The following is a 55304-nucleotide window of genomic DNA, read 5'->3' on the forward strand; positions in this document are numbered from 1 at the left end:
ATCAAGCAACAAAAAGCAAGAGCACATGGGCTGTTTCTCATACACACTTAAACAGCTGTATGTTCATGTATAATTTCAAGTGAGCTTCACAAATCAAGCCTCTATAAATACAAGCATATGGCAAGGCTAATTCTTAAAGAGCTTACACACAAGAATTCCATTCTCTCATTCACGTGAATATTCAAAAGAAATATTCTCAAGCTCTTCAACAACAACAACAAAGCAAACTACACATATCTTTCTTATTAAGCTTAGATATCCCTGAGAGTTTACAACAAAGCAAACTACACATATCTTTCTTATTAAGCTTAGATATCCCTGAGAGTTTACAACAAAGCAAACTACACATATCTTTCTTCTAAGTTTAGATATCCCTGAGAGTTTGTATTTAAAATATCTCTTTGAGATATTATTTTGAAATCTCCACGTGAGATACTTTTTCTCTTTTGAGATTCCATTTTTTACCAACACCCACCACCATACAAATTGTAACTAGATCTCAAGTCTATTAGGCTTAATAGTTTGAGATAGAACTTTTCTTGTGTGATCAAGATTAGTAGAAGCCTGCTGAGGTCGATAATACAGAGTGTAACGGACTGATCTGGTGTGATCAACAAATTATAGTGCTATTCAGAAGTTTCTGATAGCAGGATACTATAGTGGATAATCTCACACGTAGTGTGGGGACTGGACGTAGCCGGTTAGGCGAACCAGGATAAATCTCTTGTGTTCTCTCTCTTCTCTCATCTCTTAATTTCTGGCCGTCACATATAACTATAATTAAATATATTAATTTTCCAGAGTACTCTGGTCCTTAAAACTAAAATTAAATAATTAACCTACCACTTAATAATCCAGAACTTTCTGGTCCTTTATCGCTTTATTTATTTCAGTTATATATATCCAGAGTTTTCTGGTCCTTTATCGTTTTATTTATTTCAGTTAATTATCCAGAGTTTTCTGGTCCTTTACTGCTTTATTTATTTCAGTTATATATCCAGAGTTTTCTGGTCCTTTACTGCTTTATTTATTTCAGTCTTTTATTCCAGAACTTTCTGGTCCTTTTATTTATTTTATTATCCAGAGTCCTCTGGTCCTAATATTATAATATTATATTATTACTAACACTAACCAAGATTTTCTTGAGCATATATTTTTATTTAACTTCCAGGAATAATTTTTAAAAGGGTCACAATTCAAACCCCCCTTTCTTGTGACGTTTATTGCTACTTCACCACTAAACGGGGCGGGGTGAGATTTTGGACTCGGTCACTAATTTTGACTCGTCTCGTCTCGTCTCGTTTTTAGCGGGCTTAGACAGGGCGGGCCTAAACGGGGCGGGCCGGCCCGCTTTGCCATCCCTACCCGTTCTATCGATTTCTTACCTTTTCTAGCACAAGTCTTGCGCTTCTTGTACTGACTTTGCATTAATAATATTGACTGGTTCAAAAAAAATCGTTATATTTTACGTAAAATCATTGTATATTTTATTTTATTTTGGTTTCATCGTATACCATTCTTAACATAATTTATCGAAATCTCTTTATTATATATATTTTAGGTTGAATTGAAAAATAAATTATGTAAAACTAATATTTTGAAATGTTCATATCATCACTTAAATCATCTTTCATTTTAAAACTCATTTTCATGTTTGAAGATTTTTATCCTTGAAACCGACTTCCCCGCATCAAATATGTTTTAATTGCACTAATATTGATGTAGTGCGTACTAAAGGAATTTTTTTTTTCTGTACGGTTATTTTATCCAAAATATGTCTCTTAATGTAAAGATATTTAACATCTTTTTTATTTCCTTACGAGAAATTTTTCTCTTTCCTTATTCAGTGTGATATGCGTTTTCGACTTGCTTTGGTTTTCAATTTTCACTTGGGAAAAAAAATGTGTCCTCGATTCAAAATTAAGCAATGCATTGATCATATTTTACCAAATATTAATAACATTATTCTGAAAAGAAAAACAAATGTCATATGCTACAAATCTTGTACTAAATCCGTATAAATTTGACAGGACAGTTTGAGGCCCTTTGATCATTAAAATTTGATCAAACCTCCGGGAGTGTCCCTAAGTCTATGGCAGGTTGGGCTATTGCTATAATCATATGCAATTTAATTTCTATCAAGCATTTTCATTCAAAAATAAATAAATTTATGCATTTAAATTCACTTTTATACTTTTAGAGAATGGGTCATAAACGGAGGAAAAACTAAAGATGTTACTTGTCAATTAAAAAGCTTCAAAGAATTTTTCTTGCCCAAGTTAAGCAACCATACAACAACCAATATCATATTATGAAATTTCAACAAACTAAATCAATGAATAAAACTATTGCACCATTTTGATAGAACAAACATTCACCAAAAGCTTCTAAATTAACAGTAGCTTCTGTGAAGGAGATAAAAGGTAGAATGAATAACATTCCAAGTTTAAGTTAATCAAATTCACTTGTTATCTAATCATTCCATATATTTTAAACATTTAAATTCTTTATACCCGCATAGGAATATGTATATTAAAGAGTCATGCTAACTAGTGCTCCGAGGCACCGACTAAAGAAGTAAAAAAAAAAAAAAACAACTTGTTGAAAACAACACTCTTTACACTTTTAAAGAATTGATTACACAAGTTACAATGCAATATTACTATAGAGCAATGCTATTTATCAAGAAAGATTTTATCAAGAAATTGTCCCGAAATTAATGTTAGCCAATAAAATCTCAGCCTGACCGGAAATCATGGGGTGGTGGGTGTTATATATTTTTTTTTTATGAAACTTTAATAAATAAGATTAAAATCTAAGGGTGATTATTCTGCCATGTCATTCTTGAATTCATCAAGAAAATCCATTCTTAATATATATCTAGCATTTTCCATTACTATATTTGCTTCCTTAAGCAGTGTCACGGAGACACCGATTAATATTTCCCTATATTAAATAACAACAGACAACTAATTCCTTAGTCCAACTATCTACCCTCAACACAAATCTTATTCGGGAAATAAACTAGGTTGCATGAAAAATGTATATAAAGGTCTGTAGGATTCAATAACACTCTTTAGCATGAATATGAATGAACATTTTCTTACGTTGAACTACTATGGATCAAGAAAACTATCGTCCACTAAAACCAAATATCGCTTGATGAGCAACCACAACAAAGCATCATAAAAAGATGAAGCAAGAATCAATATTACCTCAAGTATTCTTAAAACGTCGTGCTGATAACGGGTTATAAAATTAATCAAAAGGATAAGATCAAAGATAGAGAAGATGAGAACTTTTGTATTATTCTCTTCACAAGTGTAATCTTTACATTGCATATAGGTCCTATCTATATGATACAAATAGGTAAGTGAATAATCACATTACAATTCACTCATTAATGAGAGTTACAAGTATGTGGAAGATTAATTGATGAACATCTACTAATTGATATATTCCTAACAAAATGAAATTTGTAGTAAAAAATAAATGAAATCTAATTTTAAATGCACAGATATGAAATCTCACTTAGGTCATTTACCGACCAAAAAGCAATTTTGACACAAAATATCCAAATACCTTTCATACATATCACTTATATTGTGAAAGTATCTAAAGATAAATAATTTTACATTCAATCAACTTTAAACCAAAATCAATTATGTAAAATCAATTTAATAAAAATCAAGGGTTAATACCCCTTTTAGTCCCTGTAATATGAGCGAATTCCGGTTTTAGTCCCTATAAAAAAAAAAGTTTAGATTCTGTCCCTAACATTTGAGATTCTTCCACTTTTAGTCCCTCACCTGAACCAGTCAGCAGAATCTGCTGACGTGTCATGCTGACTGTGTAATTTTTTTTATTTTTTATTTTTTTATTGTGCACACGTGGCATTTTTGATTTTTTTAATAAAAAATTCTTAAAAAAATAAAAAAACGAAAAAAATATAAAAAAATCTAGAAAAATTTATAAAAATTAAAAATAATGAAAAAAATCTGAAAAAATTTAAAATTTTGGAAAATTAATTTTCAGAAATAAAAAAAATTCTAAAAAGTTGGAAAATTAATTTTCAAAAATAAAAAAAATTCTAAAAAATTTGAAAAAAATTCAGGATTTTTTTTTAAAAATCTGGAAATGTTTTTTTACGGATTTAGCCAAATTTTTTAAACAGGAATTTTTTAAAAATCCAGAAAATCCAAAAAAAATAAAATCCTAATCTTTAATAATTAATTCTAATCTTTAATCACCACACAACCTCCCTCTAAAACCCAACTGCTACCAGCGTGAGCTCACAGGAGGAAAAAAAAATTGCAACTTAAAACAAAAAGCTGAAGCAACATCCTCTAGAACCCACATCAGCACAACCCTTCCTTCTTTCCTTCATTTCTTTCTTTTCTCTTCTCTCTCCTCACTTCTCCTTCTCTCTCTCTCTCGTTCTTCATCTTTTTCTTTTCTTTCTTTTCTTTTTTTTTTTCAAACAAAAATTACAATTCCCGTTCTTCTTTCTCTCTCCCGTTAATTCTTCTTCTTCTCCATTTCTTTATTTTTTCTTTTTTTTCTTTTCTCTTCTTCTCTTTTTTTGTTTTTTTCCCTTTTTTATATATACAAACAACAACAAAAATAAAAAAAAGGTTTAGATCTAAAAAAAAAAAAACAAAAGAAAAAGAAAAACTTTGGATGTATGGGTTTTGGTGCGGTTTCGGTTTGTCCGTTTCTTGAGGTTGAGGGTTGGTACTGGTTTGTTGAAAATTGTGTTTGGCGTAAGGTTTGGATTCGATTTCGACGGCAGACTTAGGTGTGTGTTTGGGATTGGATTTTGACTGTGTATGATGTTTGAGGGTTATGTGATGAAGATTGTTGATTGTTGATCGATAGGGAATTTGTGTTGTTTCGGTGTTTATGAGCTTATGATTTATGGAATTGGTTATGAGTTTGGAGATTGGGTTGTTCTTTGAAAAGAATGGTGTTGAGCGTGTGTGCGTTGTGGATTGGTTGATGATTTGCAAATTGGCTCTGTGTTGTTTGTGTGATGATTTTGGCGTGTCCTCTCATTGCTTCCTTCCATTTGTTTCAAATTTATTAACCAACAGATTTTAATTTCTTCACATAAATGGATTTTAATTATGTGTGTCCAGATTTAAAAAAAAAATCCTGAATTTTTTTCAAATTTTTTAGAATTTTTTTTATTTCTGAAAATTAATTCTAAAAAAGATCAAGTTCCTGAAAAAAAATTGAACTTTTTTTAAAAAATATATATTTTCTTATTATTTTAAAAAAATTCGAAATTTTTTTAAATTTGAAAAATATTCAGATTTTTTTCCAAAAAAAATAATCAGAATTTTTTTTTTAGATTTTTAAAATTTTTTAAGATTTTTTAAATTTTTTTAAATTTTTTCAGATTTTTTTCATTATTTTTAATTTTTCTAGATTTTTTTTTCATTTTTTAATATTTTTTTTTCGTTTTTTTATTTTTTTAAGAATTTTTTATTAAAAAAAATCACAAATGCCACGTGTGCACAATAAAAAAAATAAAAAATAAAAATAATTACACAGTCAGCATGACACGTCAGCAGATTCTGCTGACTGGTTCAGGTGAGGGACTAAAAGTGGAAGAATCTCAAATGTTAGGGACATAATCTAAACTTTTTTTTTACAGGGACTAAAACCGGAATTCGCTCATATTACAGGGACTAAAAGGGGTATTAACCCAAAAATCAATTATCACCAACCCAAGAACATTTGAATGAGATGTCATGAGTTTGAATTCAACCCTAAAATAGATGCCACGAGTTTGAATTCAACCCTAAAAATACAACAAACTGCACGCAAAAGATATCCCGTTTATAAAACATTTATTTCTCGCCATCGCATAACCAAATACATGCCAAATGCAACATTTAGATTATCTTTGGATTCAAAGTAATTCATAATTGAGAGAGTATTTTTTTTAAAAAATTATTCTCCTGGTCCAAACATTACTAGAGTCAATTGCAATACTAGCCAAATGGAAGATGTCAAAGTAGAAATGTAGTCATGTCATGTTAGAATTAGATTTGATGTGTATACAAATCTTTCCAAGTACTTAATCATTTCATGCTACATATAATTCATCAAAGCCTTCTGGACTAAGATATCCATTCCAATGTAAGTATTTTCCATCATTTTTTCTAGCAATCACTTCAAGATGAGCATCTAATAATAGTAATACGAGAATATCTGGTGTACTTCCACCACTGGAGTGGTGTACAGACCTACTATCTATTAATTCTCATATGCTATTAAATATTAGTAAATAAATAGAATTATAGAAAACATCGAGTACAGCTGGTACTCGGAAAATCAAGTTGATTTTGCTTACACCTAACTAGACATAATCATCATATTATTGAAGGAATTATTCATTCCCCACCATCTTTGTCAATGACGTACACAAATTTAAACAGTCTTTTTAACATCCTCAAAACTGAATTTATAGATTGAGATAATACCATGTAAAGTTTTATATATCCCTTTAACCGTATGATTGTATCATTTTTGTTGTAAACAAAATTACACACAACCGCAAACTTCTGAATTTAAACTTGAATGAAGGTGTTAAATTTAACAATATTCTGTATATGTTGAGTTAGAGCTTATATACTTCTATGATTGTATCTATTTACATAAGTATTTGCGAAAATATTTTAAAATAGTGTAATAAAATTCTAAGTGGTGATATGATTGGATATATGTTGTAAGATTTTTTTCATTGATATCAACTAAACTCATTAACTATACTAAGACGCACTTATTAACAAATTTTATTTTATTGGTTAAAATATATACACACATATAATTTGATGATATTCATTGGAAATTTAACTAGCAAGACATAGTATTTGAAAAATGTTTGGGACAATGCATAATAAATGCAAGTTCTGGGGTTCAAACTCCAGCTACCACAAAAAAAAATAGTATTTGAAAAATGTGATAAAAGTACTTCCTTTGGTCACATTTATGAAAAAAAAAACACATAAACTAAGTTTTTTCTAATACAATTGTTTGAACATTAGAATACAAACATTGTATATGCTATCATATTTGTTTATCACTATATCTAATATTTTTACTTTTATCTTCTACAATTTACATACATTTTAAAAATATATACAAAAACCAAATGACACCCCATTTGATAATAGTATTTTTTTATACGGAGATTAGATGTCATCAATTGAAGAGGGAATGTCATTATTATGAAAGGTAACATCTACAATATGGACCGCATAAGGTTATTTTTTTCCCTAAAAAAAAAGGTTATTTTTTTTAATCCTCCGTTCTCAAGAGGAAAAGTGGAACCATAGAACAATGACCCTAATAATCCTGAGTTGAGCTACAGGGTAAGTAAAACCTAATTATTAATTGTTGAATCGAACTCAGGTTCTTTTAAACAACTTGTTATTGATGGAGTTCATTAACCACTTAAACTTAGTATCAACCACATACGGATCAAGTTTTATTATCTTTGATTTATTTTAGGTTACATTATTATCTTTGATTAGTAAGACGATTATAACTTACTTATTTTCCTTTTTTTTAATGGCTTATTTTCCATATTACTTAATTATGGTACTTACTCTAGACAATGGTCTTGGTAACGCATATGAATATCACATGTGTGTTTGTTGGGTATGGGGTCCAAGAGAAGGATTAACAGCAATAGCAAAATTTAAGGAAATCGATTAAAGAATGACTTCAAGGGAGACATATGCTTAACGAATCAGTCAATAACTATTTTCATTTGATTATTAAGCCAGCTATCATGTGAATTCGTACATGACTTTTTAGAGGAGGATGATTAATGGTCTCAAAATGATGTTCCTTTTCAAACATTAGAATATGGAACAAAACGAAATGCAAGGTCGATCACTACAGGGTTTTTACAAACATAGTTGTTGGAAATATGGGTTGTTAGTCATCTTCATACTTAATGAGTGAAATGAAAGATATATTACACGATAACAGAAATAATTCATAATATTTTAAAGCTTTAGATAAAGATAATGTATCTTGGTTTCTTTATTGTTCTACTCCCTCCGTCCCGGAATAACTGACCCATTTTCTAAAAAAAAGTGTCCCAAAATAACTGACCCATTTCAATTTTCAATACAACTTTCATCATTCCCAATACAATATAACACTAAATAATACTACTTTTATCATTCCCAATACAATATATTCCACTTTCCCCTTTATTTATACACTTTTCTTAATCTGTGTGAAAAACCAAAGTAGGTCAATTAAATCGGGACGGAGGGAGTAATATTTTTATTTGCAAATGTTAGTAGTTAATTTGATAAAGAGTATGAGAAAATATTAATATAGAGATTGAACCTTGCATCTCATGTATAAAATTCTTTTTGTGTACCTCAATACAAACCATTGAGTTACTCAATAGGGAACCTTAATGCACATATTGTGAAAGTAATAACTCGAAATTGATGCACATATTATTAATCAAATAATACAATCACTACAAGAAATATGACATATTGCCAGGGATTTTGACAGGGGTTTTAAACCCTTGGGAAATTTGCCAGGGCCTAAGCCAAGGAAAACCCCTGGTATATTGATTTTGGGAATTCGGGGACCACTTACCATTTGACAGGGGTGAGGCCCTCACAAATGTACACACGCCCTGGTATGGTTTGCCCGGGAAAAATCAAAATTCAAACCGCCTGCCATGTTTCAGAAATTGCAGCAAAAAGCCACGGCATATCCGACGGACTGCCCCTGGGACGCGTGATTCAGCAGAGAATCTCTGCTATTGCCATTCGGTTGTCAAGTCAACCTACACAAAAGCTGTTGCAGCAGGCGTGACAGGGGTAAAACCCCTCGTTTATTGAATGAAGCCGTGGCTTTTTTCCTGGCCTATATATATGCAATCAGGTCTGTTTCTTCATTGCAAGTGTCTCAGACTTAGAAAAAAAAAATTACTCCTCCATGACTGGACTTAAAAGCTAACCATTCTTCTTCATTTTCTTCTTCATTCTCTGTTCATTTTCTATTTTCATTCTTTGTTGTTTCCAATTTGGTTGCTGTATTGTTTGCCTTGCATCTGTTCAGGTTGGTTGTGTTGAGTTGTTGTGGTTTTTCTATTTCAAGGTAAGACTTTTTCTATCTGCCCAACTATTGTTGTGGATCTTGTTGCTGCCGCCTTCTTCTTCTTGTATGGCTAGTTAGCTTTAATGATGTTTGCAGTAAAAAAAAAATATGAAGAAGAGATGAGAGCAGCGGCAGCTATGTTTGAAGAAAGAAGAGATTTTGTTGCCCACATATAATTGATGGAATCAGGGTTTAGTTTTAATTGTTGGTATTGGGCCGTACAACCCATTAGACTTTTATTTGGCATAATTGTATTTTTTTTTTTTGCTTAGAATCTTTTATCAATTCAAACTAATTATTTTTCTTTATTTTTTTAACATAAATTTTATTAATAAAAATGATTTTTCAAATAATTAATTATATCTCAAAAACAAATTTATTTATTTTTTAAAATAAATTTTATTTATTAAAATGATTTTTGAACACAAATAATTGTATTTAAAAAACAATTTTAAAAAAAAATCAATTTTTTTATTAATTAAAATTATTTTTAAACTATTTAATTAATTAATAAAAAATACGTTTTTATAAATAAAACAATTTTTAAAAAAAAAATAAAATGGACGTTTGCCAGGGGTTAAACCCCTCGCATGTCCCTGGTTTTTTTCGTACTGACACTTGACTTTCCATCAGTCAGTCAGAGTCAGAGGTTGCAGAATAAAGTGAGGGAAAATACCAGGGCTTATGTCAGGGAAAATGCCAGGCAGTTTACCAGGGGTTAAGGCCCTCGTTTTTTTCCCAGGGGTGGAACCCCTGGCAAAAGGTTTGCGATGAGCGGTTTTGCGATGGCTTATGCCCCTGGGAAATTCCCTCACAAACATCCAGTTTGCCAGGGATTCCGTCCTTTTGCCAGGGATTTTGCCCCTGACAAAATGTAATGTTTCTTGTAGTGAATTAAAAAAATGTTATTAAAATTATATTGCAAACTAAAAGTGGACTACTGTTTTTTTTTTCTTTTCTTTCTACTAATATGACAAATATTAGAGATGAAGAGAGTAATATTTAAAAAAGAGCTGTTTAATTAGTCACACAAGTTTTTTTTTTTTTTAATTTTTTTTTTAAGAAGTTACACAAGTGCTTGTATGGTTGGAAAAAGTCCCTCTAAAGCTGAGGTTATCTAAAATGATCCGATGAAAAGATGTATCTATCTTTAGATTTTGTTTTTTTGAATTATGATTCACTTTAAATTGAGTTGATAACTTGATGTAACTCTTTATAAATAAATAAACTATAGAGCAACCTTAGAAAGGCATAGGGACAGAGTCACGTACATGCAGTTACTCATGTTTAGTAGGTAAACAATATTGAAGAGAAACACAATATAACATATTGAGGTGGTACCAAAAAATAAAATGTAGTTAGTTTTGTACCTACAATAAAAGGGAACAAGCCCAAACGCTTAGTAAATTAATAAAGTGTAACAAGTATGTGTGTGTGTGTCTATATATATATATATATATATATATATATATATATATATATATATATATATATATATATATATATATATATATATATATATATATATATATATATATATACACTTTATTATAAGATTAATAAAGTATAGCAAAGATACTGATAGCTCTTTGAGATCTAATGGTCCCTCTCGTTCGTCCCAGTAGTGTCCACAAAATTCTATCTTATCAAACATACTGAATAATCCTAGGCCTTTCATGTCTTTGTTCTTAAATGGTTGTTCAAAGACCATCATGTGATATTGTCTCTATCTCTCAATTCATGTATCCCTTTTTTTTTTCTTCTTAAGTTATTATGTTCTCAAGTTTGTATGGGTATCCTTCTCTAATGTATCTGATTTTGGTAGCATCATTAAACTTATAAGATGATAGTATCACTGTAAACATTTCAAAAAAAAGTATCACTGTAAAATATATGAATATGAAAAGGATCAACTTCAATGTTATAATTAAATAGTCCAATTTGTTGGGGAGTCTAGGGAGCGCCGGGAGTGGCAATGGGCTAAACGTCCAGGATCCTGAGAGACTTAGACACCACATCTCCACCTAAAACTTTAAGGCATCAGGTATACGGGCCCCCTCTTATATATCAAATGTTTCCTCCATTCATCGTCAATCCAAAAACCTTAAGGCATCAGGTATATGTGCCCCCTCTCTTATATATCAAATGTTTCCTCCATTCATAGTCGATGTAGGATAATCACTCACACTTGAAACTCAACAATCTCCCCCTCAATTGTGAGTCACCCACATCACTAACCTGATCCAGACAAGGATCCCGCTCCCGCTCCCCCACCGAGCTTAACCAGGGCTCTGATAGGGCTCTGATACCAGTTGTTGGGGAGTCCGGGGAGCGGCAATGAGCTAAACGTCCAGGACCTTAAGAGACTTAGACACCACATCTTCACCTAAAACCTTAAGGCATCAGGTATATGAGCCCCCTCTCTTATATATCCAATATTTCCTTTGTTCCTAATCGATGTGGGATAATCACTCAGACTTAAAACCCAACACAATTTTAATCATACAGTTGAAATGACACGCTTGATTAATAAGTTTTTTTATCATCTGAGCTGAAATGTCCTTTGAGGAATTACATATACTAAAGATGTATATATTGTTGCAAAAAGAAAATTACTTAAAAAGGATTGAAAATATCTCAAAGTGTTGTAAAATCTTGTCACTATCATGCCTTGAATAGTTGGCATCTTCTCTCAATCTGTTAATAGAAAGAAGCATTCATTGTGAACAAAGCTGTACACTGTCCTCTGCATGGCAGTGACCCTTTTCCAGTCTCCCTTCTCTCTGTAGTAGCCAGACATTATGGCAGGTAAATCACGTTGCAGCTGCAGCAAGCACTGCTAGCTAGCAATTCAATGTTACTGCATGGCAAATGAATTGAATTACTCTATTAAGTTGTAGTACTATACGACTTAGGAATAGGAATACCTTATTATTACAAAATAAGGACAACAAAATAATCATTTTGTCGGAATTTTGTATGGTGGTTGGTTTAGCTTAGATCACTATCAGCATTCAATACACAAAGTATAGTTTAAACTAGTCCCCCTACCCGTGCTATCGCACGGGCATTTATAGTCTTGATTATAAAAAGTATAGTACCAAGCCAAGTATCATATAGTAAGAAATCAAAATACAGTATATAAATGAAAAGTAAACTCTTCCCTCCATTCCCTCTTAGTCTTTAAACCTTGGTAACTTTCTAATTTTTTTTAGGAAAATAAACTTGCATTATAGTTTTTTTTTTAAAGAGGAAACTTGCATTATAAACTGAGACCAGAAGTACCCAAAATGGAAAGATACAAAAGTAATACTAATTGATTTAAGTCTTAGTTTTAGTTCCAATGAGAATATGGTGAATAGTATTGCTTCCCAGTCATATTTCAATCTACCTCGTAAGCTATGGAGATTTTTTCATGTGTCATAACTTAACTATTGCCTACGAAATAATCAGAACCACGTATTTACTATAAAATAATTAATAGTTTAGATGAGTAGCAAATGAAATAATTAGATGATGTTAGCATATATAACAGAATAGTTTTATCCTACATTGGTAGAATAAAGCAAGAGCAAGGCAAATGAGCATAGTCACTGAAATAATATCACAAAGGTGGGCTCTGCCAAAAAAAAACAGACAAAGGTCCGATATATAATTAGAAAAATGAAACTGAACCACACCTATCATTATGAGGTGTATATGACACTATTATTACTCTTAAAATGAAAACACACCAGCAACAAAATTTCAAAGCATTAGTAACCAACAGTGAATGTTATAAAATATTAACCAACATTTCGATCAAATTTACATGCTTGAAGAAACTAAGCAGATACAAAACAAATTCCTAATGTTGTGTATTGAAAGAAGAAACCAAAATCATATGAACACTCATCTACTGTTGCTACGATATAATTACTCCTTTAATTGTTAAGAAGCTCTGTGTATTGCAGAATGCTAAAGTAATGATATCTATAATCTACATTAGTGCAATGTCAATGCAGACTTTAACAGAAAGAAAGTACATGTGTTTCTTGTTTAAGAGGTTACAAATAATTCTCAAGGGAGTTAAAATCTTAATAGGATAATGTGTCATGTATCAAACTTGACACACACTATGCTATTTTGCGACATTTGCAAAATCTATGTTCAACTTAAAAAAAATTAGTTAACACTATTGCACTGAAACTTGCTGGTAGCTTAGACATCGCCTCTTTGCAAAAATGTAACACAGAAGTTTGGTGTCATACTTCTTTCTCATTGCCATTGGAATTTGAACCAAAATCATTGGATAAAAGCACACAGATCCTTCAACGTCATCAACCTTGTTTGGTTATGCAAATTGAATTGAGAATTATGAAACATATTCATAAAACTCTTCCTTGTCATCGACCAAAGATGTCACATAGTGTCTCTAGCTTCCACTCTTCCTTGTCAACATCGACATAAAACTGCTTGGTACCCTCAAGGATCAGCTCATCAGGCTTTTTCATGAACTTTCGAGTAATCTCTAGGGCTTCAGGTGGCATTGCAGCAGAGATTACTCCAACCTGAATTTCAGAGGGAAGTAGCTTGAAGATTTCATCGATCTGCAACACCAATCAAAAGTTCAAACTGTTAAGATGTGTTTATAAAGTATAAACAATGCAATTATTAAATCAAAAAGTAAAAATCAAGCATGTCACAAACCTTATCCTTGAAACCAAGTGAAAGCATTTCATCAACCTCATCTATAACAAACATTTTTATGCAATCTAGGCGAGTACGCCCCTTCTGCAGCACGTCATACACACACCCCAGAGTACCAACAATAATGTGAACACCACCTTTGAAAATGAATTGATCATCCATGTCATACACACTCGGAGTACCTTCAACATTGTAACTGTTGTAAGCAACTTTGAGAAAGCGCTGATGATTCTCCCTATGAACACTTGTCCCCTCGACGCAAGCATGAATCCTTACACCATGGAATTGACCAAGATCTTGCACAACCACCTTAATCTGTAAAGCTAGTTCCGAGGTTGGGGTTAAGACCACAGCCTGGCAATGAACCAATCCATATCAAGCTTCTTCAGAATTCCAATACAGAATGTTGCTGACATCCCAGTTCCAGACGGATCCTGTAAAATCACATCCAAACCTTCACAGAAAGGAGCAATTACCATTTGCTGGATTGAAGAGGGCCTCCCAAAACCTTCGGAAACAAAATAAAAAGCATTACACACATGATTTTTTGAAAACTGTGTAGCAAGAGTAACATATACTGTTTTTAAAAAACATAGCACACGTGATTATGTCTCTTCACTTCAGTAAATAATTTTGAAACAAATATATATTTAAAATACCAAAACTGCATTGGATTTTATTATTGTTACCTCAACTATCTTGTAGAACTTGTATATGTCTTCAAGATATTCAACAGCAGCTAACTCATTGTTAGCATCACCAGGATCAATGTCAATAATCTCCTTTGGTTTGTTAGTCAAACCACATGCAGCCTAAAAGAACATGAAAAGAATATGTAAACAAACTAAAGAACATGTAAAAGAGAATTCAATCCAACAACATAACATGTAACAACAAACATGTTTTGGTTTTGCAGTGACTCTCTTCTGAACAGGTTTAGGGGCCACCACCACTCTTCTAGCCACTCTGCCGCAACTCCGTCAGCAACAATAGGAGGAGCATGTCCAGTTGGCACATTGACGCAAGATTGTTTCTTCAATTTCAAATCAAACATTAAATAATCACCTCAATGAAACATTAAATTAAATAATCAAAGAAAATAAAGATGAACCAACCTTATTGTTTTCAGCAACTGCTGCTGCCTGAGCATTGGCAAGTAATTGTGCACAAAAGTCATCAACAATCAAAATTAAAATCAAAAGGGAATGAGAGAGAAAATTAAAGGGAGAAGAAGAGAAAGATAGAGAAAGGGAAAAAACCTTGTGACAGGGCGATTTGACTTAACTTCAACACCTTTTAGTGTGACAACATTTCCAATATCAAGAAGCGGTCTACAAATCCTTCCTCGATCAAGGACTTCCAATGCTCCAATTCTCTATATCAAGTTATCACATGACCTCAATATAATCATCAAGAAAACAGCAGACAAAGAAAAAACCGATCACTCTTTGGAAGCTTATTTGTTAAATATGTATGAGCGTTGCGAAGTAGCTTTCAATCCTTTAGGAACCACAGTGCAATCTAAGCAATCCAACAAAGGAAAAAAAAACCCTGCAAATATGATGTGATCTATTTTATTGATAGTATTGCACTATAGGACATAAATCATCTAAACAAATATACATAGGATGAACAATGCAAATCCTGCTTCAGAAACCAATAACTTATGGAGAAACATGAATGAAGAAAGAAAGAAAAGAAATTCATATAATCAAGTGAACTGATATTTGTTAATTAATGTGATTATGATCATGCTCAATAACTTGAGCACCTCTATTCTTCACCAGGATTAATAGTCATAGGCTCCAATATTGTCCTTTCCATTCATAAACTCTATGTAGCAGAAATCTTCACTCTTTTACAGTATAAAGGGCTCCAATATTGTCCTTTAACTTACATGAACGTATCAAGTCTATAGCTGACCTGGTTTGGTCAACCTTATTGGATTGAATTCAACAATGAATGTTCGCCATTTTAGTCGAATAAGCTCGAGATTTTCATAGTCATCGTCAATAGTGGCTAACCAATCAAATTTTACTGCACATAGACAAACAAACATTATACTAAATCAACATACGCTGCAATGATATATAAATGACATAATTCGTATATGTATGTCTCATTCTTTCTATAATTAAAAAAATCATGCTAATTTTCAGTTCCATCACATTATAACTCTAAGTCCGATTAAAGTCATCATATGAAATCTATATAAATAAAACAACATTACGAACGCAACACATACTGATTCATAGTTTGATTGCAACACATACTGATACATAGTTTGATTACCAATAGTGGTCAACCCTGCACAAATCATCAGAAATTATAGAAACAACACAAAGATGGACAAATGCACCAGACTCAATTTTTTCTTAAAAAAAAAAAAAAAAAACCAAATTTTCAAATCCTTTTTAGTTAGCATTTTACAAAAACAGTATATTCATTAAAATTTGGCAACATAACGTAATCATATAACAATGATACATAGTTTCCCAAATGGAGAATACGATAACAAAAAAGAAAGCTTCATAGTTTGCACATAAAAATCTAAAACTGACTTACTGACCTACTCTATACCACTAAACAGCAAATACAGAAAAGACACAAAGGAATACTAAACAAAAAACGCATTATAAAACATAATAGAAAATAATTGGACTCAAATCAGCGAGAAACAGCGATTTCTGTATCCATTAGCCTGTTGGTTGCGCAGCAGTATAGAAGAAAGAAAAGGAAAATGATTTCAATTGGCCTTGATTTCACCACCGTAACCACCGACCATCTACCATAGTTCCACTTCAGGCACCGTCACCACCTCTGTAGCCACCGACCACCATTCATTTTCTTACAATCTTCAACTGTTCTTCCTTTTTTCAATCCCAACTAAACCGAACCACATCTTGAGCAGTGGAAACAAAGAACGTTAAAAAAGGGAAGAGGAAACAGATTCTGTGAATTGGAGAAGAAATGGTAGAGGTACGATGATGGCAGGGAGAAGGAGGTGAGGAAAGGAAGACGAAGAAGGGGAAAAGATGGAGAAGAGGAAGAGAGAGGGAGAGAGAGAGAGTGAGAGAGTGAAGGATGCAAATCGCATAAGAAATGAAACAACATTTATTAATTGCAATTGAATTTGAATTGATTGTTGTGATGTGTGCAAGCCAGCATTCAGATAAGATCAAAGGCTGATATGATAATGGTGCCTAAGGATAGAGATCCAACGGTCAGCATTGTTTGGAGCCAAAAAGATTAGGTTTAGGGTTGGCACATTTTCTTAACATTGTTATTAGTATTAGAAATAAGTTAGATGCGGTCAAATATTGAACCTAGTTAAAAGTTGAAATATAATTGCCAACTACACTGTGTGTCTGAATTACTATCCTGCATACTAATATGAAATGAAATATATCTATGGGAATATGCATGTTAATGTTTAGTAAAGATAGATGGGATATCTTTTGGTTTAAATAAAGTTCTTGAGTTGGAATCCAAACTTAAGAGTGTAAAGTAAACACAATGAATTTTTTTTGACATTTATTATGATTCTACTCAACTTAAGAGGTGTATGTATACTTAGTTTCTCTAATTATGCGTAGAAGATAATCAATTTACACAAAAGAGATCTGCATAGTAATTATGAGATGACTATGAAAATTTGAACAAATTTATGTAAAGATTTAATCAAAGGACAAAAACTCAATAAAAAAACTAGTCTAAACTACTAACATTCCAACTATTTGATCACATCGAAACATCATGATTTAGGTACAACATTAAACACATGTATTCATTTAATGTGAAACTCCTAACATTACAACTATGATTTGGTCACATTGGAACAAAATTATTCTCTTTCTCAACTAAATTCATATTATGAGCAACTTTTCCCCCTTAATTTCTATACACATATTTGCATTTTTTTTAATGCGCATCTCTAATTCATATTGAAGGTGGGATAGTTTATCCCTACTATTATGAGTTATGACTTTGAGGGACAAAATACAAAGGGCCCAATTGAAGTACAACTTGGCTAGCCCCTAGCTAGGACTTGTTTGGATGGGCGTGATTCAATATATTTGAAGAAAAACGAAAAACGAAAAACAAAAGGAATATGCTAATATTTAAAGATATTGGGAGAAATAGTATTTATATGCATGCTAACACCTACTTTCCTTGCTTGGCTATTTTTGTAGTGCTGTTAGAGACATGGCTAATTGTCTTTACTAGTCGTTTCTATAAGAATCAATATATTCCCATCCTTTATTTCTTAATTAATTTTACTTTTAATTAAAATTAATTCACTAGAAATATACAATTAATAGAAAAAATTGATGTAAAATGTTTTTTGAGATATTTACCATCTCTATTAAAAATAAAGCATATACAAATGTTTTCTTTTTGAATTAAGTGTAGTTTAGCACATAAATTGTCATTGTTTGACCTTTTGAGCTTTAAGGATCCAGTCTATATAAATGCATGTACCCCATGTACACTTCTTATAAGTGAGGCTTATAGCTGGATTCACTTTTTTGGGTAGTATTATAGCTGGATTCATGCTTCTTCTTATCTTCAACAAAATATGTTTATTCCATCACATTATTTAAACTGTTCATTTAATCATTGTACTTTTCTTTTATCAGTTTTTTGGTTTGTGATGATCGACTAGTTTCTTTCTTCAATTTGATTTGCCTGTATGATGTAGGAAGGTTTCTATAATAAGTTTATATATATCAGCTTAATTTTATTATTTGTTTGTTTTGTTTTCAGTTTGTTATTTTCGGTTCATTAGAGTTTTGTTTCGTTATTTCCTTATATAAGAGATTTTTCTCAATTTCTGGTGGATTTCAGAACCCTATTTTCACTTGTTTCTTTTCAATCTAGGTTTAACATTTGATAGCATACGTTTCCTACTGCATCATTTATATATAATATATATCATTGCCTATTCTAAGAGAATTTTATCCAATATTTTATTTTTATAAAAACGAACTTATTTAATAACACGATAATATATAATTAACTGATAATATGGTAATAAATAAAATAAGTTTTTAAGTGAATAAATAAATAAATTTTTTCTGACAGAAAATAAATAAGTTTTGCCTTTCCAAAAAATGAACTTTAATATATGAAATATAAATTAACATCTTTGAAAAGTATACATTGATGGCATTTTTTTATTATTCAGCTCATTTTTATAGAAATATATTTAAATATGAATTAATTTATATGTTTGACAGGAATATGAATGAATTAATTTTTTTTAAAGAACGAATGAATTAATTTATTCAATCATTTTTCATCAAAAATAAATTTAACAAAATCAATTATCACCGCTTGTATATCTAATAAACTATTGGTATGGTTTTGGGTTAAGTCTAAGATTAAAGATTTTTCTTATGGTTACTATCAATGGAGCACTCAACCACTCAGATGTCTATGAGTGAATTAAACTGCTAATTGATTATATTTTTTTTTCTTTTTTGATTTAGTGGCACTGTTGTTTGGTGCCTTTTCTGTAATCTTTAACATTTGTTTATTCTCAATCATAGCATTCCTTGTGTTGTGATTATTCTCGATCATAGTATTCTTGTGTTGTGATTGTGTTGTTTTAATATATCATACTTCTTGGCCTTTTAAGTGATAAATTCATGGTAAAAAAAAGTCAATCTCTAAAGTTTAGAGATGTTAAATACAATATTTTTAAGATAACGTTTCTTTTTTGGACTTCTTATCAAGTGTCCTAAGGATACTTAGCATTTCCCAAAAAAAAAGCTGATTATCATTTTTCATTTTGGTTTGATGGTCTATTGTTTTGATTTTTTTTTTGAGGGAGGCCTATTGTTTTGATGTTTTAATATATCAAATTTTTTGCTTTTCTAAACTAAAGTCAATTGTTTTTATAAAAAAAGAAGAAGTCAATTTTAGTAATAAGTAGATATATACATAGGATATTGTTTGGTAGAATTGTAGGTGGAGCATGTTTTTGCATTAAAGAGGAGAAGAAAGCCCATGGCATATCCATCATGTACTATAATTTATGCATGCATGGACTAAGGAATGGAGCAATAGATACTTCCAATAGAGTCTCAAGTTTCAAGAACCCAACTTCTTTAATTCATTCTAGCCACTAAATACGATTCCCTTCCTTGTACAATTTTGTACATTGAATCTGCTGCTCTCTTCCTGATATGCCATCTCGCATCTCCCTCCCACAATTATTATTTTGGTACATATAGATATCAATTAGATAAGATTAAGATAAGAAGTTTTCCAATTAATTTTCCTATATATTTGCAAGTGGTGAGACATTTTTTGGAATTTTTAGTGGGCCTTGAAAGGGGCAAAACAGTAGCAGATAGATATTGTATCAGCAGTAGAAAATAAAACAAAGAAAAGAGTAGATAAGAAACTGCAATATATATATATATATATATATATATATATATATATATATATATATATATATATATATATATATATATATATATATATATACCTCAAAACTCTCATGCTATTAATTGACAAACCGCAGTATATTTCGTCTGCACGAAATGTAATAATATTGCTGTTTTATTTAAAATTGTTGTTTTCATAAAAAAAATATATTGTTTTTTAAGAGGGAAAAAATAATTTTATTTTGTCTTTTTAAATTTCAATTCCATATTAGTATTTTTCTATAAGGATTTTTTTTAGTATCAATAATAAAATGATAATAAAGAAGGAAGAGAGGGAGGGAGTACATAGGCGCAGTGATATTAATTTGGCTTAATTAATGATTTGATCCTTTAAGTTATTTGTTGGTTACATTTTGATCCCATAAGTTTTTAACGTTACAATTTGGTCCCTTAAGTTATTTGTTGGTTACATTTTGGTCCCATAAGTTATTAACGTTACAATTTGGTCCCTTAACTTACTTTTTGGTTTCGTTTTGGTCCTTTAACTTATTTTTTGGTTTCGTTTTGATCCCTTAACTCTAATAACATAAAGGACCAGAGTGGTTAACGGAGGAAGAGTTAAGGTACCAAAACGAAACCAAAAAATAAGTTAAGGGACCAAATTGTAACGTTAATAACTTATGGGACCAAAATGTAACCAACAAATAACTTAAGGGACCAAATTGTAAAGTTAATAACTTATGGGACCAAAATGTAACCAACAAATTACTTAAGGGACCAAATCATTAATTAAGCCTATTAATTTCTATCAATTGCAGAACAGTTTGTTGGCACTAAAATACTAATATAATATTGTGCTTAAAAAAATTGGGCTAGCTATAGCTATATGAATATATATCATAAATTTGCCTAATTATAATTATTATAATATAACAAGAACATTATTTGTTTGTACAGGTTGTATGGATTGGTACTAAGCTTCGATAATGAATGCAGTTTATATATTATTGAGGGTTAGTCAAAGAGAATATATATAAGATGGAAATTACTTAAGAAACTAGAAAGAAAAACAAATTAATAGGGGGACATAGTAGTTTTCTGTTGATGTATTCCACAAAGAAAGTGATGGGGAAAATGAGATGTAGAAAGCAGGTCCCATTCACCTTTTGCTATGGTATATAGGGTCATTTTTAAGGGTATGCAACTAGTACATATATAGAAAATGGGGACCTATAGAGAGACTCTTGAACAAAAAATAAAGTTGGAGAGGGAGGGTCTAGGTGAGAGAGGGTCCATATGTGATAATAATGGAAGTTGCCCTCATCCTCTCTGGATTTGTTCCTACAAAGTTTGAAATATTAATTTGGTTGCCCCTTACCTTACAATATTGCTTCAAGCTTCAAATGAGAGAATAAATTTGCAAGCAAAGCTTGATTTAGACTAATGAATAATGTTAATGTCAAGTGGCACCATAGAAATAGAAATGAAAGAGAGAGTGTGCCCTCTTGCAAAACAAAAAATTGATAAATGAAAATACATAGTTAGGTCTCGGAGACTCACCATGATCATATAAAACTTCAATCCAAAAAACACCGACAAAACTAGGTCATTGTAAGATCTTAGCTGAATCCATACTAAATGAAGTGCCTTCTTGCAACTTTTGCAAAGCATCATCCTACCACATGATCAAATTTTAACTCCAAGAAAGGTATGTGTCATTAGAATGACAAATAACTAATTATAACAAAAAAAATCAATGTCATGTTTAGCAACTAAATATGATGTCAATTCGTAACCTATGATTATCCGACAAATTTGAACAGGCTGTTTTTTAAAACCCATCAATCCCTTTCTTTAAAATGTACCTCACTTGTTGATTAATCAAACACAAGCAACTCGTTGAAAGGATTAGACTTTTATTAAGTATTCAACATTAGAGTATCTAAGCACATCATTATTTATCGGTTTCTATAGCTAACTCTTGCCCATTCAAGTTAACTTTAAGATTATACATTATCAATATGAAAAGACAGAAATTTTACTTTAAAGGTGGACATGATGATGACTAGACAATCAAAATATTATGTAAAAATACAAATGTCAAAAAAAATGTTTTTGTTTGAACGAAAAGGAAGACTAGAAGTAGAAAGAAACTAGGCATGACAATGGGGCGGGGTGGAGACGGGTTTTACCTTCCCCGTCCCCATACCCAAATGGGGCGGGGTGGAGACGGGTTTTACCTTCCCCGTCCCCATACCCGATTTGAATATACTTACTCGTTACCCTACCCATACCCAACGGGGATGAGAATTTGAATCACATCCCCGTCCCCAACGGGTTCGGGTATCCCCGCCACATCCCCGTCCCCGCATTGAATAATTTTTTTAATAAAAAATAGAAGTTTTTTTTCATCCCCAAGAGCAACGTTGTAATACATTATCCAACAATACGCTCACTTTAACATTTGTTAGACGGATTGATTTAGTTGATCCTTTAAATATCAATGATAGTTTTTATAAAAATGACAATTATCAAACAAAATAACATGACATATCATCATAAAGTAATTTTTTACATTTGGGACGGGTTTGGGTATGGGTTCGGGGTGGGTACCTATATACCCGTTACCCATTCCATACCCGTGTTTTGAAATCGGGGAAAACCCATACCCATACCCAAACCCAGTCAAAACGGGGAAAACCCGTCAAATTGGGTTTGGTTCGGGCGGGTAACCACGGGTATGAGTTTTGTTGCCATGCCTAAAAGAAACGTTCATAATGAAAGTACGATAATTAAATGATTAAATTAATTAGAATGTTGATTGTGACGCTTATTATGAGGGAGAAATTGATTACTATGTTTAGAAAGGTATTAAGGAGTGAGGACAAGACGTTGATCATTGGAAGTTTTGATTATTTTTCAATTTAAATGGAATGAAAGGTTACTACTAATATGGACAGCCATATTAGGTGGTATATGATGGATTATTAGATTCATCTATGTTCTAGGAATATGAATCTTGATACTCAACCAACGAAGACCACTACACATTCATTATAATGTCCTACCTGAACCACTCACAACTCACAAACACCACCCCAGCACCGCCCCCTTGTATTGTATTATTTTATTCATTAGTATAATCATACGATACGACGAGAGAGCTCAACCTAAAAGATTAGCGAATTGGATAAGAAAACTTCTTGATTTAAATATACAATAACATTGACCAATTGTATTTACTCAATGTAAAATTCTAATAACTTATTTCAACCACTATCATCAATAAAAAAAACCAATTGTTAGTTTGAGCGAAATGACGCGTTAATGATAAGTTTGTCAAAGAAGATGAAGATAATCTTATACATTTTTTTTTAGCAGATAATCTTATACATTAACAAAAGAAAGAATTAGAAATGTATAAATAGCGAGTGCAAGAACTTTTTTTTTTTTAAGAAGAGTGCAAGAATATTTTGAAAAGAAGAATGACAAGTTTTAATCTCAATCATACCTTCAATATTAAAGAGATTTGTATGATTAAATGCACTTAGCGATCATATTTTCACTGATTTACTATTTTAGTCTACAAATTTATAAATTTATGAAAATTGTTTTTACTATTTAATCTGAAACCTATTTTTATTGAAGTTGAAATATTGAGTTGAGAAATCACCCAATTATTAAGGCATACTATTAGTATATTTTCGAAAATTCCTACATTAGTGAAAATTGAAGTTTTGGTCCACCCAGACCCAAAATAAAATAGAAAAACTGAAAGGAGTGGACCCAGTTTTTGTGCTATGGAACACGCCCACGTGGCAGTCATATCAGTAGGGCCCATTGCCCACGGCCTCGGTTATGGACATTATCGATTGCCTCTCTGTCCCACACACTCACTCCTCTCTCTTCTAATAATTCCGGTCACACCCTCTCAGACTCAGACTCCGCCATTCTCAGCTCAATTTTTTCTTTTTATTTCTTTTCATTTTAACTTAAGTTTTTAATTTTTATCTTTAGTGGTATCCACTTTTAAGTGCTTAATTTTGTCTTGTTTGAGAAATTTTCACCAATTCGTTCAATTTGATGACATGACAATAAATTAGATTATGTCATGTGACAACCAATGCTTAATTGACGAGAGTTAAAGTAATAGAGAGATAAAGTAAAATTATAATGTGAGTATGAGAGAGAAAGTTGTCACAAAAGTTGTTAAAAAATGATTGTATAAATATCATTTCTTTTTTAAAAAATGGGGTGTAAAATTAAGGTATGGCCAAACATGTAAGCTCCTAGAAGATCAATTGAAATGTATCCAAAGATTTTGAGTGATCAACTTATTTCCATACCATCAAATTGGATGGTCACATGATCGATCAAGCTTTCTTAAACGAGGATCGAAATTACGCAATTAAAAATGAATGACCAAAATTGTAATTTACAAGTTTATGTATAAAATTACTTTTTAAACTTTCAATACATTCATTCTCTCAACAAAAAAAAACTTTCAATACATTGAATGTATCATTTTCAACAAAAATTTTTGTTTAACTTTTTTTTCCTTAAGATACTTGTTGCCATTTCTTTTTGATTAAAATAGAACCAAAATACTTGAAAAAAAAAAGAACCAAAATTGCATTTAAGTCTTTTATTATAATCAAACTTTTTAAACTAAAAATAATAATTTCACATACCCATTCCCCGAACTAATAAAAATAATAATTTCATATACTCTCTCATTCCCCCCTTCATTATATATACGTGTAACAGCTTCTACTCTCACTTCACTCTTTTCTTCTCATAACTCTCCATTTCTACAAAGAGCATAGCGCACAATATCAACATTGCCCAAGTGCGTAGTTTAGCACGTAACAAGACCTAGTACATTGCACACTCTGAAAACAGTACAGTACCCAAAACAAACAACAAGATCAACATGTTACATTGTCTTAACACTTCTGGAAATCTAGTAGGAGGAACCATTTCCGACATGACAGTGTTGGAAAGACAAAGAGCAAGGAAGAAGTTCCAACATGAACATGAACACGAACAAGATCAGCAACACCGACGTTACTTTTCGGGAAATGGTTTATCTTCACAACAATTTTTGATGGTTGGTTGTGATTCTGCTCTTGGTGAAGTTGTAGCTAACTCTATGAAACCCGACCCGGGTTTCGAAAACGTCGAAGAAACCATTAAGAAAAGGAAAGCTGATAACAAGGTGGATATAAAGTCCAAAGACAAGAGGATCAAAGTGAGTGTTGAAGAAGGTGAATCCAAAATCACTGAGCAAACAAAGGGACAGAAGAATACAAAGTTGAAAAATAGAGAAAATTGTGATGATGTTGGTTCCAAGGAAAATTCGAAAGGTTCAGAGATTCAAAATCAAAAGCCTGATTACATTCATGTTCGAGCACGTCGCGGTCAAGCTACTGATAGTCATAGCTTAGCTGAAAGAGTGAGTATAAATTAACAATTACTTTCACTATTTTTCTCTTAATTTGTCATTATTTGGTTAATAAAAAGTGATTATCAATAAACTCATTTTACACAATTGATTTGATAGTAAAAAATGATGTAACACGGTGAAGAAGTTATTCCGACGATCATGATTGATGGATAGTGTAAAAACATTTTACTTATAACAATTAACTCATTTATATTTTACTAAATTGTTTAATTTGGTTTAATGCTAAAATTACAGTTAATAGGAGGTAGAATCTGTTTTAAAAACATAGTTTCTATAATGAAATCAAATAGACACTTATTATGTGCAATATAGGTTAGCTCGGTATGATTTTTCTGTTTATTACTCGGAGTTTAAAGGCCAACGTTTGTTCTGTTTTGTGCAGGTTAGAAGGGAAAAAATAAGCGAAAGGATGAAGTATTTGCAAGATTTAGTACCAGGATGTAACAAAATTGCAGGCAAAGCTGGAATGCTTGATGAAATTATTAACTATGTTCAGTCTCTTCAAAGACAAGTTGAGGTTAGAGTTCTAGTATGATAAATTAGTTACTTAGGCTGCATGAATTATAGTGTTTGATTAAGTTTAAGTTTATAATATGGTTTCAATTTTAAGAATAATTTAAAGTCTATCTAACTAATTTGTACATTATCACCAAATGCAGTTCTTGTCAATGAAATTAGCAGCTGTAAACCCAAGACTTGACTTCAACATTGATGAATTGTTTGCCAAAGAGGTATGGACACAATGCAAAATTTTATGGTTTTAGTAAAAAGGTCCGCGGCCAGCATCATGATTTTTGATGCCAGGTCCACGACCGTGATTAAGGCTGTATCATCTACATTTGACCGTAATTAAGGCGTTATGAGTCAACATTTGACCGCGATTATCCACAATATCGCGAATCACAACACAGCCATTAATGATTTGCGCTTTTTGTTTTAGAATGCATGCTGAAGTGCTCTTAAATTATTTGATCTTTACAGGTGTTTACTCAAAATTTTCCAATGATGCAATCAGAAATGTCTAACCCTGCATATCTTCAATTCAATTCAACACAACAACTAGTTTCATGTTGTGGTGGATTGATAAACAATATGGGGATAGTCCCTCCGGAAATTGGGGTTCGAAGGAACATTAATGCACCGGCATCTGCATCTTTACCTGAAATCTTTCTTGACTCATCATGTTTCACTGTATGTTTCCTCTCTGTGTATCCGTCCTCTAAAATATTGTTCCTAATCAATCATTAATATGATTAGTCTTCTACAATTGATCTTAATTTATGTGTATTGCAGCATATCCTACCATCCTCAACTTGGGAAGGTGATTTTCAAAATCTTCATAGTGTGGATTTTGATCAAGGAAGATCAACATCATTTCCTTCTCAACCATTTACAGGTAGATACAAATTTATGACATGTCAAATCACTTTTTGCCTTAGCCTGCAATCTTAGAAGTAGAAAGTAGAAGCAAGACAAATTGAATTTTCATACCATAGATGATAGAGACTTGAGAGCCCCACAGATATTGATAAGTCCTTTTCATCAAAATGAAGATTTTTTATTTCATTACTTTTCTTTTTATCTGCTAATGATTGAAAGTTGAAAATTCGGCCGTGGTTACCTTGCAAACCTTTATATTCCGGAAAAACGCGGTAGATTCGATGCGGGAACACTTCTAAATGTTTTGTTTTATGACTGCAGGCATGATTGAAGCTAGCAATCTGAAGATGGAGATGTAAACCTGAACTTTTTGCTCACTCCAAATGCTTCTTATCAAAATTCTTTCTCTCTTAAAGTACATAACATATTTTGGTTGTATACTGCTTATTATAAATAAGATCATTTTAGTACCTGTTACATTCTCCTTCTTTTGGACATTCAAGTTACAATATAGCCACTAGAAAAAAGAATAAGAAAAAAAAGAGAGAGATTTGTGAGCAGGCATCTGATCCATTGCAAATTAGGGTGTTGGTGGATGCCTTCCATTGCATTTGATTCAATGTTTTGAAAACCAAAACGGACATTAAACCTGCAAGAAATTCGGTTCATGATTCACCTGCTTTAATCTGTTAAAATCAAGATGAAACCATGATCACTGCTCAAATAACTGAATCGTAGACAATGTCATTCGTGGTTCTACCGATTGAACCGCCCATAAAAAAGAATCAAACATTAAAACGTTGATTTGATTAGATTTTTATTTTTTTATTGCATTAGATAATGTTACAAGAAGAGTAAATCAGAATATACACAACAATTGAGAAGAATAAGAAAATTTATGGTCAATTATTTTTGTTTTGATTTCACAAGTACTAAAGTTGTTAAAAAGAAGTCCCGAGCAAAGCTTAATTGGTATAGACATTGCAATACGCATACACGTGGGTCAAAGTTTGAACCTTGAATTATTAACTTATTCACTTTAAGGGGTGGAATTCTAGTCACTGGACTACTTGACGAAAAATAGTTGTAAAATGTAAGTTGTTTTGATTATTTATTTACACTAGTCCCCCTACCCGTGCTATCGCACGGGCATTTATAGTCTTGATTATAAAAAGTATAGTACCAAGCCAAGTATCATATAGTAAGAAATCAAAATACAGTATATAAATGAAAAGTAAACTCTTCCCTCCATTCCCTCTTAGTCTTTAAACCTTGGTAACTTTCTAATTTTTTTTAGGAAAATAAACTTGCATTATAGTTTTTTTTTAAAGAGGAAACTTGCATTATAAACTGGGACCAGAAGTACCCAAAATGGAAAGATACAAAAGTAATACTAATTGATTTAAGTCTTAGTTTTAGTTCCAATGAGAATATGGTGAATAGTATTGCTTCCCAGTCATATTTCAATCTACCTCGTAAGCTATGGAGATTTTTTCATGTGTCATAACTTAACTATTGCCTACGAAATAATCAGAACCACGTATTTACTATAAAATAATTAATAGTTTAGATGAGTAGCAAATGAAATAATTAGATGATGTTAGCATATATAACAGAATAGTTTTATCCTACATTGGTAGAATAAAGCAAGAGCAAGGCAAATGAGCATAGTCACTGAAATAATATCACAAAGGTGGGCTCTGCCAAAAAAAAACAGACAAAGGTCCGATATATAATTAGAAAAATGAAACTGAACCACACCTATCATTATGAGGTGTATATGACACTATTATTACTCTTAAAATGAAAACACACCAGCAACAAAATTTCAAAGCATTAGTAACCAACAGTGAATGTTATAAAATATTAACCAACATTTCGATCAAATTTACATGCTTGAAGAAACTAAGCAGATACAAAACAAATTCCTAATGTTGTGTATTGAAAGAAGAAACCAAAATCATATGAACACTCATCTACTGTTGCTACGATATAATTACTCCTTTAATTGTTAAGAAGCTCTGTGTATTGCAGAATGCTAAAGTAATGATATCTATAATCTACATTAGTGCAATGTCAATGCAGACTTTAACAGAAAGAAAGTACATGTGTTTCTTGTTTAAGAGGTTACAAATAATTCTCAAGGGAGTTAAAATCTTAATAGGATAATGTGTCATGTATCAAACTTGACACACACTATGCTATTTTGCGACATTTGCAAAATCTATGTTCAACTTAAAAAAAATTAGTTAACACTATTGCACTGAAACTTGCTGGTAGCTTAGACATCGCCTCTTTGCAAAAATGTAACACAGAAGTTTGGTGTCATACTTCTTTCTCATTGCCATTGGAATTTGAACCAAAATCATTGGATAAAAGCACACAGATCCTTCAACGTCATCAACCTTGTTTGGTTATGCAAATTGAATTGAGAATTATGAAACATATTCATAAAACTCTTCCTTGTCATCGACCAAAGATGTCACATAGTGTCTCTAGCTTCCACTCTTCCTTGTCAACATCGACATAAAACTGCTTGGTACCCTCAAGGATCAGCTCATCAGGCTTTTTCATGAACTTTCGAGTAATCTCTAGGGCTTCAGGTGGCATTGCAGCAGAGATTACTCCAACCTGAATTTCAGAGGGAAGTAGCTTGAAGATTTCATCGATCTGCAACATCAATCAAAAGTTCAAACTGTTAAGATGTGTTTATAAAGTATAAACAATGCAATTATTAAATCAAAAAGTAAAAATCAAGCATGTCACAAACCTTATCCTTGAAACCAAGTGAAAGCATTTCATCAACCTCATCTATAACAAACATTTTTATGCAATCTAGGCGAGTACGCCCCTTCTGCAGCACGTCATACACACACCCCAGAGTACCAACAATAATGTGAACACCACCTTTGAAAATGAATTGATCATCCATGTCATACACACTCGGAGTACCTTCAACATTGTAACTGTTGTAAGCAACTTTGAGAAAGCGCTGATGATTCTCCCTATGAACACTTGTCCCCTCGACGCAAGCATGAATCCTTACACCATGGAATTGACCAAGATCTTGCACAACCACCTTAATCTGTAAAGCTAGTTCCGAGGTTGGGGTTAAGACCACAGCCTGGCAATGAACCAATCCATATCAAGCTTCTTCAGAATTCCAATACAGAATGTTGCTGACATCCCAGTTCCAGACGGATCCTGTAAAATCACATCCAAACCTTCACAGAAAGGAGCAATTACCATTTGCTGGATTGAAGAGGGCCTCCCAAAACCTTCGGAAACAAAATAAAAAGCATTACACACATGATTTTTTGAAAACTGTGTAGCAAGAGTAACATATACTGTTTTTAAAAAACATAGCACACGTGATTATGTCTCTTCACTTCAGTAAATAATTTTGAAACAAATATATATTTAAAATACCAAAACTGCATTGGATTTTATTATTGTTACCTCAACTATCTTGTAGAACTTGTATATGTCTTCAAGATATTCAACAGCAGCTAACTCATTGTTAGCATCACCAGGATCAATGTCAATAATCTCCTTTGGTTTGTTAGTCAAACCACATGCAGCCTAAAAGAACATGAAAAGAATATGTAAACAAACTAAAGAACATGTAAAAGAGAATTCAATCCAACAACATAACATGTAACAACAAACATGTTTTGGTTTTGCAGTGACTCTCTTCTGAACAGGTTTAGGGGCCACCACCACTCTTCTAGCCACTCTGCCGCAACTCCGTCAGCAACAATAGGAGGAGCATGTCCAGTTGGCACATTGACGCAAGATTGTTTCTTCAATTTCAAATCAAACATTAAATAATCACCTCAATGAAACATTAAATTAAATAATCAAAGAAAATAAAGATGAACCAACCTTATTGTTTTCAGCAACTGCTGCTGCCTGAGCATTGGCAAGTAATTGTGCACAAAAGTCATCAACAATCAAAATTAAAATCAAAAGGGAATGAGAGAGAAAATTAAAGGGAGAAGAAGAGAAAGATAGAGAAAGGGAAAAAACCTTGTGACAGGGCGATTTGACTTAACTTCAACACCTTTTAGTGTGACAACATTTCCAATATCAAGAAGCGGTCTACAAATCCTTCCTCGATCAAGGACTTCCAATGCTCCAATTCTCTATATCAAGTTATCACATGACCTCAATATAATCATCAAGAAAACAGCAGACAAAGAAAAAACCGATCACTCTTTGGAAGCTTATTTGTTAAATATGTATGAGCGTTGCGAAGTAGCTTTCAATCCTTTAGGAACCACAGTGCAATCTAAGCAATCCAACAAAGGAAAAAAAAACCCTGCAAATATGATGTGATCTATTTTATTGATAGTATTGCACTATAGGACATAAATCATCTAAACAAATATACATAGGATGAACAATGCAAATCCTGCTTCAGAAACCAATAACTTATGGAGAAACATGAATGAAGAAAGAAAGAAAAGAAATTCATATAATCAAGTGAACTGATATTTGTTAATTAATGTGATTATGATCATGCTCAATAACTTGAGCACCTCTATTCTTCACCAGGATTAATAGTCATAGGCTCCAATATTGTCCTTTCCATTCATAAACTCTATGTAGCAGAAATCTTCACTCTTTTACAGTATAAAGGGCTCCAATATTGTCCTTTAACTTACATGAACGTATCAAGTCTATAGCTGACCTGGTTTGGTCAACCTTATTGGATTGAATTCAACAATGAATGTTCGCCATTTTAGTCGAATAAGCTCGAGATTTTCATAGTCATCGTCAATAGTGGCTAACCAATCAAATTTTACTGCACATAGACAAACAAACATTATACTAAATCAACATACGCTGCAATGATATATAAATGACATAATTCGTATATGTATGTCTCATTCTTTCTATAATTAAAAAAATCATGCTAATTTTCAGTTCCATCACATTATAACTCTAAGTCCGATTAAAGTCATCATATGAAATCTATATAAATAAAACAACATTACGAACGCAACACATACTGATTCATAGTTTGATTGCAACACATACTGATACATAGTTTGATTACCAATAGTGGTCAACCCTGCACAAATCATCAGAAATTATAGAAACAACACAAAGATGGACAAATGCACCAGACTCAATTTTTTCTTAAAAAAAAAAAAAAAAAACCAAATTTTCAAATCCTTTTTAGTTAGCATTTTACAAAAACAGTATATTCATTAAAATTTGGCAACATAACGTAATCATATAACAATGATACATAGTTTCCCAAATGGAGAATACGATAACAAAAAAGAAAGCTTCATAGTTTGCACATAAAAATCTAAAACTGACTTACTGACCTACTCTATACCACTAAACAGCAAATACAGAAAAGACACAAAGGAATACTAAACAAAAAACGCATTATAAAACATAATAGAAAATAATTGGACTCAAATCAGCGAGAAACAGCGATTTCTGTATCCATTAGCCTGTTGGTTGCGCAGCAGTATAGAAGAAAGAAAAGGAAAATGATTTCAATTGGCCTTGATTTCACCACCGTAACCACCGACCATCTACCATAGTTCCACTTCAGGCACCGTCACCACCTCTGTAGCCACCGACCACCATTCATTTTCTTACAATCTTCAACTGTTCTTCCTTTTTTCAATCCCAACTAAACCGAACCACATCTTGAGCAGTGGAAACAAAGAACGTTAAAAAAGGGAAGAGGAAACAGATTCTGTGAATTGGAGAAGAAATGGTAGAGGTACGATGATGGCAGGGAGAAGGAGGTGAGGAAAGGAAGACGAAGAAGGGGAAAAGATGGAGAAGAGGAAGAGAGAGGGAGAGAGAGAGAGTGAGAGAGTGAAGGATGCAAATCGCATAAGAAATGAAACAACATTTATTAATTGCAATTGAATTTGAATTGATTGTTGTGATGTGTGCAAGCCAGCATTCAGATAAGATCAAAGGCTGATATGATAATGGTGCCTAAGGATAGAGATCCAACGGTCAGCATTGTTTGGAGCCAAAAAGATTAGGTTTAGGGTTGGCACATTTTCTTAACATTGTTATTAGTATTAGAAATAAGTTAGATTAGATATCTCTCAACATCTCATCGGTGTTAAATCAAGATTTTAAAAGTAAATAAAGAAACACATGTGAGCTTAACTCAGTAACTAAGACATTGCATTATATATGTTATGGTCGGAGTTCGAACCTTGTTCCCTGCTTACTCAATGTAGAGATGAATTTTTAGTCGTTAAGCTACTTAAAAAAAAAATAGTCTAGGGAACAAAAATCGTACAATTTGAAAATTATGAAATTAAAAGTGCATTTTTTTTTGGGTTAAATATGTTTTTGGTCCCTATAAAATTGCGACCTTCTAAGTTTAGTCCTTACTTAATTTTAATAGCTTTTTTAATCCCTACAAAAAAAATTTACTTATAATTTTAGTCCCTGCTAAAATAAATTTTGTTTAATTATCCTTAAACTATTAAATTTTTTAACGATTCTTTTTATACAAGTTTAGAACACTATGAAAGGTTCATTTACTAAAATCTATAATTTTTTAACATGAAATAAATTAAATATGAATTTTTTAAAACGACAAAAGTTTAGGATATAAGTAACAAAAATATGGACGTAGAAATCAAATTTTTGCGATATTTTTTTTGGAGGACCTTTTAATAACGTTCTTAACACGCCTGTAAAAAATTGTTGAAAAACGTAAGAGTTTAAGCATAAATTAAACAAATTTGGATTGAGTAAGGACTAATATTGAGTGCAGAAATTTTTTGTAGGGACTAAAAATGCTATTAAAATTAAGTAAGGACTAAACTTACAAGGTCGCAGTTTTGTAGGGACCAAAAACATAATTAACCCTTTTTTTTTAACAAGAAGATTAAAAGTGCAATTAAACCAATTAATTCTTCAATGGGTTAATTATGTTTTTGGTCCCTACAAAATTGCGACCTTGTAAGTTTAGTCCTTACTTAATTTTAATAGCATTTTTAATCCCTACAAAAAATTTCTGTACTCAATATTAGTCCTTACTCAATCCAAATTTGTTTAATTTATGCTTAAGAGAAATGCTAGCAACACTCTCTTTTAGACACTCTCTCTAACACTCCCTCTTTTATTGGATAAAATCAATGTATGTCCCACCACTTTATGTGGGTTCCATTTCCAAAGTGTATGACCCACATTGATTTAACCCAATGAAAGAGTGAGTGTTAGAGAAAGTGTCCAAATGAGAGTGTTGCTAGCACTCCTCTTATGCTTAAACACTTAAGTTTTTCAACAATTTTTTACAGGCGTGTTAAGAATGTTATTAAAAGGTCCTCCGAAAAAAATCTCGCAAAAATTTGATTTCTACGTCCATATTTTTGTTACTTATATCTTAAACTTTTGTCGTTTTAAAAAATTCATATTTAATTTATTTCATGTTAAAAAATTATAGATTTTAGTAAATGAACCTTTCATAGTGTTCTAAACTTGTATAAAAAGAATCGTTAAAAAATTTAAGAGTTTAAGGATAATTAAACAAAATTTATTTTAGCAGGGACTAAAATTAGAAGTAAATTTTTTTTGTAGGGATTAAAAAAGCTATTAAAATTAAGTAAGGACTAAACTTAGAAGGTCGCCATTTTATAGGGACCAAAAACATATTTAACCCTTCTTCAATTCCTTAGACTTGGGTTGGGCCGTTGGGCTTATAGATTTCCAGTTTTTAAACTTTAGAAAATTGTTTTTCTCACATGTGTTTTTCCTAAAAACACATGGAAAATATGTTTTTGTCCCCAACGGTAGTTAACTACTGTTCAGTCTGTCCGGCTGCAGTTAACTACCCCTGGCTCATCTGTAGTTAACTGCAGTTCCTGGCAGAGCATCAATTGTGATTTTGCATTGTTGATCCCACAATGACACTCTCCAAAATATTCTGGTCCAAACTCATTACATTGTTTTTGTACCAACTACTACCAAGAAATTTTCTTGAGTACTTAAATATTAATCTAGACTTTCAGGACAAATTTAAAAAAGGTCACAATTCAAACCCTCTCTTTCTTGTGACGTTTATTGCTACTTCAGTTTTATGATAAACTTAGTAGTTGTGCACCTTAAGAAAGTAGTATCCATAAGGTAACCATAATGGTTGTGTTGAGAAACCTCTCAGATCACTTGGTCATTTATGTTTAAATTTGTACAATCCAATTACGTGCAAATCACTATTTTGACTAAGTTAATTATGTCCTTAGCCATAATCTTCTACCATTGATATTTAGATTCATTTTTGTTGTTTTTAACTTTACTTTGATTGTTGAAACCTTTTAATGATTTATTTTGTTTTCACACAAACAATGTGTCTCACTGGAAATAAGTTAAAAGTAACAACACCACAATTCATGTGGGTATGCTCTCTCTATACTATATCTTGAGACAATGTATATTTGCACTTATTTTGTAAGCAATTATTTGAAAGAAAAAAAACATCAACCCATAAGTACAATCATTTAACTATACCTCATTTAAATCATGCTTTATCTAATATACCTTACATTGACACCAGAGTGTCATTGCAGAACATATATATCACCCATTTCCTTTGGGTAACAGGATCAATTCTTGTTATAAACAATGTATTAAAAATCCAACTGACCAAGATGAACTAGTTGGACCAAGAACCGAAGCCTGGTCTGACCATGTAAATAAGAATCACCAAAGTTCAAAATCGAACATGACCATCCGATTTAACTGTTTGAACAAGAAATCTGCCATTCAGTTGGTTCAACCAAGTTTTTTTTTCTTTCTCAGTCGTATAAAATCGTATTGAATCGAGTGGAACGAATTAAACTGTGGTTGGTTCATCTAGTTCAATTATTTTCTTTTCAATTTTGTTTAAATAAATATACTACCACAATCTCTAATTATAGGACCCCATTGAATTAAATCACAACAACTAAGAAAGTTTGTTGTGGTATTAAATTTGTTGGCAATAAGTATCATTTTGAAAGTTTGCCCTTCATGAAAGAATTAAGAAACCCCTCAGAACACTTGATCTCTGGGAAGTTGTTTAAAGTTGTAACATCCAATTACGTGCAAACCTCTATCGTGATTCGTGATTAAGTTGTGTCCTTAGCCACATTTTTCTACTGTTGGGATCTAAATCCATTTTTATTGTTTTTAACTTTACTTTTATTGCGGAAACATTTAAATTAGTTTGTTTTCACACAAGCAAATTGTCTAGTGGAAAAAGAAGTTGAAAGTAACGACACCATGTGGGTAAGATCTCTTTATGATTTGAGACAATGTATATTTGCACTTATTTAAATTTTTGAAAAGCAACAACCCTTAAGTAAGTACAATCTTTTAATTATATCTCATTTAAATCATGCTTTTATCTAATACCTTATTAATTTGACTTAGGATCAATCACTGTTAGAGACAATGTATTAAAAACTCTACATTGGATCTCATAATATCTAATATAAATAAAGAAGAAAAGGACATGAGATGCTGTTTGGATTTGTGAAAAAAGAAGAGAGAACGAACATCCACTGTATGAGATTTTATAGTATTTATTTTCCTTCCTTACTATTCATTCAACCCCACCATCGGAAACAAATACAATTTGGAAAAAGGAGGTGATGAGATGCACTTGTTGGTTTTGTAGAATGATGAAGTCACTTGAAAATATAAATGTTGTAAAAAATTACGAGCTTAGTTGCATTGTTGTTGATTTATGAGCAATGGATATCAGTTGTTGTTGAAAATATGAGTGGTTGTTCAATTATATTGTTGTTAAAATTTCGAGTTATGACCTTGTATTAAAAATGCTCTTTTATTCTGATGAAAGAACGGATCGGGTCCTAACTCACAACCCTTTCAATTCCTAACTCTCAAACCAAGTGTAAATGGAGTTGAGGGTAATCTGAGTCATGACTCTCAAAATGAAGCGATTGAGAGTTAGGAATCGAGAGGGGAAAATTCCAAAGAGCATGTGAGCGATCCAAATGACCTATTGAAAAATTTTCTCATTCTTTTTGTGTCGTTTTGGCCAACTATCTGTTAACCACATTTTACAGGATCTTTTGGTTAACAATTATTTATTCTTCTTCATTGTTACTATAAAATTGTAAGAAACAATATAATTGGAAGAAACTATAATTTAGGTAACTTTTTTTAATTCTTTACTCTTTACTAGCGGCAAGTTATGCATTGACATGTATATTTTTCCACTTTTATTGACAGTAAACGATAAAATGGTAAAAACTGATTAAGTGAAGAGAAAAATAGGAAGAAAAGTGGAGAGAAAAATAGGAAGAAAAAATGTTACCCTAAAACACAATATTTTTTATATAAGATCAAAATAAGATTTCTTTTATAGTGTCCAATTGTTCCTCATATTTTTGTGGATTGTTTCTATTTGAATGTGATTTAACTAATATTTTTAATTGATAATTTAGATAATAATAGGGGTGTAACGGTTCGGTTTGGATTGATTTTAGTAAAAAAAAAATGTTTGAACCGATGAAACCTTCATCGGTTTGGATTGGTTCGGTTTTCACTGTTTTTCATAAAAGAAACCAAACCAAACTAATTGGTTTGGTTCGGTTGATCGGTTTGTTTAAAAATACAATTAAAAAAAAATTCATATTCTCACAAAATATTTCATAGAACTTTTTATAACCGTATTTCATATTTTGTTTTTTCATGGACTCTATTTTTCAAACAACTTTTTATTTACCTTACTCATCTTTCAAAAAAAAAAAACCTTACTCATCTTTCAAAAAAAAAAAACTAACCTTACTCAATATTTCATACATATGATCCAATATTCATTCATCCATCATCTTTCAAAAAAAAAGATTTCTCTTCTTTAAATTTTATCTTGCTTGCATTGCTGTCAAAAACTTAAAAAGGTTGAAAACGTGAGGGAGTATTTCGTATTAGTTTCTTCTGGTGTTGAGCAAATAAATATTATTTTTGATGCAAAAATAATTGTTTGGTCTGAATTTTTGCTGCTCAAGGAAGAATCCCACTCGTGCGTCCGCACGGGTTGCATACTAGTTCATCAACAAACTCAAAAATTCCAAAAAGAACATGGAAAACGTGTATAAATCAATGGCATAGAAAATTAATGAACATGGAAAACAATGAGATATAATGAGTATAAATCAATGACATAAACATGATAAAACTAAGAGACGAACGATCTCAGCGGTGACCGATGGCGATGAACAATGAATTTGGTGTGGTTGACAACTAGGGTTTCTATTGTAGTAGAAATGAAAGAGTTGAGATGAGATGAAGATGATGATGAGAGAAAGTGAATGGATTAAAAAGTATTTTATGTTTGACTTTAATTTTGGGTCTAACCATAAAGTTGTGTGAGGTAAGATATTATTAGTAAAATAAGGAGTGTGGTTATCATCGGTTTGGTTAATCGGTTTCACGGATCTCGAAATGAAAAACCATGAACCAAACCAAACTAGATCAGTTTCGATTGGTTCGGATCGGTTTCAAACCAAACCAAACAAGGTCGGATATTTTTTCGGTTTAGTTTGGTTTGGACTTTCGGTTTCGTTGGTTTTGTCCAAACCACTTAAACCCCTAGATAATATTATAAAAATGATAAAATAGTTTGAATAGTCAAAATGGAAACGAGAATTCAGCCAAAAAAAGTATATCCTCTTTATATTTTTTTCATATATAATTGCTCTCATGATTATGCTTTTACGAAATTATCTTATGTATTTGTTTGTGCAATTTATGAATTTCATTTTTTAAGCTATGATTTGCCTTATCTATCATGAAGCTTAGTATGTTGGTATAAGTGTCTGGAATTTTGTTGGGATTAGTTTCTAGCAGATGAAATGAACTTAAAATATATATTTATTTGAAAGTAAAATATAAAAGTAATATATAATTAATTAAGTGAATGAATGTTGGATACATATCCAATAAAGTTATAAAACTCCATGATGGCATAGTGGCAACTAATTTATATGCTTTACCTAACTTCTACTATAGTAGCAGTGTTTCTGTGCTGCATTAATCTTTTGTTAAAAAATATATATAAATACAACCCAAATTATTGAAAGGCATGACCATATATTCGTTCTAGATTCATGTCTTAATATTAATGAAAGAATTAAATTTACAGTCAGTGTACAAAAGTTTTACACGTGTATTTAACGGTGCGTCTTGGTTAAAAATGTATGATTTATCATAACTTATGAATTGATGTGACTAACACATTAATATATTATGTAAAACTAAATGATGTTTTCAGTGTTCGGTTGCATAGATTGCCACTTATGGACCACAAAGGTTGCCAAGGACACCAATGATGTATAGTTATTTTATCTTTGTATTAGAAGAGCCTCAAGTTTCCTTCAATTATCCTAAAGAAGAAATATGTACCAAATTTTTGGCCAAGTTTTATTCTCGGTGTTTTTATGTATACTTTTTTCGTTTGCTTGCGCCTTTAGAATGTCAAATTTTCAACATTATATATATATATATATATATATATATATATATATATATATATATATATATATATATATATATATATTTGACAAAACAACATTAGAAAATTGTCAGCCACAAAATTATTACGCAAGTGTACGCTAGAATAACAATTAGCGTTGACAAACTGTACTTGATGAAAACTACATTTAACAATAATTTTGATTTTTTGTTGAATAATTTAGATGAATGCTAATAAACACGTATGCATAGAAAATGTCAGTTCATCCAATAAAAAAAAAACACTGGTTCCAGAAATTTTGACTGTCAAAATCTGGTTTGGATATAATTTGTATTTTTGAATTATTTTTTTTATCTTACACTTTATGTCAGTTCATCTAGTAAAAAAAAAACATCGGTTCCAGAAATTTTGACTGTCAAAATCTGGTTTGGATATAATTTGTATTTTTGAATTATTATATCTTACACTTTAGATAAAAAAAACAATCTAGATCAAAAATAAATATATTTAATACTATGTCAGATACGGTATAATGTTTTGTGTTCAAATAATACACCTCTTTTAAGAATATGATGAAATTTATCATTTTGGAAGATCATTCAACAACCCTGGTACTCAATTCGAAACTATTATTTTGGTAATTTAATGAAAAATACTAACAAATATCCTAATTATGTCTTAATGATTTAATTGAAAATGCTAACATATGATTCTGTCTAATTTAATGGAAAATACTAGAAAATATCCTAATTATGACATTTGTTAAAGAATAAAAAATACTTTGAAAATTATGTATTCAACTTTTTGAAAATTGAAAAAAAAAAATTCAATACAAATTTTATCTTTTATTTTCATTTGAGTTATTAACAAGTCTCCTTATACCATATCTTAACATGATCCATGTTAATATATAAATTGGTTTGCTTGTTCAAAAAAGAAATATATAAATTGGTTTGAGAAATTAAAAAAACGAGAATATGAGCTGCACATTGCGCGGGTTTTATTTTAAATATTTTTATGATATATCTATAACTTTTTTAGTTGTTTACACGAACAATCTCTAAAGTTTTTTTTTTTGGTTGCTATCCACTGTAATTATGATCTTTCACCCTGTTAAACGTTTGAGGTATCTCGGCGGTTTAGGCTTCTTTAGTCCTTGAGTTTTTGTGAAATATGTGACTACATATAATGTCAGTTAACAACATGCATGTTCCTAATTTGAAGTTACCACCCTCTGGTTTTCCAATTTTTTATTTTACTTTTATGAAGTAGTCTCTATGTTTGGAAAGTTTAAGTGGAAGTATTTGCTTAACAAAAAATTTAAAATAGCAAATTTTAGGAGGTGAAGTAGTCTCCATGTTTGGAAAGTTTAAGTGGAAGTATTTGCTTAACAAAAAATTCAAAATAGCAAATTTTAGGAGGTGTTTGCATTAGCAAATTTTAGGAGGTGAAGTAGTCTCTATGTTTGGAAAGTTTAAGTGGAAGTATTTGCTTAACAAAAAATTCAAAATAGCAAATTTTAGGAGGTGTTTGCATTGGTTTGGAAAGTTTAAGTGGAAGTATTTGCTTAACAAAAAATTCAAAATAGCAAATTTTAGGAGGTGTTTGCATTGGTTCCATTCTTGGTGGTATCCAGGGTTTGAACCCCGGACCTTGCATATATTATGCATTGTCCTTACCATCCAAGCTAAGCTCACGGGTACGCATTGGTTCCATTCTTATTAGGAAAGATCAAAGTATAGTACTCGATTATTTGTATGATGATAAGATTAGTAAGATAAATGATAAAGGAATACATAAAACGTGCCATTCCTTAAACTGTAGATTACTAACTGAGACAGACTTGCTTGCTTTTTAGAGATTACACGAGTTTAATCATTAATCGTAGTATGACAATATAAATATAGAAGATTACTAACCAATGTATTTGGACATCTTCAAGGAAAATCATATAATCATACCAAAAAATATTCACTATTATATATGCAATCTCCAATCATAGTTGATTAGTTAATGGACGAACAATAATAAGCAAGTGTTTCAGAATGGGTCAAAGCTCATATCACCTACTCAACACATGAAGAATCATTAATTCAAAATTCGTCGTTCAAGGAGATTCATAAAACCTCATGTGTGCGTCACCACTAAGGAGTGCTCCAAAGGCCTCCCACGTCTTATGTCGGGGTTGTAGGACATGATTAACATCCACAACTATAAAAATGTGAATTCACGTCACATTCAAGATACGATCACATTTTACCATATTTTCTCACACTTTACCCTACTCCATGTGATCCAATTGGTTCGTGACCTCTTGAATGTGTTTCATAGTTTTGACAACTTGATTAGGTTGTTTAGGAAATCGTTGAGTCAAGATTCGTATGTTGTATTGCTTCATATTCTCTAGGAAGCTAAGGAAACTTCATATTCTCCGATTTTATCTTCTTTGTTGCTTGCAATAGGTGTATCTTTTGTCATGCGTTAGCTTTCCATCTTCTCTTTTTTTCTTCTTCTTTCCCACTTGTAACCAAACAAATCATAATTTTTTTTCTTCTTCCGATAATTAATTCAAATGCTATTTTGATATTACAATTCAATATCGTGTCATACATTCGTACTACTAGTATGCATGGGTCTACAATATTATACTATTTTCAAATACACCATTGTCAGCAAAAACAAAAAACCATTCTTTCAAACAAAAACAATAATAATCCATGATGATGTCACTGTCAGCATCACACACCGTAGAAACGTGCTTAACTTTTCTAACTGCCTCTACTTGGTAGTTGGTACGTGCCAGTATTTATAGGACTTGATTCCATAATATGCAATGCACACAAAACAACACGCCCAACATAAACTCTAATTATCTTCTCAAAGTCATATAGCAATTTTCCGATATGGCTGTAGGAACAACTACAAAGATTCTTGTAATAGGAGGAACAGGTTACGTGGGAAAGTTCATTGTTGAAGCTAGCATTAAAGCTGGTTACCCTACTTTTGCTCTTGTACGAGGCTCAACTCTTTCTGATCCACACAAGTCACCATCATCCAGAATTTCAATACATTGGGTGTCAACGTAGTTTTGGTATGTTATGTTATGAATTCTAATCAAGTTTAATGTCAAGCTTAAGCTTAATATATTATCAGTACTTTTCATGGGGAGAGTTAAACTCAATCACATTATCTATCACTTCAATTCAATCCCAATATCTCCTCCCAAACCACCAAATTAACTACTTATTAACATTCTAGAGCTAAAATTTTAGTTGACTAAAATAAGATAGGATGAGCAAATCATTTATTGATAAAATATAAAGTCCGTTGTTTACCAAAATACAGATTTATAGACACAATTGTAGCCTCATAATTATTGTTGATTTATCACACGTTGTTAACTTATGGGGTCATGCCAGTGAGTACGTTGTTTGGTATTTATTGGTAGGTCTTAAAGATTGATGTTGATTTTTGACAGGGTGATATATACGACCACCAGATTTTAGTTGAGGTGATAAAGCAAGTGGACGTTGTAATCTCATCAGTAAATCATAAGCACATATCTGATCAATATAAGATCCTTGCCGCTATTAAAGAGGCGGGAAATATTAAGGTATATATCAACTATTTTGTTCTCTCAAAAAAAAAAAAAATCAACTATTTTGTTGCAATTTTTGGCATAACATTCTTTTATATAAAAAATAATAAAGAGCTTACGAGAGAGAGAGAGAGAGACACTTAAGTATGAAAGAGAGTTATCCAAAAGTTATTATAAAGTGGTTGTACAAATATTATTTCTTTAGAAATTTTAACAAATGATTTAAAACATTCGTTAAAACGTGCAAAATCAAAATTTTATTAATTATCAAAGTTAGAAAAAATAAAGAGCTGTACCAAAAATATGTATGAATTTTCTTAGAAGACAAGATGAAACTATATAGTTCTTATAATTTTTGAGTCAAGATATTGAAAAAATAAAGAGCTGTACCAAAAATATTTTTTTGAGTCAAGATATTGAATCTTATAATTTAAACAGATCATTGTTATTTCTACCTTATTAAAATATATAGTTCTTTGCTACCTTATTTGACTCAAGATATTGAATCTTATAATTTGAAAGGATTGTTATTGCTACCTTATTAAAATATATAGTTCTTTGCAAAAAATATTTGAAATATAATTTGTATACACTATTAATTAAAAAATAATATTATATATTATCAATAAATTACAATCAATCAAATGAATGATTTTCAAGTAGTAATGAATAAAATCAATTCGTTTTTATAATATGATGATTATAATTAATCGACAACGTAAAATATTTTTAAACCGACAATTCATATGAAGTAAATACAAAATATTTTAAGCCATTTTATAATTTGTTTTTCACTTTTTCTATACAGAGGTTCTTTCCATCTGAATTTGGAAATGATGTGGACCAAAATCATGGAGTGAATGAAGGAAAGACTGTATTTGATACAAAGGCTAAATTTCGTAGGGCCATTGAGGATGAAGGAATTCCCCACACCTATGTGGTTGCAAACTTTCTCACTCGACATTTCCTACCAACTCAATCACAACTTATTGACACAACTTCTCTATTAGATTCAGTTATAATCCTTGGGGATGGAAATACCAAAGGTGAAAAGCACAAATATATCCTTCAAGATTTACTTATCACACACACTCCCGTTTTAGATATAAACATAAAGTCAAATATATACGGTCTAAATTTAGATCAAATACATTTGACTTTCTTTTTTATATTGAAGGACAAATATATTTATTATTTTGCACATATATATATATATATATATATATATATATATATATATATATATATATATATAAGATATAAGAGAGAATATGTTCTAATTAATTTTGTCTTGATTTACAGCTATTTTCAATACAGAAGAAAGTGTTGCAGCTTTCACCATAAGAACCGTTGATGATCCAAGAACCTTGAACAAAATTCTATATATTAGACCTCCCACGAATACATTGTCATACAATGGCCTAGTATCTCTTTGGGAGAAGAAGAGAAGTTGTACTCTTAAAAGAATCTATATTCCAGAGAAGCAAGTACTGAAGATGATTCAAGGTTAATTATTAGTGATATATGATTTTTGTTTTTGTTAAAAGAATGTATATTTCTCTATACAAAATCGCATAGACTAATTTTTCAAAGTAATTGAGGATTGATTTTTCTCAACATATGATTATTGATTTATTCAAGGAGAAATTTGATCTTTGTCTAGAGAAGCACATATATTACTCGGATAAGGCATGTCACGTGTCGTGTCCACACTAACACGACACTAACACATATAATTACACTAAATTATATGATATTTTCAAATTATTAGCAGTGTCACTGTCAGTGTCATGTACGGTGTCCGTGCTTCACTTGAGATTATATGTATAATAATTAAGGCTTTCTAAACAATTGCATGTTTGTTTTCTTGTTTTTGTAGAATCACCTTATCCTGTAAATATGGGCCTTGCAATTTGTCTGGCTGGATATGTGAATGGAGATCACACTAACTATGAAATTGATCCCTCCACTGGAATAGAAGCTTCAGAACTTTATCCTGATGTCAAATATATCACTTTGGATGAGTAGTTTGAGGAAAATCATGATCGCACCCCATTTTACTTAAATTGGTTATTATCACTTAACAAAGGACAACATTTCAATTAGTAATGTGCCAGTATATTGTTTAATTAAGGAGCTACTAATCAATTCCTTTGTTATGGGAATTGTTCAAAAACACGGTACCATCAATAAATAGTCTAAGATAGAAAAAGAATGTGTCATGAGTTGTAAAATTTTATTGTCCAAGTAATAAATCATTGAGACCCGTGTCGTCTCAATGGTACATGAATAAAGCTATACTCCGTTTTTTGTAAAAAAAAAAAAAAAAAGGTACTTGATTTTGTTGCATGTTTATTGAATTTACTTTTTTGTTTTTGCTCAAAAGTGTAGTGCATATTGATCTTTTCCCTTGCAGCGACGGCCCATAACTTTTGTATAGCGAGGACAAAATGTACTTATATATAACTCTAAGAATTTGGATTGAACATCCCTTAGGACCGAACATTTAGAGCGTGATTCAAGTGGCTCGATAGCTGAAGCAAGCAGCCCAATGAATCTTGGATAAACTCTAATACCATTTTAAAATTTAGGTTGGATCTAACTGAACCTTACAAATGTTAGTTTGTTTTAATTCAAGTTGTTACAAATGATATAATCAAGCTTATCTAATTAATCACATTAGGGATTTTAGTGTTATAACATAATTATAAAAATGTTGTGAGTTATATGTCCCACATCGGATAGAAAAGTAAAAGTTGAACACCAATGTTTTGTTCAAGTGTGAGTTATATGTCCCACATCGGATAGAAAAGTAAATGTTGAACACCTTATAAGTAAAAGGACCCATAAACCCATTGTCTTAAGGTTTTGGGTAAGAGTGTGGTGTCTCTCTTGCTTGTGTAGTTGTTCAAGCCTCGATGTGGACGGGATGTGGACGGTCCCTCGAGCTCCCCCAATGGAAAATGGAAGGGTGACCTCCTGGGAAGTCCAAAAGTTCAAGCCTCGATGTGGACGGGATGTGGACGGCCCCTCGAGCTCCCCCAGTGGAAAATTGTTGTATACACATGTGCAAAAGGACTTCCCCTCGATGTGGACGGGATGTGGACGGCCCCTCGAGCTCCCCCAGTGGAAAATTGTTGTATACACATGTGCAAAAGGACTTCCCAGGAGGTCACCCATCCTAGTACTACTCTCGCTCAAGCACATATATTACTCGTAGTTGTTCAAGCCTCGATGTGGACGGGATGTGGACGGCCCCTCGAGCTCCCCCAGTGGAAAATTGCTGTATACACATGTGCAAAAGGACTTCCCAGGAGGTCACCCATCCTAGTACTACTCTCGCTCAAGCACATATATTACTCGGATAAGGCATGTCACGTGTCGTGTCCACACTAACACGACACTAACACATATAATTACACTAAATTATATATTTAATCAAAAAATTTCTTTTGAAAGATAATCCTAGTACTACTCTCGCCCAAGCACATATATTACTCGGATAAGGCATGTCATGTGTCGTGTCCACACTAACACGACACTAACACATATAATTACACTAAATTATATATTTAATCAAGATTTTTTCTTTTGAAAGATAATCAAGAATTATTTATTCAGGCTTTTTAGTATAATTTACATTCTCGCAAAATGATTTCTATTTTCTAAAATATTTTACTGAACTTTTGAATATACTCATTTATAGGTTTTTAAAATATTACTCGGATAAGGCATGTCACGTGTCGTGTCCACACTAACACGACACTAACACATATAATTACACTAAATTATATATTTAATCAAGATTTTTTCTTTTGAAAGATAATCAAGAATTATTTATTCAGGCTTTTTAGTATAATTTACATTCTCGCAAAATGATCTCTATTTTCTAAAATATTTTACTGAACTTTTGAATATACTCATTTATAGGTTTTTAAATTTTAAAAAATATTATGTAGTTTAGTAATATATATATATATATATATATAAGGATTTTTTTCATTTTTAAATATTTTAATAGTTAGATCATAACAAGGTGTCATACCCCAATTTTTGACCTAACATCCTACATTCATACATTGTCTGACCCTGAATAGTCTTTGACTTTTCAAAGTAAATTTCAGCAGAAAGGTATCTTAAAATACCTCATGTTTGGTTCCGAGTCGGGCCCTCTTCGCTCTTTATATTTTTATAATTTTGGTTTTCTTTATTTTTTTTTATTATTTGTTATTTACTCTTTAATTTCCATCTTTTATTTAATTTTATAGTTTTAGTTTTTATTTCCAATTTTTATTTTAGCTTTTAATTAGTCATTTTTCATATTTTATTTTAGTCACTTTTATTTTATTGTCCAAGTAAAAAAAACCAAAGTGTCAATGAGTCCAAAATTAAGTGTCCAGGGGTCCAAAATATTTTTCCTCCAAGTCATGCCATAATCAGTGTAGAGTCAAAACTTTCTTCCCATTTTTCATCAGGAACGCGTTTCATCATCAATACCTCTTCTCACTTTTTTTAATTTATTAGTCATTTTTTTTAAACTTTTAGTTTTTATTTTTATCTTTCATTTTTATTCAGTCTTGATTTTTATATTTTTTTATTTTCCATTTTACCATTTTGTTTTTATTTTTTTCGTTTAATTACTTCTTTAGGTTTTTATTAACTTTTTTAATGAGTCCAAAAATTGTCAAAAAATATATTGTCAAGGTCCAATTTTTTTTTCTTTCTCAAGTGTGCCACCAATCATGCCATTTTTACATGTCAACTCTCCCATTTGAAAAATCATTCAAATCACATTCCAAAACCATCAATCTCATTCAAATCCCCATCAAAGTGCATTAAACCAATTTTCCATTTTTCATCAATCTTAGAACCTATAAATAGAGCTCTCATCCTTCACAATTTCACACACCAAAAAGTTCTCTTGAGTTGTCAAAAAACTTTTCTCTCTTCTCCCTCATTTAACTTGTGTTGACGAGCTATTCTTTTCTTCTCCCTCTTTTTTCTGTCCCTTCGGAATAAGTCCCTTCGGAATTTTGTCACTTCGGTAATTTTTGTCCCTTCGGTTGTCCTTTTCTTTTATTTTCTTGCATTTTATTTCTTTTTAGCATTTTATTTTATTTTTATTTAGCATTTTAATTATTGTCATTTATTTTCCAGCAATTAGAATGTATTTATGTCCAATGTAAATATAAACGAGAAAAGTAAGTGTGTGTGTGTGTGTGTGTGTGTGTGTGTCTTTTATTTCTTTACCGCTTTATATATATCAAAAAATACAAAAAAATTAGATTAGGGATTTTGTGGTGACCCAACGTCACTACAAAAATCCACGCGCTTTTATTTTTATTGCTCCGTTAGTTTAATTTTCATTTATTATTCCAAAACAACAAAAACATTCAAATAACAAAAATCACAAAAATATTTTCATAATAAACCTTGATTTTCAATCAAGTGATCGTTCTTTTTACTTTCTTTCTTAATCAAATATCAAATCAATTTTAATCATACTTTGAGTCATCTTTCTTTCAATATAAAAAATACAAACAAATACTCATTTGCCACTTGGCTTTTATTTTAAAACCTTTTTTCAAAATTAATAAAAAACACCAAAACAAATCAAACGTCATTTTCTTAACCCCGAACTACGAGGTTTTGATCCCTCACGGGTACGTAGGCAGAGGACACTCGTCCTTCCAAATCAATAAAATGTAGATAATTAGGTCTTCCTTTTTTTAATCATTTCAAAGTTTCAATTTTTTTTTAAAAAAAAAGCAAGCAAGTTTATAGCACAAAATGTTAAATAAAACCAAAAGGTTCTCGTAGAGTACTACTAATATTTAGGGTGCTAATATCTTCCCTAAATATAACCAACCCCCGGACCCCCCAATTTAAATAAATTTTTTCAAAGTCGTGAAATAAAAAGTGAGTCAAAAGCTAAACAAATAGCCTTGATCTCCAAAAAATGACGCGACAGAAATGGCGACTTCACTGGGGACCCCCTAAGAGGGTTGAGCCTAACTTGACTTTATTTAATTCTTTGTGCTATAACTTGCTTAAAAAAATCAAAAAAATAAAAGATGGAAATACGTGTATATATGTTCTTCCTTCTTTCTTTCTCCTTTCTTAAACGTGAGTGGTGAGATAAGTCCTAACCCGGGCTTGAGAGAAATATAAGATAGGAGTGGTAGAATCATAGTGACATTCCGAGAGTATTCTCGTGTTTTGGAACATGTGATATGACCACGCTTAGCGGAGGATCTTGGAGTGGTATATGTCGGCGTGTGTTGTCACGTTTAGACTTTATTACTTTTAAGCATTCGTCGAAGCTAAGGACCTTTAGTTACCTTTAACCCATCTTGGCCTCTTAGGACGTAGTGCGGTGGCTAACCAAGTGTTGTCTTGGAATTAGTCGACACGCGATGCTACACTCAAACGAGACTTTCCTACGAACGTTGTTGGACCGGGTGTTGCCTCGGTATCCAATAAAATTCGGAGGGGGTTGGACTTTGGGAACTTGGTAGAACCCATGATATAGGTACATATGAAACCATAGTCCTTACCATACGGCGTGTTTACCCTTGACTCCAACATATGGACTTAAACCACACCATGTTTTCACCGTTCTTGTTGCATAATCATGCATACATGCATACATTCATATACTTTTTCTCATTAAATGCTGAAGGACTTCAATAAGTTTTTATAAACATCAGAAGTATGAACCTTGTAAAAGGAACACAGAGAAATACGTTTTCAAAAAGTCTTATCCATACCTTAGCTTTTGTTGGGGTCTCTTTCCTTGACTTTGCTTTTGCTCTTAAGGGAATTGTTTGTAATATTTCAAAATTATCAAATGGAGCAATGTTCCTTATGATGTTTACGATTACTTTGACAAGTCCTTCGATAAAAAAATGTGTTTTTTTTTTTTGCATAACATCATGCATCATTTTGCATTTCATAGTCTCGAATCCAAAGTCTCACAAATTTTCTTTTCCATAAAAGTCCTCATCCAAGGCTGACTCGCACCTACAACACTCGTGCAAACAAAAAGAGTGAACGTATCAGTTTGAACAAAAGATCACAACACTCCAGGCCGATTTAGAGAGACTGAGCACCCTGGTGGTTTCACTGGTAGCTTCGCAGAATCAGCCGCAGTTCCAGCAAGGGCCCGAACGCCAACATCAACAGCAGCCTCGACAACAGGCTCCAAGGATGCAGTTTGACCCAATCCTAATTACATATGCGGAGCTACTTCCCATCTTGAAGAACCTTGTCCAAACTAGAGCGCCTCCTCGGGTGCCTAACAAGTTGCCGATTTGGTATCAATCTGACCTCTCATGTGCCTTCCATCAAGGAGCACCCGGCCATGACATCGAGCACTGTTTCTCTTTGAAGATTGAAGTCCAGAAGCTGATTGAAACCAATATCTTGCTTTTCCAAGATTGAATTCAGACGTGCAAGTTAATCCACTGCCGAATTATATTATCTAATGTTGTGACGCATGGAATGGATAGCCGCAATTGGGTCGCTTTTGGTGTTCCTTCTACTACTCATCTGTTCAAATAATGCGTTTGTTTGTTGTTCGCTGCTTTTTAAAAAAAATCCTTTCGTCCCGCCCGAGACGAATGTGAACTTGTGTAGGGCTTTTTGCTTTAAGTATTGTCATCATTAATAAAAAAGTTGTTTTGGTCCCGACTTTGATTTTATTTTGTGCTTTTTCTGGAAAAATGGTAATACAAAGAACCTTAAATGAATAATCTTTTTCAAATGTCTGCATACAATCGTTCACTTTCTAAAATCAATCATCAATGCAAATTAGACATTGATAAGCCCGTTGAACACATTAACCATGTACTCTCTTCCAACTTTGAATTCCCTGTGTCCGAAGCTGAAGAAGAGGAGAATGAAGAGATTCCCGACAAGATCTCTCGCCTACTGGGGCATCTTAGCCGTCAAAACTGCAACCGAAATATCAAAGAAGATTGTCCAAAAGATGGCTTTCATTTACAATGACTGGCATGAGATGCTACCATCTGCACTTCATGAGTATTGTACTTTAATACACACTTCAACTGGGGCAACCCCCTTTTTCTTCAGTATACAACATGGAGTTTGTGCTTCCCATTGAGGTTGAAGTCCCGACAATAGGAGCCCTGCTGAAATCCCAGTTTGATTGAACTTAAAATACAGGACGACCTTGTAAAACTATGTCAAAAGAGGTTGAAACAAACTTCCAACAAGAAGGTTCGTCCCCGTAAATTTCAAGAAGAAGACTTCGTGCCCAAAAAGGTACTATCTTTCAAACCGGACTCCAGGGGGGAATTGGACGCCTAACTATGAAGGCCCATGTGCAATGAATTTTGTGACTACGGATAGTGACAAACACACACATCCTATGAATGTCGGTGCAGTCAAGAAATACTCTGTCAAAAATATGAGCTCGATAAGTCGCAAAACTGAAGAGGGGGCTTAGGCAAAAATGAGCGTCTCGATGGACTAAAAACCCAAAAGGGCGGTCCAGGCAAAATTTGAGACATGAACAAAAATGATTATCCTGATAGATTGAAAACCCGAAAGGGCGATCTATGCAAAAGTTAAGGATCAAAAGACAAAGTAACTGCATCCGATCAGGTACAATCCACTTGGGGCATACCTGTTGTCAAAAAACCTCCGATTCGAAGCATGAGGCACACCTGCTATCAAAGAACCTCTGATTCGAAGCATCTGCAGATCAAAGACTCGAAACAGGGGCAATTCAAAGTTGTTAGGGAGTATAACGGTTATTGTGTTCAATGTATCTTCCCATATATTTACCATTTTCCATATTTTTCAAAGATCTGTGGGGCCACGCCATTGGCAGGCCACCACTCAATTCATCAAATTTGAGCCTGTGCCCATTTATTTGGAACTCTCATTTATTCTATTTGCAAAATTTCTTCTATTTTCAATGGCAATACTTGAAGCAAAATTTTTCAAAATGCAAAACCTTTTTTACATCTTTTGAAAAGTGTGATCAACAGACACACTCTTTTTGAACTTATGAGTAGGTGAAGCGTACATCAGTATCCGCGTCGAGAACGGTTACACTCCGGAAGAGAAACAGGGCTAAGAACTATGGGGAGGACTTCTGCTTGGAACAAGATGCTGTCACAGTCCATGAAAAAATATATACAAAAAAAAGCCCGCTAAGTTGAAAACCTGAAAAGGCGGCTTAGGCAATAGAGAGCGTCCCGGTGGACTGAAAACCCGAAAGGGCGGTCCAGGCAAAAATTAGGGGCATAAAAAGGAATATATTCCCGGTGGACTGAAAACCCGAAAGGGCGGTTGTTATACCCTAATTTTGGACCTAAAAATACTAATCAATTTCTCCTTTTCTTGCATTATAAGTCATTTGAATTGTCTCTGATCAATTGCATCTTTCTCTGCATTTTATTTCAATGTTATTTGCAAAATTCACATGCAGGGGCATTTTGGTCATTTCAAGTGTCCAGTCACTGTTTAAATCCTAAAAATTGTCTCTGAGTCTTTTAATTTTGCTTGTATAAGTCTGTGTTTCATTTCTCTGTTAAAAATCCTTTTTAAAAGTGCATTTGAGTCGTTTAGAACAGTTTCAGCCCCAGGGGCATTTTGGTCATTTCACACGAAATTTCGGCAGAGAGGTACTTTAAAGTACCTCATTTAGGCCATTGGTTCGTTTTAGTCCGTTTGGTCAAATTTTAGACGTTTCACTTTACGTTTAGTCAAATTACCTTTTTTATTCCAATTTTATTTTAGTTTTTTTTCTAAGTCCTAAAGTTCCTAAATTTGCACTTTGGCCCTTCATGTTATTTTCTCTTATTTTAAGACTTTTGTTATTATGTTAGGTCAAATTTCGTTTAAGTCCTTTTGGTCAAAATTGCACTTTAGTCCCAAAGTTCCAAATATTGCAAGATAGTCTTTTTTTTTGTGTCCAGGTCATTTCTTTTAAGTTTTATTTTTTGCAGGTCAGTCCTTTTATTTCTCAAAATTGCAAACAGGTCCCCAAGTCCAAAAAACAGTCCAAGGCCGAATTATTTCAAGTCCAGGTCCAGGTGTCACAAGGCTATTGGTCCAGAACATTACACTTGGCCTATAAATTGAGGCCACATCACCAATTACACAAGATTTTTCCCAATTACTCAGTGACACATCACCATCAGAAAACTCTAACAGAATTTCTCTCTCCAATCACCACCGTAACAGAATTCAATCACCACCGTAACAAACTAAAACCACCGCAAGCAAAGTCAATCACCGCCACAAAAATTCTCAAACTCATCAATTCACAACAAAAAATCCACAGATTCATCACAGAAAGTTCAAATTCAACAATTGCATAATCAAAACAGTTCAAAATCGAAGTGATTTCGTTTTGCAATTCTCAGAGATTCGAAGGAATCATCATCATCGAATTGAAGACTGCAATTCCAGCACAATTTCAGGGGAATTGTACGATCACAGTTCGAAGAAGAGAGAAGAAAGGGGAAATTGAAGCAAGATCACAATTCGAAGAAGAAGAAAGCCAAAACACCGATTTATTTTCGGTCTCGAAGTTCACCAGAAGAAGCTGAAGCTTGCTCAAGGATCTTACGTTCGAACCTCCAAACAAATCCAGGTATATTCATGAAAAACCTTCTCGTTTTTGCTTCGAAATCATCATCGAAGGTTTGAAATCAAGAATAAACGGTGAATTGAAGAAAGATTTTGAAAAAGATTCGAAGAAGTTCGAACGAAACCCTAGAAACATGAATCGTCCAAAATTCACCGTTTATTTCATCAATTGAGGTTCAAATCCATGATTAATGAAGAAAGTAGTTCGAATTAGGGTTTTGATTCAGAAAAATTTGAAAAGAAAGTTGAAACCCTAAAAAACACGAGGATCCAAAATCAAACCTGTTGAAACATGTAGATCGAAACGTTTTGAACGCTCGTCTTCAAAGAACTTGTAGATCGAAACGTTTCGAACTCTTGTTCTCCAAAAAAGTCAAAATCGAATGGTTCGAACAACTTTTTTCAGAAAAATAGCAAGATCGAAGTGTTTCGCGTCCATTCTATGTTTGATTTGAGTGTTAATTCATAGTTCATAGTCCGAAATCATGTTTGATGTGTGAATGCCATGAACGGCGCAGCTAGGGTTAGGGTGAGAAGAAGAGAGAACGAGAGAACTCTGAGAGAAGAGAGAGAAACGAATGGGAAAATGAGGTGAACCGGTCTTCAAGACTTTTTATAAGCAGACTGAACCGGTTTGGTTCAGTCTTGGACCACTGGCTTTGCGTCCTGGCCGTTAGATCTAGGGGTTGATCCAGTTGGATCAATCCAACGGCCTTCTGTGTTTTCTGAAGGATCCAGGATCCATTCCTCCCTTGGGCTTGGGTTTGGGCTTAGATTCCTGCGTGTTTCCCTGTTTTTTTTTGCTATTCTTGTCACTGTTTCTTGCTATTTGCACACCTTTATGCTCAAAAATTTGTTAAAAATTCCAAGTATTTTTTCATGTGTTTTTGACTAGTTTCTTGATCTTCTTGTGATGATATTATGTGTTGAATTTGGATAAAAAAAAATATGTAGTATTTTTCCAATAGTTTGTTACATTTGATAAATCTTGTGAAAATTTTACATGTTCTTGTGATCAAAACTCTTTAAAAAATTCCAAAGAAATTCATGAGTGTTTTTTGACAATTATGTGACCTTTTAGTGTTAATTTTACATAAAGAAATTGGTGAGCATGATGTGGTTAATTTTCCTAATGTTTTGTGACATTTTGTGCTAAAAATAAATGAAAATTCATTTGATTTTAATTCCAATTGCTTGATGAATGTTGGTGACCTATACCTTTTGATTCCATAGGGTTTAGCTACTGTTTGTGTTTGATATTAGTGCATGAGTATGAATTTTGATTAGTTACTTAGCTTGCAAGTTAGTTGAATAGTTAAATAATGCAAGTATGTTCAAAGTTTGTTTTAAAATGCCAAGAAAATCATGTAGCCTTAATTTCCATTCCAAGACTTTATTATAGACCTTTTAAATTGTAATTGGAATGTGAGAATTATAGGTCACTTGGTTCTTGCATTTTATGAATAAATTTTAGCTATATTTGCACTCTTTTGCCTTTACTTTCTATCCTTTATGTCCTAG

At 32.1% G+C, this 55304-nt stretch overlaps 3 protein-coding genes and 1 pseudogene across 4 annotated transcripts; 2 read left to right on the plus strand and 2 right to left on the minus strand.

The window, feature by feature from the left end:
• Positions 1-13092: 13092 nt before the first annotated feature.
• On the minus strand, positions 13093-16922 carry LOC146931047 (eukaryotic initiation factor 4A-3-like). Its single transcript, XM_085702535.1, has 8 exons — positions 16082-16922; positions 15760-15873; positions 15096-15387; positions 14952-14978; positions 14736-14869; positions 14526-14648; positions 13837-14344; positions 13093-13736 (listed from the first exon to the last, which is right to left on the minus strand). The coding sequence occupies exons 7-8, from the start codon at positions 13996-13998 to the stop codon at positions 13533-13535; spliced, it is 366 nt and encodes a 121-aa protein (XP_085558661.1). The 5' UTR covers positions 13999-14344; positions 14526-14648; positions 14736-14869; positions 14952-14978; positions 15096-15387; positions 15760-15873; positions 16082-16922; the 3' UTR covers positions 13093-13532.
• Positions 16923-25017: 8095 nt separating this feature from the next.
• LOC146931048 (transcription factor bHLH49-like) lies at positions 25018-27558 on the plus strand. The gene is made up of 6 exons (XM_085702536.1): positions 25018-25689; positions 26084-26218; positions 26361-26432; positions 26683-26892; positions 26995-27097; positions 27403-27558. Exons 1-6 carry the CDS (start codon positions 25168-25170, stop codon positions 27438-27440), a joined length of 1080 nt encoding a protein of 359 aa, XP_085558662.1. The 5' UTR covers positions 25018-25167; the 3' UTR covers positions 27441-27558.
• Positions 27559-29107: 1549 nt separating this feature from the next.
• LOC146931049 (eukaryotic initiation factor 4A-3-like) lies at positions 29108-32937 on the minus strand. The gene is made up of 8 exons (XM_085702537.1): positions 32097-32937; positions 31775-31888; positions 31111-31402; positions 30967-30993; positions 30751-30884; positions 30541-30663; positions 29852-30359; positions 29108-29751 (listed from the first exon to the last, which is right to left on the minus strand). The coding sequence occupies exons 7-8, from the start codon at positions 30011-30013 to the stop codon at positions 29548-29550; spliced, it is 366 nt and encodes a 121-aa protein (XP_085558663.1). The 5' UTR covers positions 30014-30359; positions 30541-30663; positions 30751-30884; positions 30967-30993; positions 31111-31402; positions 31775-31888; positions 32097-32937; the 3' UTR covers positions 29108-29547.
• Positions 32938-42394: 9457 nt separating this feature from the next.
• Positions 42395-45369, plus strand: LOC146931050 (phenylcoumaran benzylic ether reductase Pyrc5-like; annotated as a pseudogene). Its single transcript, XR_015006587.1, has 5 exons — positions 42395-42650; positions 43038-43172; positions 43966-44203; positions 44460-44663; positions 45037-45369. The product of XR_015006587.1 is annotated as a phenylcoumaran benzylic ether reductase Pyrc5-like (transcript).
• Positions 45370-55304: the final 9935 nt, after the last annotated feature.

Source organism: Medicago sativa, chromosome 4 (genome assembly GCF_051527215.1).
Source record: "Medicago sativa cultivar Bolivia chromosome 4, Bolivia_mono, whole genome shotgun sequence".
NCBI lineage: Eukaryota > Viridiplantae > Streptophyta > Magnoliopsida > Fabales > Fabaceae > Medicago > Medicago sativa.

What these genes read in the sequence shown, in the direction of transcription:
- LOC146931047 (XM_085702535.1), bottom strand. Translation starts at nt 13,998, where the DNA reads ATGGATGATCAATTCATTTTCAAAGGTGGTGTTCACATTATTGTTGGT. An exon ending in CACTTGGTTTCAAGGATAAG is followed by an intron (nt 13,737 to 13,836) that starts GTTTGTGACATG and finishes TTGGTGTTGCAG; the next exon opens with ATCGATGAAATCTTCAAGCT.
- LOC146931048 (XM_085702536.1), top strand. Translation starts at nt 25,168, where the DNA reads ATGTTACATTGTCTTAACACTTCTGGAAATCTAGTAGGAGGAACCATT. An exon ending in CTCTTCAAAGACAAGTTGAG is followed by an intron (nt 26,219 to 26,360) that starts GTTAGAGTTCTA and finishes CACCAAATGCAG; the next exon opens with TTCTTGTCAATGAAATTAGC. An exon ending in TTGACTCATCATGTTTCACT is followed by an intron (nt 26,893 to 26,994) that starts GTATGTTTCCTC and finishes TGTGTATTGCAG; the next exon opens with CATATCCTACCATCCTCAAC.
- LOC146931049 (XM_085702537.1), bottom strand. Translation starts at nt 30,013, where the DNA reads ATGGATGATCAATTCATTTTCAAAGGTGGTGTTCACATTATTGTTGGT. An exon ending in CACTTGGTTTCAAGGATAAG is followed by an intron (nt 29,752 to 29,851) that starts GTTTGTGACATG and finishes TTGATGTTGCAG; the next exon opens with ATCGATGAAATCTTCAAGCT.